Source organism: Polyodon spathula, chromosome 16 (genome assembly GCF_017654505.1).
Source record: "Polyodon spathula isolate WHYD16114869_AA chromosome 16, ASM1765450v1, whole genome shotgun sequence".
Lineage (NCBI taxonomy): Eukaryota > Metazoa > Chordata > Actinopteri > Acipenseriformes > Polyodontidae > Polyodon > Polyodon spathula.
This window is the reverse complement of record NC_054549.1, coordinates 25,528,296-25,600,384: the sequence shown is the minus strand read 5'-3', so window position 1 is coordinate 25,600,384 and position 72,089 is coordinate 25,528,296. Positions and strand designations below refer to the sequence as shown.

Genomic DNA, 72,089 nt, shown 5'->3' with positions numbered 1-72,089 from the left:
AGTGTTTGGTGTCTGTAAAGACAGATTCTCACATTGTTTTCTAACTGAATCAATGAAACATTTGAGAGGTACCATAATATTCTTCCCTCATTGTTTTACCTCAGTGATTTAAATGTTGGGACCTCCATTCTGCCGCTGTGAAGTTTCTTTCCTCCTCCTTTGCAGCTGCATCTCCCTTTCAGGGGATGATTTGTCCTATCATCCAGCCCTGGATGACCTGTGATGGCTGTTAGAGGTCTCACCTCAGGAGGGCATCTCTTTTCTGACCGAAAGACAATATCCTGAGCCACACCTACCTAGCCATTCCCTTTAATAAATATGAGTAACTCTTAAATAATGTTGAATTTCATGATATGGTCGTGTCAGGGGTGGGAGGACCAGGGGTCACCACAAGTAAATAAATAATTTGAATAGTACCAACCACGCCAAGTTGAGTTTGAAAGGGGCAAGGACCTTTATGACCGAGTAGTAATAATCTTCCCTGAACAGGTTCTTTTGATTCCCAGGGGTCCAACACACACACACACACACACACACACACACACACACACTAAGTGAAACCTAGGAAGGTTACGACAAATTTTATTGTTTCTCAAATAATGTTTAGCTGCCACACAAAGAGTCCAGTAAAAGTATTGGAAGTCTGATTATAGTTGATTCCCAAACCGCTCAGCTGCCCACTCGTCCCGACATCCACTATCCTACATATCGAACCTCCATTGGACCTCACTGCAACGATACGCCAACCCACTGAAGAACATGAAGATGGAGAACCCAGGAAACCTGAAAGTGGGAAGGGGGGGGCAAAGAAGGAGGCCGTCAGAAACATTTACAACAATAAGTATAGCTTTCTCATGCACTCTTTATTTTTATTATCTTTGACTTTCGTGCATCTCCCTCTCTCTCTCCGGTTCTGGAACCTGACTGTTGCCTGGACCTGGACTTCGACCCCACTGGTGGACAGGTAAGTATCACCCTGGAATGGACCCCTGGACCTCAATCTCCGAAGTGGAACAGGTAAGTATCACCCTGGTGGGCTTCAGGCATACCCTGACAGTACACAAAGCCGACTCATGGTGGGTAAATATAAGTTACAGATATACAGATTGTAATATATCAAAGTATTATAAGAATATGAGAATAATAATGAACGTCACTCCCCTTCTCTCTCTCTTCACTGGTCACTGGATTCCTGGCATCGGCTGCTCAAACCTGGATAGCCCAGCTTTTAAGAAAAACAGCCCAATATGACGGGACATGAAAAGCAATCACATATGTGCGGTACATAAACAAAAAAAAAATCCAATAAATAAACATAAAAATTGTAGCACAGTCCTGAAACAACAAAAATCCCCAAATAAAAAAAAAACAAAGGAATCCAAATCTGTTAATTATCCTCTAGCCAGAATCCTTCTTTCAGGGTATCCAAGACTCTCCTTTTCCTTCTCTTCCAACAATTTAATGATTCCAGCAACCAGTTTTCCTTCAGCAGCCACAACCAGACTACTTCCCTACACCGCTCCTCCCTCCTTCCTGTCCTTCCTCTTTTATATCCCCCTGGATACTCTCATTCGCTTGACTGGGTATGGGGCAGGACTTCCTACTAATGTAGGGAAAGTGCTCATTGGTTCTGGCATTAGGCTGAATTGTAACCTTTGTTTTATTGTCATTAACTTTCTTGCAAATATTTTGTTGGTATTTTTCTATGGTAATTTTCTTCCTAATGCGATGTGGAGTTTGTAACCTCTTGTTTGTTTGTCTGTAGACGAGTGATTAGAGACGCATTATCTTCCTGTCCAAGATTTAATGAATGGCGTATACTCCGTGTTACTCTCCGGTCGAACTCAAAGATTGGCTTTCTCTTCAGTGAATTCCTGCTAGTTGCTGACTAGCCAAAGCTGTTTGGTTTTGGTTGTTGTATGTACTGTTTGTTTATGTTGATTAGTGAAATTGTGTTTTTTGTACTTTTAATAAGGTTGTAAGCTCACCCGGGTACAGAGGGTGGTTGTCAGCATGCGGGGAGAGGTTGATTGATTACGTGGGTGGTAGTGATTGGTATTTAAGCAGAGGCAACCAAGGGGTTTGAGGGGAGGCCCCTCCCCTCCTAAAGATTTTCAAACAGGAGTGTGCTGGCTGGCCAAACCATTAGGGTTGGCTTGATTCTAGTGGTGATTTTTCCTCTGTACCAAGGGGGACCCGTGATTAAATTTATTTTTTGTTGTATTTCTTTTCTTTTCTTTCTTGGATAATTTTAGTGTTATTAAAGTTAACTTATTATTTTTCTATATAGTTTTTATTCTTGTGGTAGATTTTATAAAAAAAGTTTTAAAGTATTTTCTTTTTTTTGTTTGACTAAACACTGAGGCTGTTTTTTTTTTTTGTTTGTTTTTTTTCTGGTAAATCTGGTGCCCCTTCTGTGTTTTGGAATTGTTCTTGTGCTGTGACATTTACTTTTTTTGTGTGTGTTTTGGAATTGTTACTGTGTTATAGTATTTTCTTCTGTGTGCATGTCTTGGTGCACCAGTTATTGTTCGATTGATTTGTTTTTTTGTTTGCAGTGATTTACTTTTGCTATTTATAATTAGTGCACTTTACTTGCTGGGTATTTAGAGGCTGGATAGAAGACTAATAAATTGCCTTAAAGCCAAGACTGTGTTTTGTGTGTTTGTACTGTGGTTGCACTTGTCAGCTTGCCCAGATTTAAATCAACCTTTTATTCAAATCCCACTTTTGTGGGTGTTAGACCCTATGTATAGTAAAGTTTTACAGCAGGGATGCATTAGAGAAATTGTGAGCTGTGTTAGTAATACAAAATTATTATTTAGCATACCAAGTAATTAGTGTTGGTGCATTAAGTACTCCTATATAGTACTTGCAGCTTTGACTCCACTGCAAAAAAACAAGTATATTTAGAGCAAGAGCTACAACATTTCCAAAATTGCAGCATTGTAAAATAGAGGGGTGTTTTTCTAGTTTATAATTGTTCTTCCTTCCCTGTGTAACATAGCAGCGACTACCCAGAAAGAGGCACACTGCAAGCGAGCGTCTTAACTGATACAAAACAGGCTTGTATGCATTGTGCTTATAGAACTTTTAAACTCATCTCACCGACAGGGGTTGGGATCTGTAATGTGCATCACACAATACTGTCTTTTCCACTTATTCTATGCTTTTACCGTGGTTAACTATGACTTTCATCATGGTTTACTGTAGCTTGCTGAGATTGACTATTCATGTACTGTATGTGCTTTAGTATGTTTTCTCCCATGGTTACAACACATTGCTACGATTTAACAATGGCATACCATAATAAACGTTTATTAGACAAGAATATTTCTTCTTCTGATGAGTTTCAGCTCCAAGTTAACAACTTTATCATAACCTAGAAAGCTGATTTAAAAAGGAAAGCAGCAGCCTGATTTAAGGCTTCCAGAGGATTGTATTTATAAATTCCCAGCTTCATAGTCTCCATGCTACACCATAGCCTCACATTTACTCATAACTACACCAGGGTTATTTATCACAGTGTAATTGTTTATTGATTATGCCTCTGATACAGTTGGGTTTCCGGGAATATTGACCTATAAATGCACACCAGACATTTACCTATTAATATATAGCATATTTTAGTAGCGAAGATAAGGCCCAAACTTTTAGCATTTTTTTTTTTTGAGGAGGAGGAGGAGGAAAAGGTAATTAGGGTCATGCATCTAGATCAATCGATACAGGGCTAAATTGTCAAAATGTAAAGTAGCCCTCTCTGCCACGGCACAAATTTGACCTCATCCCGAATGTATTAACTGGCCCAAAATTACAGCGTCTTGACGTAAGCTGGCACATTTAAATGCGAATATTCTACTGCGCTAGTATTCTGAAACCCTCAAAATGGGCTACCGGTAGCACAGATTAACAGACTAATCTGAAAAATAGTGCCTCCCTTCCAAATGGGCTACCTCAATTGAACAATAGGTAGGTCATTTGGAGAGGCAACGACTCGTGTTGACTAAGTGTCATGACTATATATTATTATTATTATTATTATTATTATTATTATTATTATTATTATTATTATTATTATTATTATTATTGTACGACGAATAAAACCAAATATACATAATGAAAAGGATAACTAACGAACCAAGTTTATTAAACGATGAATACAAACAATTGTACATAATGAAATGGTTGGTATCAAGCTATAATTTCATCCTCAGGGAGATGAGAAAGGGTAATGCAGACCCTAAATACTCTCCCTTCTCAGTTCCATCCCTCTGTTCCTGGGTTGTTCAGGAAGGTTATGAGCCTGCACTCTCCTTCATAAGAAATGCCCCTGAAAATTCACGATATCACGAATTTCATGGATTTGATGGCCTACTGTGAAAAACATACATTTTATTTTCCTTACAGTATTTTACATTACTGTACTCTTCACCTCCCCTGTTCATTTCAGTGCTACAATAGCTATACACAGTCCAGCTCAATGCAGTGCATTTGGTAACTATGGCAACAGGGTTAAACAAATACCAGCTTCATGATTGGTGAATTCCTCATACTGTATAATGACATTTCAATATACTACTAATGTACAGTGTGTATAAAGAAAAACACAAAAGCATTGGTTTTGTCATTTCAGGTTTTGCAGTTAACATTTCTCCTATGTAGAATACTTGTATTTTGGGATTAAAGGCAGCAAAATAGGTTAATTACACAGCCATTTTAATTGATGTGTCAATATAAGTTTTAAAGGTTTACAAAACTCGAAAATGTTGCTGAATTTGCCATTCAAGGTTGTTTTTTAAAAAAATCTATTTTTTCTGCTTGTTGTTTTTTTTTTTGTAGCCAACACAAATCATTTTAAATTCAATAGTGAATCGAGTTACAATGTACAGAGTTGACTCAGTAGTTTAAATGTTAAAATGTTTCAGCCTTGGTTTTTGGGTGATGTTCTTGATGAACATATTTTAGGCAACATACATCAATTGAATATGACGTAAACAGAAAATGTGTTTGTTTGTTTTTTTTAATAAAATGTTTCACACTCTGTGAAGTTTGTTATTTTTTATTTTTATTGTCAATAGTGAATTTCTTTTAAAAATACTGTGAATTTTCCAAGCCCCTATATGACTGCTGCCATAATGCTCTTTCCTATCAACTGTTTTCTGACTTTTTCTTTGCCCCTGTAGCAGAGCAAAGCTCTGCCCTTTAGAAACTGGCAGGGATGGGGTTAAATTCCCCCACCTGCCTGGGTTTATTATGTTCAGGTGGCTGGGGTTGATTAGTTGATTAGGTTAATTAATGATCAATCAGCGCCCAGCCACCTGACATAAAGGGAGGCCTCTGCTTCTCATTTAGGAGGAGGGAGCTGAGGAAGCAGGTTGGTGTTTGTGGGGTTTTTTTGTGATTTGTGATTTGTGATTTGTGATTTGTGATTTGTGATTTGTGATTTGTGATTTGTGATTTGTGATTTGTGATTTGTGATGTCTACATCCAGTGAAGGCATTGCCCAGCCTGGAAACCTTTATTTTTGTAAGTTTGTTTTTTGTACTGGTCTTTTTTGTGTGTTTGAACATCTTTGTTTGGCCCTTGTGCCCTTTTATTTTTGTGTATTTATAATAAAATAATTATTTTTTTGAACTACAGACTGTCTCTGGGCCTCTATCCACTCGCCAGCCTGCCACAGCCCCAAACAAGACCAATTTGAAATCTGTCTTGTTTGTGAACTCTTTAAGGAATGGCACTGCTGTTTTGCTGCTTCATAAATCTAATTTTAGTATCACAGACTTTTAGAATTTGTACATGCATATAATTAAGGCTTTACATGCCTTAAAAAGCATGGCTAATGAACAGCGGAGCACATTTTGGTGGTGCTAATATGGCCTTAACTTGCCATCCCTGAGCATAATTCCATCCCTTGCCATAATGACCTCCCTGAGCATTAACACAATCCTGGCAGCGTTGATGCATAGACCTGATCAGCCTCTGGATAGACTGCCGTGGGATGTTTTGCCACACGGTTGTCTCCTGGGATGCACTGGCGATCTGGTCCCACAGATGTTCTATTTGATGTTCAGCTGTCAGGAGAAAAAGCTGGCCACGGCAAGACAACGACATCGTTTTCTTGAAGTCATGCAATTTTTAGCCTAGAACTGTGTGGTCTTGCATTGTCCTGCTGTAAAATTGACATTCCGCATGCAGTTGGCTTGCAGGAACAGAAAAACTGTTGCCTCAAGGACTTCAATGTATTGCTGAGCAGTAGGTTTGACCTCAATCTGCACCAAAGGCATTCTTGTGTTAAAGGAGATTCCTCCCCACATCACCACACTTCCACTGCCGCACTGGTTGACTTGAACAATGCAATAGTCAGCATAACACTCACCACGATGTCTGCACACACGTTGTTTTCCGTCAGGACTGTCAAGGGCAAAACGTCATTCATCAGTGAATAAAACACTCCACCACTCTCTCTACCACCACCTTAGATGTTCTCTGGCCCACAGAAGATGACGATTTCATCTTTCAGCTGTCAATATGTTACCCCTGAACGGCCTCTGAGAATGCAAATAATTTTCATGCAGACTGCGAGCTACAGTCATTCTGCTGATGCACGAGTTTTCTTCCTGGAATTTAACACTGCAATCTGAAAATGAAGGCATTTTCTTAACAGTATAGTTTTAGTTGCAGGAATATTAATAACTTGCCCTATGAAACCTGTTTGCCACTACAGTATATTACTGGCCTAACAGACCTAATGCTACTAGAGGTGTACTGCGAGAGCACAATAGGTCAGTGTTGTTAAGGTCATGTGATTGCTGTTGGCAGATGTGATACAAACAATGGATAGTAACATTCAGTATAAAAAAGAAATTACACACTTTTGGGATATTCATTTTTTCAGTTATGACTTGTATGAAATGTATTTGTACTACGGGCTTTGAAATCCAGACGTGCTTTTTTGTTTTTTTATAGAAATGTTTTCATACTAACTTTTGTACTTAATAACATTTAGAAATCCAATTGATGCCTGTGATGAATATGTGTTTGTGACCAGTTTAAAGCTTTTAATATGTTTCAATATTAACTAAATTGCGTTAGTAATCAAATTGATTAATTTGATTACATAATTCATTTATTTAAATGTTTAAATATACTGTTACTTGTCAGATTACTGTTTTGTTGTTCATCAAGGCTGTTTCAGATTGTGCTTCTATTGTGTCTCTTTCCAAAAGGTTTTTTTAGGTTGTGCCTCAGCTGTGCTCCACAGTTTCCTTTTTTTCTGGGGCTGGTGTTAGGGGGTTGGGGATCTACTTCACAGTCTGGGTTTCTGGTAATTGAATTGGGCCCTATTGCATAGGTGTTGCAATTCGCTACTACAGCAATCACCCATTTACCTGTCATTGTTTCTACTAGGGGTGTGCTGACACTTGTCATTTCAGAACACACCTCTGTATTAATGTGTTCATTTCAAAACAAGAAAAGCTGCCCTTCCTCCACCTTTACAATTTCGTACCAATCAATGGCAATTAACTTCCGCATTGGGTGTTTTAAAAGCTGATTGGCACCAACATTTTACTGCCATACTGAAGCTGTAAACTGACACCTTTTATCAATGACCCATAGTCTCAAGCATAACACAAACACTGGCACAGCAAACAACCAGATAAATATATTCGTAAAACAGTATTCTATATTTGTAATCAATAGTTTTGGTAAACAACCCTCCAAATTATTTATTTATTTATTTATTTATTTTTGTGTAAAAAATATCAGTATTTTGAGTTTTTTAATACCTAAATCAGAAGTAACTTATACTGAACTTTGACCCAATAAGGAAATTAAATTATGAGGCTGGGGATTCTGTGACAAATGTGACCAGCTGCAGTATGACAATGAGCAGGTAATGTGTAGTACAGTCATGCATTTTATTCCCTTTTTGGTAACAATTTACATTGAGAATCTATAATTAATGTGTACTAACATAGTAGTTACTTTGTAAATATACGTGTACTTACACAATTACAATATTATCATACATAGTTACAATGTAATTTATGTATAAATCTTTTTGCACAGTATATGTAGATGCACAACTGTATCAAAAAAGGGTTAGGATAGGCTTTGAGTTAGGGTTAGGTTTAGAATTAGGGTTATGATTAGGAATGAGGTTATATCATGCAAACATATTTACATATTAAGTACATTGTAACTATGCTAGAAAACATTATAATTATGTGTAAGTACAGATGTATGTGCTAACACTTAGGGGCTGATGTAGGGATACATAGAAAGTGATTTGTGACTGTAAAACACCCATGTCACAGTCAAAATCTGCATTTTGCACACGCAAACCCCGTTTAGCTGCTGTAAAGGGAGACTTTAGCGACCACAAAAAATGTGGCGCATGTAAATGTTTTATACCAGCTGTTTCTCACCCGCTATCAAATTAGAACTTTGCCATCATTAAGCCAATTAAATTATATTGAAATGTAGTCAAATGAAGAAAAGAGCATGGAATTGGGCTGGAATCTGGAATACCAAGTGGGCACAAACAATATAATGAGATGTAAGGATTTTGCCATGCAATTGGGCAATTGCTGACCCTCAAACTTTGCACCTCCTCTTACAAGATGCAAACCATTGTAGAAGCGAGTAATTAAGAGCTGTATAAAACCACACTTCAAAAACCTGTCATTGGCTGCTGTCACAGGATGGCTGCTGCCTGATGTGGCGACGCCTGGCAGTTGTTGAGGACAGGCAGGAAAACCTTCAAAGGAGAAGGGCAAGACAGAGAAGACCCCATATATTCAAACCCAGGGTGATTTTGTTTGGGATGCCAGAGGATGCGATGGTAAGGTGTTATCGTCTCACTCCACAGGTCATCCTAGACCTAATAGCTGAATTTTACGTTTTCATTACCTGGTTGACTGGCCTCCTTGTAACACCGACAGCATTAACTCTCCACTAAGGAGACCATATGGCCTCTTTGGTAGCATAACTGATGTTGGCTGAGGTTTTTCCAAATAACACAATTTCATGCTGAGTGGAGGGCGTAAGGACTCTTAACTCTTCCTCAGCAAACTTCTTCTTTGCCGTGTACCAAAAGGAATCTGCTGACCTTACTTTGACTTATTTTTTGACGTTATGGCAGGCACATATTCTTCCCACAGGTCTATCTGATCATTACTGGCAACATCTGTTGTCTCGTACCAAGCCTGCCATGAACGCCTCCTGGTGGTGAACTTGTGATCTGGCTCACAATGTATACACACACACAGAAGTAATATTCTACAGATAATTCCCTTTTTGCGAATCCGAACTAATGAAAAGCTCTTGACCAATGGGTTAAGCGGAGTGACACATACAGGGTTCAATCCAACCACCCCCTGCATTTAAATTGCTTTTCTATTGTGAGCAACTTGTGACTCACCCTGTATATATGGTAGAATCACCAAGGGTCAATAGCCTGTGTATTTACGATGGAAGTGCTTGGAATGAGTGTGTCGATTTCTGTGTCATTTTAGGTGGTAGAGGCCTAATGTGTTTGAAGTGGGCAGTTTCCCTACACACAGACTACAGTGCAGTGGTGTAGTGGCAAAAAAAAAAAAAACATAGCAGAGCTGTCCTAAAATCAATAATTGTAATAACATTATATTACTTCATTTTAGGTTTCTAAATTGAATACCAACAAAGCAAAAAATATACAAACTTACATGTCCCACTAGAGTAATCTGTTGCATATCCGACTGTTGTGGGACCAGAGTAAGGGTGGATATGTACAAAGACAGATAAATGAATCATGAGATGAAAATGAGATTCAGCTTTTATTAGGGAGCTCTCCTGAATCCCCTGTATAGAAAGATACAGGGTAGCCATCTGCTATGAGGATGCGTGCATTCGCTGCTGAGTGACAGACAGGAGATCAAAACTCAGGTGGAAGTTGATACGCCCCGGAGGTGAACAGGATTTATTTACATATCAACACACTGAACAGCTCACGTGACACTACCAGCAATGGTAGCGCACAGAGTACATACAACACAGTGTATGAAAACTCTGGTAGGATCTACAATCAGTGAAATAATCTTCTCTGTTCAGTAATAAACTAGCATTGCTGAAGAGCTTGATCATGGCGGATAAATGGTTAGGGTTCATATGTGACGGGTGGATACGGGACAGATTAATGTATAGCCTTTGCACTTCAGTTGGTGTTTCTTTTTTTCCACCCCATAAGAAATCCAGCTATTTACATTGTTTTTTATGGGACAGAGGGACTCCTTTGTTTGGATAACATAACAGTTTACAGAGCCCTTGAAAAGTAAATTCTATCTAGTTACAACCTTTATTTTATATTTCTGTGCTTAAACTATTTACATTTTATCCCAGTGCTGACAGACAAAACAGTCCTTAATGCCTGGTACAGTGGCTATTTGTCTCAGATTGTATTGCTAAATGGTCATTACTGTGCTTGAACCTGTATGTATTTTGTGTTGTATGTTGTGTGTTAATGTTGGTGTATAGTCATTGATACACAGGATATAAACGGGTCTGTGTAAAATGTATATTTGTATTTAGACACGAGAATTGCACAGCACTTCACATGCAAGTAAAATGTAATAATATGTGAACACAGGGAATTGCACAGGGGAATTAATTCACACGCAGTTGTACCGTGACTCCAATTGAATGATTGATTAGCAATCGAGTCTCGGTACAGCTGCATAACAGCAGCATGTTTTCACTCACTCAGGTGGAGAACGGGATTGGAGATGGAAGTTATAATATTAATAATAATAGTTTAATAGTTAATAGTTAAAATATCAGCTCATCGTGTTTCTCTGTGTAGTCCGTTTTGTTTGTCTCTAATTTGGCGAAAGTGCCGTGTTCTGTGTTTTGGTTTGTTACAACCTTTTTATTTACTGTTCTGTTCATTCATTAAATGCTGAGCGAAACCAATCACTCAGCTCCACCCAACTCCACCTCTCTGTTGTTTATTTCCTGGTTCCTGTTTCTGGTCTGACGTCACCCACTACAGCCATCTTTGTGACAATTACTCACACTACCAGTATTAAATTAAGCCACACTCCTGAGTACAAAGTCTTAAAAATATTGCCACAGAGAATCAGGAATATTTCTTTTCCAGGATTGTTAGTCCATTAGATTTCCTGTTGTCTGCAATTTTTTTTTTTTTTTTTTTTTATGCAAAGATTTCAATTGCTTCTCATAGGTTTTGCCGTTATATCCAGCTTGAAAGATTCACCATATTGTTAACAGCGAAACTCCTTGACTTTTGAAAGCCTGCAGGTCAGATAAACTCCAACAAACAGTACAACCCAGCTTACCATCGTGACAATTGAGGAATAGATAACATTTTTTCATCCCAATTTTCAGCTCCTTGAATACCAGGTGTTTTCATGTTTTCCGCTGCATTCTCTGGTTCCAATAGAATAGCCGACTCACCCCCAGTGCATCGTCAAGTTTGTTGATACCGACATTGGCATGGCAACTATGTTTTTATTATTGTTATCCTGTGTAGTATTTGCTGTCAAAGTCGTTGGAGATAAAAATGTCATTGTTGCTTTTCTTTTCTTTTTTTTTTTTGCCGAGTTAGCCAAAACAGTCCAACAAGGTATGATGATGAGATCATTTTTTAGAGCCTTTGGGCATTTCGATGTATGGTCTGAATTACATTTTTTATGAAGTGGATCTGTGGAAAAGAATATGACCAGACATGTGGCTACACCTCCTTTCACACTAGGATAGGCTACAAGAAAGAAGAGTTCTTAACTTTACAGTTGGATTGGTTGAATTGTCTGCCATTCAATACATCACTAGCATAAGCATTAGATAATCGACAATTGAACCAATCCAAACTATACAGCATTTTGCCCTTGCCAGCCTGTCCTCTATGTCTGAGGTGTATCCAGTGGGAGCTTTCGGAGCACGACAGTGAGAGACAGCGGGATAGATTGGTATGCGCCGTGCTTAATATTAGGCTGATGAGTATGTTCCTGCTCCAGTACACCCCTGCTGTAGTGTACTGTGGCTTTCAAAAGAAAACGTCTGTTCTCATAACAGCTCACCCCACCCCCACCCTACCACACATCTTCTAAAACTAATTGAATATTACAGCTGATTCCCCTGGGGCCAGTCCTGCTGTGTTCTTTTAACAGTTGCTGTTGCCTGCACAAGTCAAGCAGTGTTTTCATGATAACATGACATCATTTGAGTGAATGACAGATCTCACAATTGAAAGAGATCATAATTGCATAGCTAAAGAAAGACAAAAGCTTCCTAGTCAAGCCCTAATCAGAGTTTATTATGACAACGTGTAGATCACAGAGCTTTGTTTTTCAACATATATATGACCTTTAGAATAATTTAAAATAACCCCTGATTTACTCCCCAGTTTCAAATGTCCAATCATTTTTCCCCTCACCGCAGCAAGTCTCCACACAGATCAGGAGAACCGAAGGTTCAGTAGGCATCCTCCGATGCCACGACCGAGCCAGCTCCCTCTTCTACACCAAGAAACTCAAGAGCTGATGTCAGCATGTTGTTTCAAGAAAACAGTACATTTCATACTTTTCTGTTGATAGATGAAATGGTAGCCATATTAGTCCAGAGATGATAGGAGAAGGAAATAGTCATGATACCTTTTATTGGACTAACATATTCAAACGCTCTTAAATGTTTTTGTCAAAATGATCAATTCAATTGTCCTGTGTCCAGATTTTTGAAAAATACTACCTAATGTGATTAGCTCTATGGACTGATGTGTGGAGTGTTAAATGAAAATGGACAGTCCTGAACCAGGGATAATGCCACAGGCCACAGCAGCTCTTCTTACAAGTCAGTATTCATATGCTCAAACCTTATGTCAATCTTACATAAATGAGTTTTTTGTACAGAATAAAACATTCAGTATGTCTGTTTCTTATACTCTGTTCACCTCAACCACCCAAGGAGTCCCTGCAGAAAGCAATAACCTTCCTGAAAGCAAGTACATCTTTTTACAATGTAGTGTATTCCACTGGTGTAAATAATCTATTAGCTACCATGTCCACTTAATAGACAAGTCCTTCACAACTACAAACTTCAGTTAGATCTCGTAGACACCAAGGAGACATGATGATAGGATTGTCATTTATGTTTTGTGACAATGTGTTTGCGTAGATTGAGTTTTTGATTAGGAACAAATGGAAATAAAAAGACATGCTGCATTGCAGGTATTTGGTCATGACCTAAAAAAAAGGTAATGTAAGCATTGTATATTGTTTGACAGAACATTGCGAAGATATCATTGTGTTTATTCAGCCACAGTGTCAACCTATTTAAAATGTGATACAAAGTCCAAAAGCAAAAGGCTTAAAATCAATCAAGAATGTTGTTTTGAACTGAATCAGTGCAGGTTTTAATATGAAAACTTTCAACGCTCGCATGCAATGACTGAAGTACATCTTTCTTGGTAAATCTTTCTCTTTTTTTACAATGAGATAGTCCAGCTGTGTGACTAAACATAGTAAATGCTTGTACTTCAACGTCAGAAAGAAAGAAAACACAAATAAAAAAAACAATAATTCCCTGAAATACAGTTACCAACTAGGGTGGAAAAAGAGAAGGACCAAATCTTCTACATTCCTAAATTGAATTGCTTTGTGTTGCTTGTATTGCTTTGTGTTGAAATGTGTAAATGATCATGCATCAGTAATCAGATCATTGCTATATCTGGAATAATGTGAAAGCTGTGAGGTGTCAACTAACTGGGGCCAACGTTTAAAAACATTATTTGTTGTCTGCGATTTGTTTAGAATTTAATCTGTGGTCATTTGCAAGGCCTTCTGGAAATGGAAAGCAATGTCCTGTCCTCTTCCAGAAAACCAAAAAAGGGTTCAATATAAAATCTATGAGGTATCTTTGAAGGCTTATTCCTGTACTGATAATCAATTGAAGCTGTTATGTTTTTTACCTTGAGCAGGGGTCAAGCTGGAATGGGAGCATGCAGAATCTGTGTGCTGTTATGCTGAAATTATCTAATATGTTTGCCTTGATGGGACAACACATGACTAAAAGCAAGCAGCAGAACACTGCACTTCTTTATGCCCAGTCTTCTTTAATGTATTAAGGGAATTTGCTTGGCACTGCAGCATCTGGTTCACTTTCTCTGGAGGCTTTCAATACTTTCAAATTAAATGAGTTCCTTTGAAATAGTCATTGATTTTTTTTCATCTGCACAGGGAATAGAGGGCAAATCCAACATGAGGCAGTCAGAGTAGTTCAAAGTTCAAGGTAACAGCAAACATGTGTGTCAATTTTTATAACTTCATCCATAGCTTCCAGTTCTCAATTATTTGTTTACAGTCATCCAAAGTGTGGCGCAATATGCTAAAATGATGCTTTCTGTCCACATGTCAGTCCTTCACACTTTATCTCACAGTGTAGGTGATATATAGGTTATGTCCATATTGGTAAACTAGATTGTACAAGGGTTGTGAGAAACATTTTGGAAGTTATGGAGTTGTCTAGGAGCTATGAATAATTGAAACCAAGAGATAAATTAACAATGCTTTCAACACTGTTATTGTGGTTGTTTTTTGTATTTTTTGCATAAATCCTAAAAATAATGTGCAGAAAGCTGTTATGGTTTCCTCTTACATCACAAACACAGCAGAAAAATATTTGTTTCATTTCAAACATCTAAGGAAGCTGTATGTAGGAATTGTACTGCATAGTAAAAAAAATGATTATCTACTCTGTCCAGCTGGCCCTGCACTAGTACTGATGGGAATATACAGGACTCGTTCAAAGGACCAAACCTTATTTTCCTGATATCTATCACTATCCAATCATATGCTCCAATATGCTATGTTAGATAGTCAGTGAACTTGACTGTGATAGATGCACAGTTCACAGCAAGTAAGTTGCAAGCTGGTAGACGCTGTCTAAGAATGTTAAGAACACTTTCCTGAGAAAGGTAAGCAAATTAAAATGATGAGACGACAAAACAGAAATCTTGGACTGGGGTAAAGAACAACATCATATGAAACAGTGTAGTTTGGTTGTGCCAGTGTGAAGAGGAACATAGATAAAACAGGTTTTGGCAGATGATTGTATTATTTGTTCTCATCAATCTGGTCAGTTTAGTTTGTTTTGTTCAGTTTCCACAGTCAATTTGATATTCAGGTAAGAAGTTGCACTTCTAGTTAATAGCACTGTATGGTAGCAGATTTACTCATTCTACTTGAATGAAATGTCAGTGACTCTTGATAGGTTTGTGTGCACCTCCACCCATAGTCCGTATAGTCAAAACCAAGGACTCCCTGGACTTCACTTTGGGTCAATGTTTGTTCTTAGCACACACATTTATAGACAGGCAGACATGAATCACAACATGTTTATATTGGATTGTAAGTAACCTCTTCAGTCTTGTCACCAGCCTATATTGACTACTCTTCACTGAGAGGATGAACAGTCTTTTCTTTCAAGTGCAAGCACTATATATGTTGAGCGTTTATTGCTCCCATAAAACTTGACCAGCTACAATTTCCTATTCCTGCCTTCAGTGTGATCTGGTTTAAAATCAGGCAGGATGAATACAAATACTCCTTTTGTATTCGGCATGAGTATGGTGTTATTGCCATAATAATATTTCAATTCCAGCACCAGTGGTGATTGAGAGCAGTATTTTTTACCATTGAAGTCTCTCTAGAGCATTTTCAAGGTTGTCCTTACCATTTAACATTCAACAGGCAGAAAAGGAGAACTGGCATATATTTTTTTCTTTATCTTTACAATCTTTATAGTTTTTTAAACCCTTCATGTTTATTTGTTGCTGATGACAGTCTTTTAGGGAACGTTTTGAAGTGTTAAACACCACCTTCGGCTTTGTAACGCTTTGAAAAATGAAACGGATGAAAACATTTTTGTGGACTGCAACTAATTTTATTAATCAAAATGGACTTTTAAAGTGGTTAATGAAACATTCCTTAAGATTTTGTGAATAAGTCCCAGTTCTGAGGTTTAAGTACATATGAAAACACACACATTTATATTATATTTACACATTATATTTTTTAAACTTCTCTGTGGGTGTGTGTCAACGCATGTTAAAGCATGCATTTTTATTTAGGGTTGCTGTAATATTTAAATTATTTAGGGGTCAAAACAGAAATGCATGCATTTTTAACACTTTTCTCCTAGTTAATGCAGTAAAGTGAACTAGTAGGACAATAACTTTCTTGGATGTATTTACAATCCCCTAATAGAGGAAGTTTACACTGACAATATTCTGTGTTCATTGAGATAAATCTGCTATCATAAAAAGCCCATTTTATTAGTTTTAAAAGTACTGTGAGGTAATGAATAACTAATTATTGCATGTTACGTTTTCTAGCATTATTTTACAATTGGTAGCCAAGTAAAAATTGTTAATATTTAAAATTAGTCTGGCTGCAATGTGCTGCAGCAAGTTTGGCTGTCTGGATTACTTGCCAATGGTGGTTAGAGAGCTAAAATAGGTACTCTTTGTTCTACAGCTCACTTTTTATCTAGAAATAGAAATGTGGTAAATAGAGACATACATATATGCCAGCATGTGCTGGAGAGAACCTAACTGGAATTTACAGCTCCCAATTAAAGCCCCTCCAGATGTCTGTGTAGCCACTCCATCTAAATTGATATAAAGACTAATTAAGAAATCAACCAAATTAAATTCTAGATGCTTAGAAAATACGCCCTAATTACAAATGGCAATTATGGCCACTCTAAAAAATTATGCATTTAAAGAAAAAGCTTACCTCAAGACAAAATCAAAAAGCATTTCTTTGAGAGATCGCACGCAGCAATATCAACATGGTGTCTCAGCTCTCCCTAATTGCAAAGCATGGCAAAGCACTAGTGGATCTTATTTGAAAGCTGTAACCTTAGAGTTCATTAAACGTATAATAAAGTTGCAAAATTAATAAATACACACCAAACACTGGCACAGGTGTTGAAAAAAAAAGTTATTTTTAAAATCCTGTTATACGTATTCACAGGGATGTAAGGGTTAAATAAATGAGAGCAGCCATCTACAGCGTTCAGTTTAGAAAATACAAACATTCCAGTTGTTGTCGCCATTTGATGATCCTTGCATCATTATTATACTGACTCAAGAAACAAAACAAAACAAAAAAATAATTTATGGATTTATTTTCGTTATAACTTGTAACTCTTGGTCATGACAATATAAATTCTGTTTTCTAGCCAAAGTAAGACACATTTTATGTTGCTTTTATAGTACATTTAGGTTTTGTTAGGTTTATATGAATAACAATACAATTCATCTTGACAAGAGTAACTTTAAAAGGGTAAACCTAAAACATTCATTTAAGTAAACTCCACTGTTCATTTTTAGGTTCCTCATTAAAAAAAAAAAAAAAACTATATCTGAACCCTTTAAACATCCATCCATCTTCACAAAAGTTCTAGGATCCTTTAGATTACATTTGGCAATAATCCGATAAACTCTATTTTACATAAATATTTTTAACCTTTCAGGTAATGTGCTAATAATATTAAATTATGAATACCCTTTGCATATTATTAGACAGTTTTTTGTTTTTTTAATGCAACTCTTAAAACAGCAATAACAACCGCAGCACCATCATTAAAATGTATTCACAGTCATTGTACATATAGGGTTACTCTGATGGGGAGTGTGAACAGGTGGGCTTGAGTAGCATGGGTGCAGTGACATCACGGACCCAGAAGAAGCAACACAAAACAAAGAAGGACAGTGTAAAAACTGAAGCGCAACAGCTCTCAGCGTGTTTATTAAATAATAAAAGAAAATATTTAAACAAACACTAAAGAAGCAGTATGCTGGTTGCGAAACCAGCATACGTAGCAATTGTTTATATTTCTTTTAAACAGACTTACATCTCTCCTCTGACACTCTCTGCCTAATAAGCCTGGAGTGCGTCTTTTTACAGTCTGTGGCTGGAGCCTTAGTTACCTAATTTGATACAATAATTACTTTAAGGCTCCAGCCACATTCCCACGAGAGTATTAGGGAAGGGGTTTTAACCTCATCCCCATGACTACACATTATAAGACCGGCTTTTCTCCTGTCTGAAACAGTAAATAATTAAAAATGGATGGTGCTCAACCGCCCGCACATAAACACAATAATAATAACAAATTAATACATAAATAATAAAACACGCAAGGGGTGGGTACCCTGTCACAGGGGTGATAAGGCAAGCCCCAACTGAACTGAGTTCCTAAATGAACTCATTTATTTCTGCAAGTGTGGCGTGTGACAGAAGAGAAAGCATTCTCCTGTCTGGTCTCAACCTATAAAGCACTCCACCACTGCCAAAACTCTTCTTTCACAGCTTTCACAGATATTCAGCTACCGCTTGGCATGCAAATTAAAACCTCATCTTTTTCTCAGCCAAGGATTCCTTACCATTTAAATTCAGGTCAATACAACAAGGACAGCACAAAACAAGAACAAACCCTATCACTTTAAGGGTCACTTTTAAATTGATTACTTTATGCATTTTGCTTGTACGGTGTATGGTCAACAAGGAGATAGTCCATCCTCATAATACATTTGATTGGGCCCTTTTGTCAATGCAGAAGTGCTGATCTTTACACTTTCTGTATATAAATAGAAATTAGCACACTTCCATAAATACATTTTAATTATGACGCTGCATGACTGAACTGAACCTGAGATTTCACACCTCTTAATGATGATGAATTGCTGCTGAAGACCATGTCTATTTCGTTTGCACTATGAGATTAATGCAGTGTCTGAGGCGCCAGTCCTTTCTGGTTTCAGGCAGAGTGCTCAGCTGATCAGAACATGTTGTGACATGTAAGACTTAATCCTTCTGTTTGCAGTTTGACCTTTTGTTTGGGTGCTTCATTTTGAATGCAAATTGGACAATATATGGACTCACACTTCTATTGACTGAATTGCATTACAGTTTTAAACCAAATGCCACTTTGGATTAAATTCCATTCAGTTTTGGACAGAACGCATTCCACTTTCCAATTAAGTGTAGTTATATCTAACAGGACGCACACCTGTTAACATCCAACTGGCATCTTGCTTGCAGTGTTGTAAAGTGGCATGATAGAACACCATATGCCTGGTTACTATAATGAGGCAGTCATATGATCACAGTTACTGCTCTCCATTAAGTATTTGTAGCCAGACAGCTCAAGTGTACCTGAACTTCCAGGAGTCTCCCAGATCTGCATAACACCTTCTCACGGAAATACGACTAAATGCACTCTCACTATCGCTTAAAAATGTTCTGTATTTACAAACATCCTAACCATCGAGGCATGGAAGCCAAAATTTGCTAGCCAAATTTGCTAAACAGGGTACATGCATAATTAATAGTTCTGAGAGTCCGTTGATCAGTAACCTGTCCATCAATTACATATATTGTATCACAACGGCTATGCTTTTCAAGGCAGATCGATCGTGTTTTGCTCTCTAAATACCTTTAAAGTGTTTCTCTAAAGGTAACAACTGTAAAAGTGTTCTTTGACACAGTAGCGCCAGGTCTCCATGAAATCAAGTTCATAAACATGGGCTGTCTGCCTAGATAACAAAACATTTCTATAAAATGGTCTCTGCCATGCACATACCATTAAATAAGTATCAATGTGCAGTTTGGAAAGACACACATGTTTTAGCAAACATGTATTTCAATTTCAATGCATCATATCTGGTAGCACACTAAGATAAAGAACTCTGTTTGTAGGTTATGCTTCTAGACTTAACTGGCTTCTTTCCTGTCAATAGCCAATCAGTTACCCATTTGACTGACATGCTTTCAGCCAATATTATGCTTTGACCTAGAAGACACAGCTGGGGTGAAATGACAAAGGAAGCAAAGCAGTAAAAGACTTTCTGGACAGCAAGACAAGCAAAATGAGATATGTTTATCCCAGTGTAGTACCAGGTCACATTTAGAATTTTTTTTTTTAAATGTGTTTACTATTACATGTGTTTCTTTCAAAACTGCACATGGTGTTTCAGCTCAGTGGGTGAAGAGGCAATTGGTTTGAGAGTGGCAAAGCATGTAATCAATTGATCTTGGGTTTTCCTAATTGGTACGTGGGTGACAGCAGGTAGATGACATTTGAATTGTACAGTAAAACATGGTAACAAAACCCTTTGAAGGTTATCCAAACTACACTGAAAATTAAAAGCAAAGAGTTTCCAGCTGTGCTAGAATGAAGAGCATTTTCACATGCAAGGCTATTTACTGCATGTCTGGTTACATATAAAATATGAAATCAGCAACTTCCACTACATCTGCTTATTCAGTGTTCAGCAAAACCATTATGTAACACTTGTGCTAAAGGAGTCCAAATCTAGGTCTCCTCATTGTTCTTCAAAGATAAGGGGAAATACAATAGCATTACAATTATATCCGAATGGTATATAAAAAAAATAAATTAAAAAAAAAAAAACACTTTGTTTACACCCTATTATAAAATACAGTGCTCCCTTACTGTAAGACTCTTGATTATAACGTGCCTCAGATTTAAATGTTCCTACAGCATGCCCCCCAATTTCCTATAATAGTGATTCATGCAATATATCTACAGTAAATACAGTACAGGTGTTGTTCAAACTTTAAACAACTTCTCAGTCTAACTTCCGTTTCTGTCTTTCCCTTTTCATACAGTATCTGAATTGAAGAAAAACTGTTCTGGCACTTTATAACACAGACATCTTATTCAGCATTCATTTAATAATAAAATACATATTAGGCCTATTATGTGGTTATCTTTCCTAATGTATTTACTTTTTTGAACTGCAGCTTTCTTCTGGAGACAAGATGCTTCAGCCCCGTTCTGGCAGCCAAACCTGGGGCGAGCCCATTCCCTCTGATTTCTGATTCTGATTTCTCTTGTTTGTTTAAAATAGTATAATTACTTGTATGTATTTCCAGTGGCCTATAATAGGGCTATAATATGTCCGTATAGTGCTGCTCAAAGCAAGTTCAAATGTGAATCCCCATATGAAACTCTACCCCAAGCCCCAATCTTAGCCATAATTCAAGCAAAGATCTGTTTAATTGTTAAATGTTACGATCAAATAAGCACCTCTTTCTAATGTATAGGGGTAGTGTTTGTGAAATCTTACGAACGTGTCACAGTATAAAAGCAGTGCTTCAGCATTAAAAGATGCATTTCAAGTCTTTGGGACAGGAGCTCTTATTCATGCCTTTTTACTATATAAAGGTACATCTTATAATTCTCTACCTTGCAATGAATTGATAAATATTCACATTGAGGCTTTAGTTATTTCACAGATCTATAATACACAATTTTGGTTAATTCATGATTAGGCAATGTTAACAGCAAACATTCATGTACATGTGTAAATGTGCATCAGTCACTGATATAACAAGGGATTACTGTAGTAGACTCTGTTTAACCCTTTTTTAAGAATGCAGACCTGTAATCAAATGTTAGTACTAGTACCTTGGAAAAAAATATATTTCAAAGATTGTACCACGTTTTGCTGCCATACTGTTAAATTCCTGCATCCACACAATTAATATATCACTCAGCAATATTTCAGAGCTGGTGCAGAATCTCACCATGGAAAGTGCCATCCCAGTGATCTCAGCGAAGACAATGAGGCTACTGATAATGAGTTACTTGCTCCTTATAAGCAAGCCATTTGGAAGAGGGCAATGGTGGAAATGCTCTTAATCATTTCTTTTAATAAGTGTATTTTAACCGTGATTTTTCTCACCTGAGCAATTCTCCATCACAGCTCAGGAGGTGTGAATGTCAGTGGGTGTCCTCTGATCCCACGACCAAGCAATTGCCTCTACACAATCAGGAGCTCGAGAGCAGGTGCCAGAGAGCCACTGGCCTCTGGGGCATAAAGGCTAACTCTGTAGATGTCCTCTTGAGCTCACCATGGTTCACTGTAGCGCAGTTAGGAGAAATAGTCCCTGCTGAATTGTATCCAGAGCAATTTTTGCTGGGGAGAGTTGCTTAAAATCATTTAATGTTAACACTACATCAACGAGCCTAAAGCAATGCATCCAAGTAAAGGGGGAATATTGCACAAATCAAAAATAAGCTCTGCTTTCTTAAATAATTATTTTAAACACAACCTGTGTTGAAGGGGGTACTAAATCCCTGCACAGTAGACCTATACAAAGTGCTAAATCAAAAATATAAAACACTTCCTGCCTCTATTAAATACCACTTTAATCCCTGAAGTCCTCTCTGCTTGACTGCAGGCATTTCCAGCTTCTTGAAGCAGACAATAATAATCAGGGAAGAAAAATGATTAAAGTGTTACCCTGCACTGATTTGGATTGCTCGTCATGGTTCAGAACTGATTGCTGTTACGCTTGTAAACAGCTGGTAGCAAACATTTCAATTGAACATTGAGAGATATTTGCATGTAACGCAGCAGTTTTAGAGATATAAAAAGTATTCCAAATATACTAACATTTCCTTCAGCAGTGCAGAAATATATAGGGTTGTTTTTGGAACTGAAGTAGCTAGAATACAACTCTATATAAATGCTGCTGTTGATTTCCCTTGCATGATATATTGATGCCTGTAACAGGGTGATGTTACATAAGTGGTCCATCACAGAAAATTACTGAATCAGACACAGAGCAGTGGGTGTTGACATGCCGCGCAGGTGGCAGATTTAATAACACAGGTCCCTAGGGCACCAACAATGGTAATCCTAGCGCCGCAAAAAAAAGAAAAGAAATCAAAACAAAGCTAAAAATAAAAGTTTGTCACACAAGGTGAGCGCTAGCCTCACTAAAAGAGACGTCCCGCTCCGGTATCAACTTACACTACGAAAGCTATCTTTAAGTACTTGTTTGGGATCAAATCCCTTAAACTAACCTAGTGGAGTCCACCCACCGACTCTGACCTCTTCCTGACGGCCTCAGCCTGGCAATGCCTTCACGAGCACCATCTTGGAGCGGAAGGGTTTCATGTAGTAGTTTTCTCCATGGAGCAGACACTCTCCTCCTTGATGTAAACACAGCAAGCTTTCGCTCAGCGTCCGTCTGTATGGCTATGGCCGTGCTGTAGCCTCGTGTTGTGTCGCAGACACCTTTTGAGCTGTGCGCAGCCTCCCAAGGCAAGCCCCCTAGCCAATCTGGAGCTCCATATCATAAGAACATAAGAACATAAGAACATAAGAAAGTTTACAAACGAGAGGAGGCCATTCGGCCCATCTTGCTCGTTTGGTTGTTAGTAGCTTATTGATCCCAAAATCTCATCAAGCAGTGTTTAAATGTAGCCGATGAAAATCCTTAACCCCCGAACCCGTACAGAGTGCGACCCTGGCGCTTCAGCGCATACACCACATCCATAGCGGTGACGGTCTTTCTCTTGGCGTGCTCAGTGTAGGTGACGGCATCCCGGATCACATTCTCCAGGAACACCTTCAGCACCCCGCGGGTCTCCTCATAGATCAGCCCGGAGATTCGCTTCACTCCTCCGTGGCGAGCCAGGCGGCGGATAGCAGGCTTGGTGATGCCCTGGATGTTATCACGGAGCACTTTGCGATGATGCTTAGCGCCTCCTTTCCCGAGTCCTTTACCGCCTTTGCCTCTTCCAGACATATTGCTGAGCTGGGTTACAAAAAAAAAATCCTATCAGGTCAGTGACAGAGCTCTCCCAGCCACAATCCCCAAGTTATTTTTCTGTTACAAGCCCAAATACATCACCCACTCGATATATTACTGGTGTTGAGGTATCTACTATATATCGAGGGTCGCGATATAGCGAGAGACCCATAGAAAAGCCAATAGGCTAACACATGCTGTACAACCATTAATTTTATCGGGGGCGTCAGGGTCCAATATAAATCCTCTACGTAACCCATTTTTTCTTATTTTTCATGTGATAAGCAGCAAGTTGTTTTAATTCATACTGCACAGGGTAATTGCTTCTCATCAATATAAACTCTCCAATTCATTTCATGAGTCTTCCTCTCCTTTCTCAAATGCAGAAACCCACTATCCATTGCCAACATAGGAGGCTTGTTGCTTGTTGACACTGCCCTGTGACTTTTGCTAGTGCAAGTGCTAGTGCAAGGATAAGTGAACACCTCGATGGCTAAAATAAAAACAGCTTCAGCAAGTAGATATTTAATTTGCTTTGTGTTACTATGCAATGCATGTGCATATGACAAAAGTACAATATTAATGCTTTGTTGTTAATTGTTTTGTATATTTGTGTTTGTGATGTGCAGTATGAAATAAAACAAACAGTAATTCTAAGTGAAATTGTCTATGCATATTGCATCTAAGGCATGCTCAGTTAGACTGTAAAAATGGGGAGCCAACTCCAGGACTGTCATATATCCTAAACCGCAGTATAGCTAGGGGCAATATAATGAGAGGTGGGTGTACCCATCGCTTTGACAGTGTTTAGTTGATGAATCAGTAGATACAGGTCTCTGCTGTACTCTTCAGGGTACATTAACTTTGTACTGAGTTAAAACCATGGACTGAACTGACATTGAATTCTATGTGAAACTGTCAGCTCCCTTAAACATTTCAAATAGTAAAAGCATAGTTTATAAGTATAGTGAAGGCAAGGTAAAGCATAGATTAGCATTGTAAAGCCTAGCAAGCATGTTAATAAGCAATTAATTGGAAGAGTTCGCCGGGCTAAGAAACAAATTGACTCACAAATTTACATCAGAATTGTTTTTTAAAATAAACTAACAGAAATTTTGACCACTAAGACCTGGACACCATGAACATCAGCAAAACTGGAAACTGAATATTAAAACAAATAACTAAATAAAGAAAAAAGGCAGAAAGCAATCCAAACTGTGTACATGTTCTGAAATACCAGGACAGCTTGAAATCTCTGTTATATTTTTGGAGTAGTGGGGATAGCCTTATTCGGTTTTATCCATTCATATGTTACATAAAATACTATTATTCCAAATCAGAATGACTGATTTATGTAGCTTTTCCACAAACTGCATCTTCAATAGCATTAACTATGTATGCTACTGGCCAGAAGCAACACTAAATTAAATGCCTTCTATTACACTTACGCAAACCAAATCATAATATTTCTGAAAGGCAAAGTACAGCTATTTAAAAAGCATTAATGCTGAATTCAGCTTTTACAGACGAATAGTTAATGTAGTCCCCCCCCACCCCCAAACCCTCCAGGAATCCATCCTCACCTCTAGGACCACATCAATAAATGTCATTGTGACAGGGATGCACTGGGTGGTGATATCAGGCCAGATGCAGGAAGTAAAACGCACACCAGTTACTGCAGGTAGGGTGCAAATACCGCTTGCACCGTTTTATTTTAAATAAAAATAAATAAAATATTTAAACAAACAAAAACACTTGGCTCACAGAGCAAATAAAAGATTCAACAAAAACAAATCTCAAACACAAAATAAATAAAAGCCAGTTCAGGCTTGGCAATCGCCTTCACTGATCCTATAGTGTTTCTTTGTTTCTTTCTCTCTCTCTCTCTCTCTCTCTCTCTCTCTCTCTCTCTCTCTCTCTCTCTCTCTCTCTCTCTCTCTCTCTCTCTCTCTCTCTCTCTCTCTGAACACCCACACAGAGCAGGCAGGACTGCAGGCTTTTATATTAGTGACTGAGGAATTAACTAGCTATCAATTATCTGATAATCCCTAGGCCACATTCTGCACAGGTTTTTTTTTTTTTTTTTAATGTGGATGGGGCAAAAACAAAACATACGGCTACACCGTCAAAACAATAACAAACATGGCTACGCCGTCAATACATTTTTAAATGCACTGCTTTTACCGTCATTTAAAGTTCACCACCAGGAGGCATTCATGGTAGGCTTGGTACGAGCCCACAGATGTTGCCAGTAACGATCAGATAGACAGGTGGGCAGAATACATGCCTGACATAACGTCAAGAAGTTAACGGGTTAACAGGCTGCAGGTGTGGTTAGGTAGGCAATTATGGTTTCATCATTGTTAGATTATCATTAGCCTTAATTGGCCCACACCTGTAGCCTGTAACAGCCCAATGCCTGGCTCCGTGTTTGATAACGCTGTGGTTATTTGCGTCTGCGATTCCCTGTTCTCTACAGGGGCTACAAGGAACGTCTTGTCCACTGCTGGGGCTAACAAAGGACTGGGCTGCCGAACAAGGGTAGGAGAAGGGTTTCCTAAAGAAGCCAAGCCAGCTAGAAAAACCCCAAACCCCAGGTGGAATTATTTATTCACCAACTGGACGTAGTTATCGGTCCAGTTGGTTTACATCTGCATTATTTTGGTGGTTTTGTTTTGTTTGAACTGTTTATTTTCTTTTTGGATACATCTCACCAACCTAGCTGGTATTTCAGTATAAAAGTGAGCCTTGTTAAATGCCTTGTGAACTTTTAATAAAAACATGCTTTATTTTGGAAACCACTGTCTGTTTTCTCAGTGTGCACCTACCTGCCCACAAGATAGATTGATTAGATAGAAAGAATACAAAACAAATACACTTTATAGGAGCAGGGCCCTGCCCTCCCCTTCTCCTGCACAGGGCTCCCAGCCCTGTTCCAGTCATTCCAACAAATAATGCTAATGTTAAAGGTCTCGTGCTGCTGGTATAATGAATCTTTAGAAAAATAACTCAAATTATAGGAGCTGGTAGATGGAATAACTAGGTGGTGATCCTGCTTTAACTATGACCTGTCAAACCATGCCATATTGATTTACCATAAAATTAACCTCAAACCACACATAAATGCTGATGTTTTATGAGAAACCAAACAATTTAAATAAAAAGTAAAAGGACAAATAAATAAATATTAAAATATTAGTGGTAAACACAAATAATCATTTTGCCCAAAAGACTACCAATGTCTTGGTATGATTTTCTCAAGGAACCATGTGAGTAGTTGTATGATATTGTTAACATAGTAACTTTTTTTTTTTTTTTTTTTTAATATATGCTGTTTTAAGTTAGTATAGATTGTATTTCCACGTGTTGCAGATAACAACTCTGCTAGTTCTAACATCCTGAGGGTGTGAAGTCTCTAGTCTCACTGGGAATTCCAGATGGACCATCATATTAGCTCTGGCGGTCCCAGGGCTTAGAAAGGAAAAACCACCAAGGACTGTTTGTTATTGCACTACACCTGCTTCTACTGGTCAGGCTCTTGGCAGTACTGTGCAGAAAAATGAAAATATCGTACCGAAGCCTCAAAAGTATTGTATTTCATGAAAGATTATCATACATACCAAAAATTTAAGAACACGCAAACGTGATGTTTTTTCGTCCTTAATAGGATCATTTTGCTGTAAATAGCTGTTAACTTTGAGTTTATGTATGAAAAACTAATATTGTAATGTTGCATTCACAGGTGTCTATATAATAATATTACTATTGCCTAAGTAAAATACATTTTAAAAAAAAGTAATGCAAAGGTTGCATCTCCCACTCCTTATGATTGCATTGAGGTCTGCGGCCTGTGTTTTGCTTTCATGGTCGATGTCGACTCATCCTCATACTTACATTTCTTCACAGGAGTACCTGGATAATCCACCTCAATCTCAGTCCTCCTTAGTAATCATGATTCCACCCTTTAAACTTCCAAATATGTCTTAAAATAATGGAGAAAATAATGTCCACATGCAGCTATTAGAAGCAAAGTCACACTCATGGACATGTTTAAATGCGTCTTCACCCATGAGAATCAACACAAAGACAAACAATGAATCACTGACAACCTTCTGGAGCAACAGCCAATCACTGAGGCGATTAAAATGATTAATTATTGTCGTCTCCTGTTTCCTAGGCTCCCAATGACAGAAAAAAATGATAGAATGTGATTTATTTCAAATCTGAGTACCCTATGGACCTTTCTGAATTATCTGAAATTTTGGCCATTATCTGCGCACATCGTAAATGGTCAAAATTATCATACATCTGGCAACACTGACACCTGGTGAGCTGAAGCGCACACCTGCAGGGCTGGCCTTTGTCCGCCAGAAGCTGGTAGCTCACTGACAGGCGCTCAGAAATTGGTTTGGTCGTAGGATCAGAGGACGCCTACTGACCTTCACGTCTGAGCTGCTGTGGGAAATTGCTGTTAGGGAATGTAAATGAACATTTTAAATACAGGAGGAAAATGTGGGTAAAATAATTAGGCACTTTAAATTAAAAATAAAGAAGAAAAATGTTACTGTATAGCTGTATTTTATGGCAAGGAATAAAAGACTGTTGAAGAAACAAGCAGTTGTGAGTGTACATTTACTAATACACTGTTATGTTACAATAACTGTGTAATAAACATTGCATAGCTAACCAAGAAGTATTATTGCTGCAAATAGGAGAAGACCAGTTAAACACACACACACACATATACAAACACTCCGAAAGCAGTCACCACCATTTGTCTCCATAGAGGTATGGGATTAAATCCTAGAGCTACAAATTGCAACAAAGCATTGAATAAAAAATAAGATATCTGTCCTGGTCACATGTAAGAATAAAAGGGTCATCTATATAAATATGTCAGAAAAGCGTATTAAAAATGGGCTAATTTGGATCCCCTTTTCATTAATGTTGCCAGTAATCCCTGTTGCAACACAAATTGGGGACTTGGTTAGGCCCAACTTGTATAATAGGGACCCTTACATTGGAATCGCATCTTTAAATTACAGTTTTGTGTCAAAAATGATGTTTTTGTTAAATGTAAAACATTTTGGGTCAGATAGATTGTTGCCCTAGAAGCTCAGGAATTGTAGCATTTGCCTATCCTGGCCAGGAAACTCTCAGCATGGCTTTAAAGGTAATTTTTTCAGTTATGTACCTAGATACAGCAACAGCTGAAAAAATTGCTTTCTACAGACGTCTGCACTATGGTTTTATTGCAGCTTACAAGAACTATTCAGAGTACATACGGAGAGTCATTGGAATCCTTGAACTGTACTTTGAGCAGATTCATTTCTATTGAAGTACTTTCACTTGATATGAACCCTCTAGCCCTTTTGAAGGTGAAAAATCTTGTAATGAAAAAGAATGATTTTTAAAATGTGTTTTCACATTGCTAAAGAGGAAAGCATGTTTAAAATACCTCTGAGAGCTACTTTCATTACAGTTCGTTATTGTTTATGCAGGACTATTCAATCTACATTAAAAGTAAGATCGGTTATGCATGTGTGATTCTATGCAGTTTGCCTCAACCAGAAAGAACCAATTGCTGCATTGTGTTAGTGTTCAAAACCTATAAAACTTACATCATGTTTCGTCACTGAAACACTTGGACACAGAGTCATGAGAAGGTATCTCACCCCAGTTAGAGACACAGTCATAAGGAAGCAGCTCACCCTGTTTAGACACACAGTAGTGAGGAGGTAGCTCACCCTGGTTAAAGACACAGTCATGAGGAGGTAGCTGACGTCTTTAGCAAGAACAAGTGATTTATAGGATTTAAAATAATCTTTTATTTTCATTGTACGCCAATGGGTACAATGCAGCAGTATGGTTTATTTTGTGTTAACGGTAGCCTAGCTGCAGGCTAATGTAAAAAGAAAGTGTGCTAGGTATTTATTTGATTTTACTACTGTACTGTATAATGTAATGTACAGATTTATATTTTTTACATAATGTAATGTGCAGCCTACCCAAAACATTTTGCGTTATTTCAGCACAACGATTTATACATTTAAAATACATTGAGCACTATAAATCTACGTGTGTCCGATTTTACCGTATTTTTTAAAACCCTACACCTCCTTATGTCATACAAACATGTCCGATTTAGCGAGGGGCTGTTGCGTGATTATGAAAAGCTTTAACTAGAAAGTCACCGGTTCACCTCTGCCACTGACTGACTCATTGTGTGATCCCTGACCAAGTCACTTAACCTCCTTATGTTCCATCCTGCGGATGAGATGTTAAATCAATGTTCTGTTGTAAGTGACTCTGCATATAATGCACAGTTAACAGCCTACTTTGGAAAGCGCTTTGTGATGGTGGTCCACTATGAAAGACGTGATATTAAAATAAAGATATTATATATTGTCCTTGCCTTTCAAGAAGCCGCATTATAATTTTTTTAAGTATTGTGATTTTGCATATTCTTTAAAATGGGTGGGGTAAAAGAGACAGTTTATGCCTTACCCTTTGGGCCTGTATTTATAAATAATTGCACATATAATTTGTTATCCTTAAAGACTAAACAAAAGACTATCCTAATACCCTTTTCCATAAAAGTTGATCCAGTACATTGTTATAAGCTCAAGTAAATCCTGTGCAATAAGGAATATCTGCCCTATACATTTTTCTTCATTATATTGTTTATTAAGGAATCAATTTAAATTACAATACAATATAATTTCTACTTGCATGAAAACATAAGTACACTAAGTGCAGATGTACAATTTAAATCTGATCATTTGGAACAGAATATCAGTATTATAATGTTCTTTCCAGAGAAAGATTTAGTAAGATACAGTTGTAGAGGAGCATTCAGCAATATGTTTTTACACAGAGGAGCATAAAACATGCATGTCATAAAGCTGACATTATTAGTGAACACATTATATCAAAAAATCATTTTTTTCCACTTTTAGTAGGGGTAGGGAGGTAATAAAAATGTAATATGGAAATAAATGTACCCAGGACTCCACAATAAAGTTGAAGCATTGCAACAGATAGGCTAAGTTATTTCATTCTCTCATACACATCCTGACTGATCTCACACATTGAAAAATGTGTACAAAAATATAACCTTAAATGTTAACCCTCGGTGTGATTCTGGGGGCAGTAACCAGGGCTCCACCTCCTCCTATCCTCCTATCAAACAATAGTCTGAATTAAACAAAAAATGGAGACTATGGGCCAGGTGCATCACCATACGTTTATGGGTTTGTGGCACTAGCAACTGTTCTGTCTTTATTGACCCACTTATTAAAATTACTATACAAGATCAACCACAGATTAGATAATCAGAAAGCCCCCCCCCCTCCCCCCCTTTGTTTGTCTGTGTTAACGCTGTCCCAGTTTATAACCAGAGGTGATTCATTGTAATTACTAAGTAGTTACCATGTAATTGCAGTGCAAATAACTATAATAACTAACACACTAGAGAATGGCTTTGGTGTGTCAAAAAAAGAAGGCACTATTTTTGGAAAGCCAAATTTGCTGATGATCAAATGTTTTCTAAGTAAAAATGTTTTTTTTTTGTTTTTTTTTTTAATGTATTTCTTCATACATCTTAAAAATGGGCTAATTTTCAACATTAAAAAAAAATAAATAAATCCAGTCATCTTTATTTAGATGGATAGGAGCAGGGATCAGACACCTCAGACCTATTGAACTCGAGGACAAAGATAATCCCAGCTCATACTGAGGTATAAAAACAGTTTTATTAAAACATTCAGACTGAACCAAATGAAAGGCATTTTAGTAGGAAATAAAACCAATTAAATGCTCTACAAATCCATCTTCAATGCACTGGGTGCCTTAAGCCAGTGCTTGCAGTACAGCTTTGAACTACCATTAATACTTTCTACCACATCCATATAAGAGTCATGCCAAGGGTATAGAGGCTGCCTGTGTCATACACGGTATAGTTATCTGCAATCTTTGCAGTGCAGATGCAGACACGCTCTGTGCTGGCCTTTGCATCTCTAGCACAATTCCCTTAAAAGCAGTTTAACTCAAACTGAGAGCTAATTCAGTAAACTAACAGATAAATATGCCCCTCAGCATTTCAGACTTTAATTAGTTTAAGCAATTCCGAAGGAATACATTTTTTGTGAAAAAAAAAATGCCTACAGAATGTGTTACATTGTTATGCACTGTTAGTACAAGAGTGGAAAAATATCTAATGTACCTGAAGCGTTCCCTTGTAAACACAATTACAATATGAATAATGAACTAAAAGGAAAACTCCTGGATGTTAGTCTGGAGTTTAATTTGCTGATGTGCCCTCATATATTGTATTTTCCAGGAAAGCAAAACCTCAGAAAAATCAAATCGTGAAAGAGAAGTACTGTACTAAAACTATTTAAAGTAAATGAATTTGGAATATATTTGTAACATGACAGACACACATGAAATTAAAACAATTTTAAATTAGCCCAAAGCCTACATAATACAAGTCTTGGTAATTGATGCTACTCAGAACCTTTATCCACCAATCAGGAAGCTTCATTAGCCTCATTGTAGATGTATATTTCAGTGTTAATGGTTAACAATTATGATAACGGTACCCATGACAACCTAATGCTACAAGTCTGTTCTATCCAAGTTCCAACATGTTGTAGTATGTTAAAAGTTTCTACAGGCCAATTTAATGTTTTACAGAAAACATGTTTTGACTTGCTGCCTATTTAAAGTGATATGGTGGGAGATCATACGTGTTTTTTCTCTTGTGCTATTTTTCAATTCTAGATATTTTGCTCTAAGAATATATTCCAGGCATTAACGGTTTGTTCATAAAAGGTCCTTCCGTGCATTGAATATATGCTTAAACAGATTAATTTATAGTGGAGTTGGCCTTGCAAAAACATTATATATAAGTTAATGTATATTAATATGTTTTTGAAATCAAATTGATTCTTTTGAAAAAGTTTGAGCCCCATTGATTTAAGTTATTTTAACATATTTGTACTGCTTTCCTCTTGTTGCCAAAAAGTCACCGTTGGAGTACAAATGTCCGACAAACTGTTGTATCTTTCAGCTTCAGTACCACTAACATAATGGATGGTGCATTCCTTCATATTGATGCTGAAAATAAGAGAGATGCACACACCTAAATGTACTTAAAATACAAAAAATAACATTTACTCAGTAAAAATTACATAACTTAAAAACAAATGAAATGTGACATTAAAAATCTCTTTGGGGCATAGATGTGTAAAACCCCTTAATCTTGGAGGATGAATTAGTTAGACCTACTCAAATAACAAGACAGGAGGTCAAACTGCTGCATCCCTATAGGTTGTACCTACATTTAACCCTACACATTGGTGAAGACACACCAGGCACTGCTGAGTGGCCCTAGTGATGAAATCATAGGACAAGCTCAAAGCAAGACTCATCTTTCTTCATCAGAAAACTGCCCTTGCAGCCGGGGCAGGGTCTATTGTGTTTATTGCTCCATTAGTTTTTGCTGAAAGGTCACAGGAAAACAGTAAAAGTCACATTCCTGGTTTTACAGCTGAGTTTGAGACATGCTGGCTGGACTGAGTTCAGTCTGCCTGAAGCTCATGCCACTGGAGTAGATACAAGCAAGGATGCAAGAGTCAATTTCATCAATAAAATCCAGCTGTTGCTTATACTGGCAGGGTAAAGGTTAACCATATCGGCCCCTTAGTTTCCAATATGTCTTAGCACTGTATATCAGTGTGGCCAGTTGGAAACCCTGGAGTTACATAAAAGGAAGCCTGCAGTGTGGCACTCCTCATGATATATATATATATATATATATATATATATATATATATATATATATATATATATATATATATATATATATATATATATATATATATACATGTACTATACTTAACTGTATAAGGGCTATAGTAATCATTATATTTGTATGTGGAAGACAAGGTAGCATTGTATTTATTTTTATTTTTTGTTTTACTGAACTCACAGCATTTTTTATGTTTGCACTTATTGGCAGTTTCCTTTGACTGTTCATTCACTTTTCTGAATTCAGTAATACTTTCCTAGTTAAACTGAGTGCTTGTGACAGAGTATATTCCCAGCAGACTTTAAACACATCCTATATCTTTGAAATCTATTTTAAGTGCATAGGACTTGTCTTGGTATATTTAAAATAAAGATTGTCCCTTGATTTTATTCCTTCAAATTTATAATTCCCACCACCCAAATCACATGGTAAAGTTCACCCGGCAACAACAGCAACTTGGTTACTAGGCAGTTTAGAAAGGGTTCCATTATGGCTGCATGTGAGGCAAGCATGAGGGAATATAGTTTTAATATGCATTGGATTTGGGTCATCACATCCTCTTCAAAGAGAAACACTTTAGTTATTCAAAATTTTTACAGGAACATTCATTTTACTTTAGATTGCTGTAAATACCGTCACAGAATTCTTCACAATGTCGAGTTATTGAATTAAACATCATTTCAATTGGAATTCAGGTAAACTTTCATTTAGTGCTACCGGCATTGAAGGAGATGTACACAAGCCAACTTTTTTAGCGGATTCATAACCACAAAAGGAATTGACTCTTAATAGCCTAATAAACTTCTTCTAATTGGTATGAACAATACATCGTGCTTTATCGGTCTGGTCACTCTGGAGCTGTTTCTTCTGTCTAAAGTAAATGGTTCCATCAGCTTCATTGTTGTCTTGCTAAGACAATTATTAGTTGTCCATGATGCAAGAAATATTGTTATCAGCAGGTGCCTGTTGCCTTACTCAAACTCCAAACCCCAGCAATTCCATTCTTATCTTTACTTGCAGGCCTAGCCTTTCTCATCCAAAAACATCACATCACTGTATCCTGAACCCACACTTTACCTCTGGGGCATCTGAGGAAAGAAGGAGGGGGTCTCTGATAAATGATTGTCATGGTCTGTCCATGCCATGTTATTGGGCCTATTAATCAACGTGCGTATTAACTGCTCGTAATGAAACAAAGGGGGATTGCATAGCAGTATGAAGCTGAAAAATAAGAGATTCGTACTGGGCTTTCTATGAGTTTATTTCATTCCTCACATGTTTTTATTATAGAGGTCTCGATTGTGCAGTGTTGAAAGGAAAACATGTTTTAGCACACACAGACCTGTCTAGCTTATGGAAATGCAAATAGGCTTATTGAATACTTGTGTTAGATACAATTACTGTTAATTTCTGCAACTGTGATTAAATGGGAAATCTCTTCATATAAATTAAAGTTATGAAAGGTCAGAAATCAAAGGCTCCTTGTGTTCATTTTACAAATCTTTTAACTTAAGAAATATACAGTGCTTTCATAAGCTGCCTGGTGCCCTGCAGAAACTAAAGTAAATAATACTATATAAACAGATAAGAAAGAGATATTCAGAAAGTGCAATACATTTGCAGACTTTTCCTCATGAATGTGTACACTGAAATGAGATTAATTTATAAACTGTTCATAAACATTAATTCATTTCTTAATATCATGATTGTGCAATTTACATATACTTTCCAAAATAACTAATTAAATATATGTACTCTTTAAATTCTTTTTTGAGTGAAAATGTCACTACTGCTATCTTTTAGATTTACACATTAAAAATAAAAGGCCCATTTGAGTTGAGGCGAACAACTTCGTCAAGTTGTGACGAACGTGATTTCCATGGTGTTGTGTTGCAGTGTTATTGTGATGCTAATGCTTTTGTGAAAGGGCTCAAGGTCTGAACAATCTCAGATTATTTATTTTATGTTAATGATATAACCCAATAGAGATAAGGATAATGCCTTTGAAACACGCGGTAATTAGATAACACACATTTGAGACATTTCACTGACTTGCCCCCAGCTTCCAGAAATCAGATTAAACTGGCTTTTACTCGTAAATTCTGACTTTGGTTCAAAACAAAAAAAGTACTATAGTATAGTTCTGACTGCTATATACAGTACATACTTTAAAATACTGGGTATATACAGCTATGGCCAAAGTTTTGTATCACCCTATAGAATTTACACATTTTTTATTCAGAAAGTCAAATGAAACCTGCTGAATAATGTTATGATAACATATTAAATTACATTAAGCTTTGTAGTTTTCCCAAATAACAAAAAAACTGACAAAAATTGAAACATTTGACATTTTGATGACGGCTCAAATTATTATTATTATTATTATTCTTATTTATTATTATTATTATTATTATGATTATTTTAGAATCTAATAATCTTAATGTTTAAATCCTAAATGATCTAAATTATGTTATTATTATTATTATTATTTTATTATTATTATTATTATTATTATTATTATTATTATTATTATTTCTAAATCCTAAAATTCTAGGTAATGCAAAACTTTTGGCGATAGCTGTACATTTTAGGTAAAGATGACCGTGTCTATAAAATACCTAATATTATAAAACACACTCAATTCAAATGTTTGTTTGTATCCAGTGTCTGTAACTCATTTACTCATTACAAGTCTATGGCTCACTATGGTTGGTCTTTGCACTAGCCTTGCTCATCTGTGATGCCTTGGAGGGAGAGATCAACAGCAGTGTGACACCACTCAGAGCCCTCTAATTACCCTGTCGATTGCAACTCTGCTAGTTCATTGTGAGAGCAAGCAGATCAATTCTGTATGTATGGCATCTATTTAGGATGCCTTTGGGCCATGCATTTGCATCAGTCAGTCTGGTGTCTTCCTGCTCAGATTCAACCTCCTGTTGTTGTCCTTGGAATTTCTCTACACCCATCTAATTAAATAAATACTGGAATCACTTCAGCAGGATCAAATTATACTTGGGGTGGCCCACAAATCAGATTGCATTGTCAATAGGTTGTTGGACCCCTAAATTGCATCATCACTTCTGGGATTTTAAGCCTTCTCTAGAAGTTTAAAATGGACTGCTGAGGAAAGGTGACTGGTTAGTTCAAAGAACAGGTTATCATTTTATAATATTTATTTTCAGTAATATAATGCTGGTTCTTGTGAATTTGTATTCATGAAAGGTGAGGGACCATGATACAAGCTAAACTCACATGGGGCAGTCATTTTACAGTTTCCCCATGAGTTGTCCATGCTTATACCACCCATAGACAATGCTTCTCTATGCTTTACCATGCTTTCAATGTGCTTTATTCCACTTTGCTATGCTTTTACCATGGTAAACCTGTATAAGGGATAAGTCCTGATCTCCTCAACCGCTGCTATTAAGTCCTGGGTCTATGCTAATCATGCTGGTAATTGTACAAAATTGTGTGAGGGTTTTGTGATGTGTGTGTGTGTGTGTGTGTGTGTGTGTGTGTGCGTGTGTCTCCAGAATTCAAACCCAGGCCACCAGAGTTGAAGGCATGAAAGACAATTGCACCACAATATTGTGTCTTTTGCAATATATAAAAAAATAAGCAGATCAATAATGCCAGCACACATTCAAAGGATATAATGGGCTTAAGCTGTGCTACTTGAATTAAAGCAGAGCATGCTGTGTGTCCATTTAATCAACAGTAACTCTGCAGTTCTACTGTAAATAACTCAGTTTAAGATCTCTTTGTGGAAGTGCAAGTTATCTGTAATCGTCATAGCCAATACAATATTATTGCCTATTAGTAGGTCATGCATGGTCAATAAGGCTACCTAGTCACTGCACACACTGCAGATTGTTTTTGAGATGCTCACTCAACATTTTATTTGAAAGCAATGCATGAATATATATCACAATGTGAAGTAAGAACCCAGCATATTGAATAACACTGAATAAAAAAAACAGCTAACCAGGGGTTGCTCACCTGGTAAAGAGATAGATGCATAAAAATAAAAAATTTAAATGTCTGTCATAAATTAATTTGAGAAATACGCAGTCAAAAGGTGTGAACACGATAACGAATGTTCTCCAAAGCTCTGCCATACGCATCCTTACCTCCTACAGTGCTCCTGAATTGCATGTGTGTAAACTCCAATAGACTTTCTTTCGTACAAAATGTTTACTGATTAATGTAGTCTTTAAATCATAGATACCACAAACTAATATGAATGATCCCCTTCCACATGGGGAATCATTTAGTCTGATACATATTTGCTTCTACTTATTTTAAAGCCAACTATGTAACAGCTAACTGCCCAAGCCCTTATATTGTAAAATGTACACAAAATCACTTCTCACATGGTTCAACTCTTTTGCTTAACATTCCCTTGTGGATGTGCTTACTTTAGTCTGTATAGTTCCTTAGCGCGCACACACACACACACACGCACACACACACACATAACAAGCCAGGTAACTAATAATGACATTTCTATCTAGTTGAAATGCTTCAAGGTGTGCCCACAGGCCTCATAACATACTCATTTTGTCTTCAATGTTGAAGAGGCTGGGATTTAACTTAAATGATCTTTCTCACAGTTCTTCTTAAAACAGCTACATGGATTATTGAATTGAATTGTAATCCCAACCCAGATTTATGTAGTATGAATAGTCCCTGAACATGACCTTCTGTGACCCACTATAGGTTCAGCTTAGTGAAAAAACTCCATTTCTGTCTGACCGTCCCCTGAGAAGAAGTTCTGTGGCTTCCAAAGAGAACCCTAATGGAAGTGTGTCTATCAAGAATGCTGCTCTAAAGGCATCTAACTTTACTTAATTTGACATACACAGCTCAAAGAAGCTGGGGATGGAGAATAAAGCAAGATGCAGAGAGGCATCTCAAAGCATTAATACTTCAGTACGGTATGGGATATACTGTATCATGTGAATTTCAACCATGCCCGCATTGCCCTTTACTTGTCAAGCTAAACAGAATGCTTCTGCTTCTGCTCTGCTAATGTAAAAATGTCAACTTGTTACAATTTAATGTAAGGAAGATGTGTTTTATTCAAATATAAAAAGTTATACTCACTGACATCAATGTTTCAACGGTACCCACATGACCATGAAGTGTTTTTTTTGAAGCAATTCCACTTTTTTTTTTTTAGGTTAGACGTTGCTACTGTATATTTGTGACAAAATATTTATGAGGAGACATCATAGGTACATTAGCTGGTAAAATGAAGGGATCTCTCATCAAAAGTAATGAGTAAGTTAAAGACAGGGTCAATTCCACACATAATATTGACTGTAATGCATTCAGTGTGCCACATTCTGAGCTTTTGGAGTTGGTAATCATTTTAAAATAAGACTTTGTTCTCAAATGCTGAATCCTGAAGCACATAACCTCAGTATTTATTGGAAGAGAAAGATAAGAATGAAAGTCTGGAATACCAGAAAGATACAAATAAAAAGTGTTGAAAACAAAAGTCCCAAACTGCCAATTGATTCACGCCACCCTTGTTGAGTCAGGAAGTCAGGGTGAGGAATGAAATGTTTATGTTTCTGTCACGTTCCAGGATGGTGTCCCAGTGTGAAATGAAGATAAATGCAGTGCAGATTGAATCACTAACAGCTCTTTTTACTGTGTGACAATAAATTGTATTTACTAAAATTTTAAGTGTACTTTAAGCAAGTCCACTAATAGAAATGTGAAAATTATGTTTTGGATCTAATCTTTTTTTTCCAAAATTCAGCACTTATTGTCAAAATTTGGTTTATTCTATTTAAAGTGTCAATCACATTAAAACTGCATATCATTCATTGGTGTAAACTACAAGAGTCTTATTATTAATTTCTTATTATTACTTCCTCCTCCCTTTCAATGTACAGTAGTGTGCAGATTTATAAGAATACCTCAAGATTTGTCATTGATATTCTTTATATACCTTCCTGCATGAAAACCAGTGGGCATGAGAATTTCAATTTTCAGTCAGTAATCAGTGATATAGGAACAATAGGTGAAAATGTTACACCACTTTATGCTTTAATTAGGCATCTTAAAATGTCATCTTACCATCGTGGCTATGGGTTCCTTTTCTCTTACTATTTTACATGAATTGCACACCACCAGTTGTGCTTCCAGAATAAAAGGACCTCAAAATGACACAAACTATCTGAAACAAGATGATATATGTATATATACTATATTAAATATATTCAGAGTGAGGCAAAGCTAATAGGATATTTTAAGTTAAAATTACATTGTGGAAACAGAAAACACAGACCACAATTTCAAATAAGACTATTGATATGTATTTGTGCATACATAGTATCCTACCCAAAAATGTGTTGCCCATATGATGATCTTAAGCAGACAGTTGTCCCACCTGCTATAGTTACAGTAAAGCTATTAGTAGGGGCTGTTACTATATATAAAAGCTGATTTACTCTCCTAAATCACCACACTCACTAACTAATCAGTGTTTACTTTGAACTTTAACTTGTATTTACTTTATCCTAGAAAACCAACGTTTTGGCTAATATTAACCATGATTTTGTAACTGTAGTGTTGTGTGATGAACTGATGTTATAGATTCTGACCCACTGGGAAAATGAGGTTCAAATCTCTATAACGGCAAATGCAGAAGAGCCTGGGTCTTTTCCGAGGTGGTTAAGATGTTCACTTAGACTTTATCATACTTCTTGTGAGCTGAACTCATAGCAATCAATAACCAAGACATTTATCCATAGAAGTTTTTTTTTTTTAAATACAACACACAAGAAACAAATGCAACCGTTAGCAACACAAAATACAATCTATCAGAATTAACAGAGAACAACTTAAATTACAAAAGAGGCTGCAAATACACAGAAACCAAAAAAATGTGACCTACAGAAGGGAAACAAAAAAAAGGCTCAGTAGAGAGTATGCACCCAAGAGCCATCTCAGTTAAAGTTGGGTTCAAAACGCACCTAAACTATTATAACAACAGCAGATAAACAGGGCTATTGTGTAATACAGTTAAAAGTGTGTATCAACCATCAGTGACATCAGAATAGAACAACTGGGTAACATGTGTTTTTACCAAACTGTAAAAGTACATTGAACTGCATATCTTTATTTACCAAACTGCCTTCTACCATTGTTTAACATATTTACCAGTCATGTAATGTGCTTACCAAGCTTTACCAAACTTTGTAATGCAAATACAGTGCTACAGTAAGCATTGACATGCTGCTGTACACTTTTAAAAGAGCAATAAGCAACTGTTCAAAGCTTTAGTTTTTTAGTGGAATAAAGGGTTAATTGTGGTTCCTGCCCCTTTCATATGGGTGCATTGAGCCCACCTGTCACTGATGTCATTAATGACCTTATGAGCTCTGTCCCCATGCTAGTATTGCCTCCCGCCCCCCTTTCTGCCCTCCTTTTACATAATAAAGATAGACCACTTGATAATGCAAATGCATACAACATACAACTGGAGTTAGGGTTATTATAGCATTCACCATTTGCAAGTTGACTTCATGCATGATAATGTACTTTTCAATGGCAGGAAATCTCCTTGATCTTATTGTTTGAAGCCAAACCATGCCTCTTCAGACCAGTTATATTAATCTACATTAGCAGTTGACAGCATTGCAAATGCAGAATTGATGAGAATGGCTCATCTGTGGCACTGTCATTTTGGTCACAGAGGGCTGCCAATTACTAACCCACAGCAGGGTAATGTGAATACCAGCCTGGAGTTCCTGTAACCTTGTTTTATCTGGGATTCTTCTTCAGTTCAGAGTGGTTTACCATTTTCCTACCATCTTCCAAGTCCCTCATTTTACAGAAACAGGGCATTCCTTTACATGGGAAATCAGCAGGAGTTATATTTTATGTCTGTGAGAGTATTCCATGTGGAACAGAGAGTGTAAGCTCCATTTAATGTTGCATTGATTCATAGTAGCACTTGGGTAAATAAGACAGCAATGACATGCTTGGCTGATTACAAGAATAACTGTTGGCAGTCTTGGGTGGAATAGGCAAAACAAGCATTAGAAAGGCTGCCCACTAGTAAAATAGAAAGGTTTGAATGAAATGATACAGTGATTGAATGCTATGTTAGTAATACAGTATTCTTATTAAAATGGCTCAGGTTGTTATACCTTTAACCAGTGACACTGGAACCATTTTAAAGTGGGGGTGCTGAAAGCCATTGAACAAAACTGTAACCACCATGTATGATGGAAGCCACACAAAGCCAGGGGTGCTACCACACCCCCAATTCCAGCACCCCTGCCTTTAACACTCCTGCTTGAAACTTAAAACCTTTGAGCTCTGTTTCCTCCCTTCCTAGAATAACCTTTGTGCTTTATTTCAAGGTAAATTTATAATATTGTTCATAATAACACCAGTAGGTCATAAATGTTCTTGTTAGAAAATTGGAGAATGCATCATTATAAAATGGAATGAGGTCCTGTAATGCAGCTATGAACACATCATAACATTTCCCAGTATGTTTCTTCATTTTAAAATATATAATAAACTTTAATTATAGAAAACAATAAAAATGGTTGAATTAATGAAGTCATAGATTATAGTTATACTCATTGCAAGGCTGTTTTAAAATAAGAAATATTGTTGTTTTTTTTTTTACACTCAAGCCAGTTATGCAAGAGGAAACGTTTTCAAAGGCATGTTTTCAAAGCATTGGTCTGATCCTTAAATGAACTGTTTTAAAAGGAATATACGCCAATTTTAATATTACAGAATTGAAAAAAAATGACTTGAGAATTCTTAAGGGGCTGCAGCAGCATTAACAGGTATATTTCTCCTTTCAAAAGAAGAGGAATTAAATAAAGACCAGAAGTAATGTTTTGGAAATAGAGCCCATTGTTCTGTACAGATAAGGCATGGCTTATTTAATTTAGTCAGAAAATGATTCACTCTTTCTGTAAGTACATCTGTTTCATCAACTCCTAAATGGCATTACGTTCATAATGAATGCCCGTTAACAGGGATATATAACTAAAGGGGCATTTTAAACTTAATTAGAGGAAGTGGAACATCCAACCCACTGTTTCTTGAAACACTTTCCCTCACTTATGAATTCATGCTTGGCTTAAGCGCCCATGTTAATTCAGTACATTTAGTATGAGTGAAAATACATTTCTTATGTGTGACTGTGTCCAGGAGCAGTAGGATGGACAGTAGGGCCACACAGCCTAATGCACCCTGGTGAATGTGAATTACAAAGACAAATTCTGTCTATAGAAAGCACATGAGATACCTTGAAGCAAGATTCTGACTCGACCTACCCAATGAGAGAGGGCAAGGCAGTGTGAGGCTACATTTCTCATAGAGGGGATAATGTGTAGATATTGTTCTGGTGAACCGGCATTGTCTGACAGTAAAAATCAGTGTTGCTCCCTGAAGTTGGTTGTGAAGTACCCAGTGTTGGTATGTGTAAGCATGATGAAGGACTATTTGATATAAATGCCTCTGACTTGAGGAATGTCCTGCTCAAAAGCTATTAGAGATGCTGTTTTTTCAATTATATCTCAACAAAAAAAATGTACATTTGAATGTGTTTCTTACATATGGGATTAATGACAGTAGGTTCTTGTAAGGAGCACTTATATTAAACTTTTTTTTTCTTCATTATATCTTGTAAAGCAATGGGGAAGTTTTGGAATTAATGAGGCCTGCTGTTAGATGTTGAAATACCCACAGGGTGACAGTAAACAAATGAGCTGGATTCTTAAATGAGCTGGATTCTAAATGAGCTGGATTCTTAAATGAACTGGATTCTTAAATGAGCTGGATTCTTAAATGAGCTGGATTCTAAATGAGCTGGATTCTTAAATGAGCTGGATTCTTAAATGAGCTAGATTCTAAATGAACTGGATTGTTAAATAAGCTGGATTCTAAATGAGCTGGATTCTAAATGAACTGGATTCTTAAATGAGCTGGATTCTAAATGAACTAGATTCTTAAATGAGCTGGATTCTTAAATGAGCTGGATTCTAAATGAGCTGGATTCTTAAATGAGCTGGATTCTTAAATGAGCTGGATTCTAAATGAACTGGATTGTTAAATAAGCTGGATTCTAAATGAGCTGGATTCTTAAATGAACTGGATTCTTAAATGAGCTGGATTCTAAATGAACTAGATTCTTAAATGAGCTGGATTCTTAAATGAGCTGGATTCTTAAATGAGCTGGATTCTTAAATGAGCTGGATTCTTAAATGAGCTGGATTCTAAATGAACTGGATTGTTAAATAAGCTGGATTCTAAATGAGCTGGATTCTAAATGAACTGGATTCTTAAATGAGCTGGATTCTAAATGAACTAGATTCTTAAATGAGCTGGATTCTAAATGAACTAGAGTCTTAAATGAGCTGGATTCTAAATGAGTTGGATTCTTAAATAAGTTCTAAGCTATTTTCTCCAATTTTGTCTGAAAGTAAAAAAAAAAAAAAAAATTCTAAAATGAATAAGAAACAGTGTCAGACTATTCATAAGCCACTAAATTAAATACCAGATTAGTTTCCAGTTTTGGTATCTTCATTGGGTGTGTTTTTACTAACACATAGGACTACATAGGACTGCTGCAATTTACATTCACTATAATGAAAGTAAACATTGAACAGGATTCATGATAACTCTAATCTTCAGATAATTTTAACTTTTAATTGTAAAAATTCTCAAATGCGTAGTATTCCTGCAGACACACATTCCGGGTTGTGCTTCATCCACGTATTATAGATTTTTTTTTTTTTTTTTTTTTTATAATTATTTAATATCTTACTAAAGTATTGAAAGTAACTTAACAAAGGTCATTGTCTACTGTTCTTTGTCCTAACCAGCGCCACTGACTGCATATTTAAAACCACACCAAAGAAAAAAAATTAAAGGGCCAGTGAAATTGATATGTTCCCACAGGACAACACCAACCCCCGACCCCTCGCTTTCTCTCTCCCTGCGTTATCTCATTGAGCACTCCATCCTTTGTTCCTATCACAACAAACCCGAACAGATGGTGAGCCCTGCTTGGTACTGCATGACAGGCGCAAGCATTCAACCAATCAGGTGTTAGAAATCAGCTGACTGCTTGGACAGCACCAGGTGCTCGCGTCGTATTCTGTAACACAAAGCTGAGGCACAGACGCGAGAGCGATATCCGTAGAGAGGGGGTGTTCTCAGCAGTGTAGGAAAGGGGTTGCTGGTGGCGAGCTAGGAGTTCCACTGCGAGAAAGCGACGCACTATAGCAAATGCAGAGGGTTTAGTTCAGGATACAGGGAGAGACAAAAATAAATTAATTAATTTTAAAAAAAAAAAGAACCTTGTGGATATTCAATTCTGTTTAGCCTATTATAAAGCCGTAATTAGTGTACAGTACAACACTGCGTTTTTTATTGAGTCGCTATACATTGATTTATATTCCCAGATTTTGTTCCCAAAGTGTGAACAACTGAGTGGAAAGCAGATGTTGGCATGCATTAGGTGAGTACTTTCATTTCTAATACATTATTTAATGGTATACCGTATTCTACTAGAGAACATACAGGAGCCGTGTTAAATAATGACAAGACAGATTAGGTGTATTTGATCTAACATGCTTTGAAAACAAGACGAGCACGGCAAATCCACAATGCACTAAACGTTATGTTTTTGGTAACAATAAGACGTTTTTTTTTTTTTTTATAGAAACTGGTGGTCTGTATTCAAAGGTAACAAGCAGGCATACGTACGAATCGCTTTCTCCTGTCGTAATAGCTTTAACGGGATGTCGTATTTTTTTTAGCTGGAATAATTTGAATAATTTGAAAATGCATGTTTGCATAAGAACTGCGGTCATTCAGATATGTCTAGGTATTAAAATGTCAGGGTAATCGGATGCACTGAACTAAATGCCCGATAGAGTTACTCTTACAGTAAGTGCCTTTACTGAAATGGATAAAATGCACAATCTGGCTATTCATCTTCTTCTTCCATAATTAACGGTAAGGTTATCACTGTATATTGATATTCTATGTAAATCCCATAGGACACACTATTCTCCAGCAAGGCACCTGCAAATAAATCCAACCGCGTTGTGCAGTAGTGTTGTGGAGGTTTAGTACCACACCAAACAGAGCTGCGATGTTTCAGGGCAGCGACTGTACTATAATAGTTTTACTTCATAAGTCATTTCTGAAGGCAATGTATTAAATAATGACTTATTTTATCCCGTTTGTAAATAATGTTAATTAAACGAATTGTTATTCTCTGCAATATACTTTATTAATTGTACAAATAGTACATACAGGGTAATTAAAAAACTGTACATGTTTTTTTTTTTTCTTTCTGTAAATAGTTTATTCTGATCAACAAAACAAAAATCAAAAGGGCATCTTTTATTTATTTTTTATTTATGTATTTAACTTTCAATTATAGATGTGTTATTTCAGTATTAACGTTTGTGTTTTTAATATATTTTATTTTATTGGTAAAATAAATACAATAGAAAAACCACGTAATACTTATAATTTATGCAAAGACAAGTTACTGCATTGTTTGAAAGTTTTCATCACTTATTCGCCCGAATGCGACAGGATGCACAGGGCAGCTGATAAGCCCTGACTTTGCTGTCCTGGTGTAGCAGTGGCATGTGAGAAGCGCTGATTTTTATTCAAATGTAAGAGTAATCTGGCAGATGTCTCGATTCTTCTATTCACACGGAGGAATTCAAGGAGACAAGCGGTCTTAAGAAAACGAAAACAATGGGTCTTCAGCAGAAGACCAAAATAAAGAAGTGGAGGGCTGTATTGTTTGTGGTCACCTTTAGGAACTGGAGGGCAGCTGTTTGGGGTGCAGTCCTATGTAGACTACCTAAACATCCACCCAGGTATGGAGTACCACATTTAGAATTACAATCTATGTTTGATAAGTTTTCTTCCACGCTATTTTAATCTAGAAAACCATTGTTAGTACCCAGCACTTCATATTTCAAAGGCTGAAAGTATCTTGGTTTCCCATATCTACTTTTCAAATGATGTATATTCTTGTTTTATTTGTGTATTAGTCCAGTTGTGAGTAAACCAGATATCCGTTATAGATTTTGTGAAATAGACACATTTAGGAAATCTAGAGAAATACCTGAAAGCTATTATAATTTAACAACATATTAAAACATCTGTGTTGATTAAAATGGGTATGAATTAAAATACTTGCAATATATTTATTGCCCCAAGACTCAGTACTTTGTGTTTTCTTCCTTCAACTGTTTACATTGTCATCCCAATTTAAAAGAATCACTTATTGAAATGACGCAACTTATTTGATTCAGGGTTTTTAAGAATGTGGGGACCTGAATTAATTCACAGACGAAAGAAAGAAAAAAGTTTGAATGCAATTTTTTGACAAGTTGTATTAAAAGGTCATTGTCTTCGTCACAAAGGGGGTGGTGCACCCCCTTCCAGAGGACCTGCTATTTATTCTATTTGACTCACGACCCCCTCTGTTCCATACCCATCCAGCGTGTGAACGCTCTCGGACAAAAGCCTGCTGGTCTGGTGTGTGCGTGAGCATGTGCAAACGCGCTTATTAACTGGCTGTCACCATTCGCCAACCAAGTCTGTGACAGGGGTCTCAGACCCTTCCAGAACAAAATAGGCTATTGAGCTGCAGGAGTCTGGCCACACCCCTAATCATTATTCTTAAGGGTGGAATACTAGCAGATTACTGTAATGAAAGGTATGAAAAGGTTGGGGGTAGGGAATGGGGTGCAGAAGCAGCTGCAGCACTGATTCTATATTTAATAAACAGAATGCTACACTGCTAGGGTTTTGTGCCAGCTCGTCAGAAATTCTCTGTGTAGCTGTGCTCAACCAGAAAAACGGGACCACAATGAACCGCATGCACTGGGAAAAAAAAACTTAGCCCAGTCTTTAGGAGCACTGTTGTTGTGCCACTGAATGTTCTTTCATTAAGAGGTTTTCACTTTTTTTCCCCCTAGATACTTCAGTTCACTAAAATATTCACAGCCATCGTTATCCATTGTTTGTTCTGGATTACAGAAATTGCTGAACAAATTTTCTTCCACTTCAGTCAGTTATTCTTTTTGAAATCTGCTCAGCGTCTTCTGTAAAACAGAAGGGTTCAAAATGTTTGCTTCTCTGTCTTTCTCAGCTGGAGTTGCAATTCAGTAAAACTGGAAGTTGCTTGGTCAGCATTTTGTATTAGTTGTTTTTGTGCTTATTCTAGTCTACTGCTTTCTTGTACATTTTCTGAAGCAATGTTCCCTGCCTTGATACCATAACAATGCTCTAGAATTAGTTCAGAACTGAAGGATCTTATTTGGATAAATCAGAGATCAAATAACCTCTAAATCAGCAGTTTTGTTTTCACTGCAGGGAAGTGACAAGGTTTTATGCAGTGAAGGATGCCCTTGTAACACTTTACGGCAGTATTTTTGCACAGTGTTTTTGCAGTTTCCCCATGTTTCTTCCTATGGCTATGCTGTACATTTACCATAGTTTACACTGTTTTGTCATTTTTAGTATTATGCTTTACTACGCCTCATTATTCGTTACAATGCTTCCCTACGCATTACCATGCTTTCACTACACTCTCTTACACTTTAGCTTTTACTGTGTGGGACTTTTATAAGAGTGCCATCATTAAACAGAATAATTACACACCAATGTGTATGAAAACCTTTTTTTTTATCATAACATGTTTTTGGATGATGCAAAATAAATAAATATAGATGGAATATAAAGAAAATTTAAAATAATAATATTTCCATGGACTGGTTTTGTTTTCAAAATGATCACCTTACATTAGCTGGTCTAATTTACTCTAAATTGTTTTGAAATTCCATTCCAGCCTTATTTTCTTGCGGAATAGCTATAATTAATCCTAATCTGAACGACTTGTAATATAAAACTACATTTGATTTTTATTTGCACATTCTTTTTTTAGTAGCATATTTATGAAAATGTGACCATTATGTACAGATATACAGTGCAATTTGTTAATGTCCGTATTGGGTTTATGGTAACAGAAATAATTAACATTTATTTGAATTTCTCCCTAATTTGCATTTAATGGCTTACATCAAAGCAAATTGCACAACTGTTCATTTCATTTTATCACCCCTATGTTTTGCAGCATTGCACTGTCTTTGAGCGCCTACTTTATTTTCATTTGGCAATGGTACCTTGATAAACTTGCCTTCATGCAAAGGGAGGTTGGTTTTATGTAAGCAGTAAAACAGTGGTAGAATGTTAAAAAGACTTGCAAAGCCAGCATGTTTGATACTTACTGAGGTGATAGTTCTTTGTCTTTACTTTGCTATCGCAGATAAAAAATATGAACAAAAAGAAACTTGAAACCTCATAAAATGGACGGCTAAAATGCTGAGGAAGATAGGAGTAATTGAGTCATGTTTAAAGCTGACCAGTTCTTAATAGGATACTGTGAGGTTTATGAATTTTGAAAGACTTAAATAAAGAACATGAACATTTATCTAAACCTTTGTAGTTTGCAGTGGTTGAAAAAGGTATCGCGTTTTGCTAAGATACATAGAAATACAATGTGTAAAACATTTCTTTAGACTAGTGAAATTAAAAGTGTTAACAAAGGTTCTTGGAATATTTGAACAGCAATAATTTTTGAACCATTCAAAATTAAGGAATGTAAAACCTATTTTACATAAACAGTGAATATTACCACCAGGGGGTGCTGTTTATTCTAGTACAGTCATGCGTTTCCGCCCATCGCGTATCCGCCATGATCAAGCCCTTATGCAAAGTGCTACAGGAAAGTGAAAGCGAGTTACACTAATGTAAGTGTATACAGCACAGTGGCAGGGCAGGAGCCCTGAGCATGAAGGAGGGTTTTTTGTGTAAATGTGTATTGTAAATTGTGTGTATTTATTGTATTTAATTAATGAAGTACCTGATGCTCCTGGGTGATCCTGTCTGCTGTGTGTGATTGCCAGGTGTGGAATCTAATCAGCGAGTAGGTATGTTCCAGCGGGGCTTCACGTATAAAAAGGTACCACTTATTCACCTCAGGGTTGCTGCAAAATCCAAGCCAACTGGGCTAAAGAACGAGGGTTGGATGCCGAAGAGTGAGTAAGCAAGTCAAAACCGTCGCCAGCCAGGCGAATAGCCGGAGTCACTCAGCAGCGAGTGCACGCACCCGCACAGCAGACGACGACTCTGTCACAATAATACCCTGTATCTTTCTAAACGTGGGATTTAGGGGAGCTCCCTAATAAAAGCTGAATCACAAAACAATAATTGTGTGAATATAGTCATTGTGTATAATGATATTTAAAACAAGATTCATTTACCTGCGTTTTTACATATCCACCCTTACCCTCCGCAGTCGGATACGTACTTGCTCATTGTGAACTCCATCCAATGGCTTGCATATGTGATATGAACAGCTGACCTAAGCATTCTTTTCATGTAAAAATAGTTTTTGCTTTCCAAAGTGGCCAAGAAACTTTGTTTAGCATGTCCGGTTGTGTGCAAAATTATTAGAACACCCCATTGCTTCTGTAGTTTTGATTGTCGATGCATATAAAATCAAACCACTGTGACTGAAAATCTTGGAAAATTGTCAAAATAGGCAAATGAATGATTGTCTAATTTAATTGATCACTTTAATAGGCCACACGTGCAATTCATTTAAAATAGTAGGACAAAAGGAACACGTAGCCACAAATGATAAAATGCAGGAGACTTTATAAGTTAAGATGCATAATTAAAGCACAAAGTCGACTAACATTTTCACACATAAATGCCTATTGTTTCTATATCACTGGTTACTGACTGAAAATTTACATTGTCACACCCTGAGGTTTTCATAGAGGTTGGTATATAAAGGATAGTGTGACAAACCTTGAGGTGTTCAAATGAATGTACACACTACTGTATATTGAATGCAGGTCAGGCTGCATATAAACCCTTTATAGGAGAGCATTGGATTGACAAGTTTTAGATAGCAATAGTAAAAATACACCTTTAACAGAGCCTTTCAGTTCAGATAATGATACAATAAAAACAACTGGCCTTTTTTTTGTACTTAATGCCCTCATATTGCAAATATTCTCTTTTGTGTTTGAGTATCAACATATTTATCAAATGTGCTTGTATTTTAGATTGCTAAGAAGTGAGTCTTAAGGCTAAGTCCTGCATTCTTAGCAATCCAAACTGCATGTCTTATACCTTTATTTTTACCGTATGGTAAAAGCACTCACCATGTAGATTGGGTATCCTGTTTAAAATGTGAACAGGGAACATCATAGTATGAGAAGTGATTGTAGTTTTCTTAGCCACACCATTGCAGTTTGTATCCATTGTGTTCCTGACATGTGGTCGACACAGCTGTCCCCTCATTTGTGTATCGAATAGACACACTGGTGGCATTCGCAGGTTGCCATGGTGATGGGAAGAATACAAGCATGATACAGGATCCCTTGACGTGACAGTTTAGCTGGCAGGGATATTTTGGTAAAAGAGCTAACAAGCAAGCTGTTCGCACTTTACATATTTTAGGTCTGACTGCATGGGTTGGCTGTTTAGGAGCAGTATCGTTTAATGGTATATAATTACAGGACTTAGAGTAAATCACTCCTTATATTTCAGTTTCTTATTAAAGATGAATGGGAAACATGCATTTTAATGCTATTATTCCTAGCAATAATTGAACCAAAGATGTTTGAATGCTCTAGTAAATGATTCTGTCATGAACTTCCAAGAAAAGTCACATGATGAAAGCAGTGGCATTGGAAATGTGAGTAATAGAAAAAGGAATGTCAGTGAGCAGTGTATGTCCAGTAAAGAAAGATAAAAAGAAACATGAACTCAATAATGGAGCAACAGAACCCAGTACCACCCAGAATAACTGCAAACGAGGGGAATGCGAAACATCAATTTAATGTCATTTGAAGGTTATCTTTTCATTCATTTATATTATATTTTTGTGTTTATTAAAAATCTTAAAATGAAGATTGGTCATCTGGATGTAGAAAGAGGCAGAAAGCACAGGTCTTTCATTAACAAATAGCCACAGTATACAATAAAGTGTGACACACACTCTCGTGCACCTGAAATTCTCTGTGCTTTTGTCTCATTTGAGCCTCAGCTGTAGTGGCAGTCTGGTGAAAAAACAAAGCCTATTCCAGAACTCATAGAACCTCTGACTTTCTCATTGTGCTTGTTGGGTTATTGATATTGGACCAACTTGGATATCAGAAATTGTATCTTAAGATTTCAGGACTACCAATTACGGATAAAACCAGATAGATGAATATCAGATTGATAAATGTTGCTTTAATTGTATCTTCATCTTATTGCTGATTAGTGGCAAATCAAAATTAGATCAAAACAGATCTAATGTCTTGGCCAGCATGAGAGAGGGCATAATGGAGTGTGCTACATGGGGCTCAGTAGAGTGGCAATGTGGTCACTTTTATTGCAGAATGGCACATCTTTTGAATGAATCACACTATATATAAAAATAATAATCCCAATGGACTCAGTGACCAATATGCTGATAGACATGATTAAAAGCGAAAAGCAAAAGCACAAATGCTAATCAGCACTTGGACCCATTCTACAGATTGCAATGTGTATTTTTTTCCCAGATATCCATCTTACAGAGCAGTTGGTTGCCTTGATCCGAGTCCCTGCTTACTGATCCAGAAGAGAACTCTCGGGGGCTCAAGCTGCCGAGAAACTTGTAGCTACCCAAGTGTTGTTGTCACAGGGGGAATCGGTATGGAGCAAAACGTTTGGTTTTTGTCTGGTAGCCTGCACAACTCAAATATATGATTGATTAGCATACTGCAGCATAGAAGCAGTGTATAATTCTGAGCCATTGCTTTCCTTGAAAAGTTAATTATAAATTACCTTTTTACTTTACATTTTGAAGGGTTCTGCAAAATGGTTTTGGATTTGCCATTGATCCATTTTGATAATTTAAAGAGGTGGATTGTGAAATAACTAAAGTTTAATTATAAATGCTGATGAAGCAGGTAAATAGTATTAAGAACATATTTGAAGTTGAAGAATTTGACCTTGATTGATCTCTGTTTCACTCGGTTTGGTATTTAGACAGATATGGGATCTTCTTTATCTACAACCAACATGTAGAATGTGTGCCCTGATTATAAAAATACCAGATAAAAGATATTTAGTCACAATAGACCTTAAAAAAAACATGTTTTATTTAACATGAGCTGTGAATAGAAACATTTGTTCATTTGACCAGTAAATTATTTATCCTGGGTGACACACATTGTGCAACAGAAATTAATTCAAACAAAAATATCAGACAGCTAATGGAATGGAAGGCTATTCTATTAAAAAAAGAACAATAATTTATTTTAAACATACAGATATATATACACCTAGTGTTATCGGGTAGAGGCGGGACATGATCCAGTGATCCCGTACACTGAAAGTGAGCATCTTAACCACTATGCAAAAGTGAGTTTCTTTGCATTTGTAGAGCTTTTAACCATATAAAAAGCTGGTAATTAATCAACTCTTTTGCAATGCTTTTTAACCCACTGTTCAAAGAGCAATGTGACGGTTCATTGCAGGCTGGGAAGAGCTCCTGCTGGGAAATAGTCAGGGAGGATGTTTATAAGAGGACTCAAGTCTCCCCTTTTCCATGGTGTTTCTAACATTTTTAAGGATCTCCCTGCCAGGTGTTTAATTTTATGGTTGAGCGTGAATGCAGCAATTTGCATGGTAGTCACCTTTGATTAAGGAGATCTGAGTTGGAGCCCAGCTCAGATAGGCAGCCGTGAAGCCTCATGTCACTCCCGAGCGCTTTGAAGAAACCAGACAGAAACAGAAGCAGCCTTCATTAAAAACTGACTGATCACACCAACTGCTTTTAAAAGATGTTTCTGACAAACAGGAGGAAACATTAAGAAAAAAAAAAAAAACTGGTACAATCTTGAGTTAAAGTCTAAAAGATAAATTACAATCCAATCCACGCCAGATGATTTAAGTGGCTTGTGTAGTTGCTTTGAGTTTATCGAATAATGTAAAATGTTTATAACTGGTTAGGGCCCATTCTGCTGAAGCTAGTCAGTTCTTACACTATTAAAAGAATTCTCAAAGTTAAATCTGTTGTTATTTAATGCTTTTTTAAAAAAAAGTTTGTTTCATGTTCAAGCATTCTTTTGAACATTCTGATTCTACTGTATTTTGACTTGATCATTATGTTGTTTTTCTATTTTTGAAGTGCTGTTATTTAATTATTTTGTATTTTTTTATGAATGAAAGCCAGGCACAATTCACATTTTTTGCTTTAGCTTTCCTTTTTATTAAACAATGTAGCCTATTCATAACGGAAAAGATTGTGAGATAAATGAAGATTGATCTCCCCCCCAAAAAATTCAACGTTTTAGACCAGTGGCTACTTTAAGTATTGTTGAAGTTAAATTAAATTAAATTAGTTAATTAGACTGCATATTCCACCTGAACAACCTTGCTTATATATAGGTCTCCTCATTAGGGAAACTAATTCAAACACTGATTTTAATAGGGCTGCAACGAAGGGTACATTTTGATCTTCAAAGGCTTAATGGTGCGAATTTGCATAATTTACTGTTGATTTTACAGGAATTCCATGTAAATGGAATAAACATTCACATGTAGTTTAAAAATATGTTATATAGAACAGTGATCATGTTTTTATATTTTAAATAAAAATACATGTTTACGCGTAATTAATGCTGCTTGTGATAGATATAGTAAGCTTGCATTGCTGCTGCACCAACTGCAGGGGGCTTGGGCAAAACAAAGCAATTTAACAGTCACCGTTCCAAGCAGGTTATCAGTCAGTCACATTCTACTACTACTGTGACTACTATGACTAATAATAATAATACTAATAATAATAATAATAATAATAATAATAATAATGACTTATGTTTGTCTAGTGACCCCAGAGATTGGTTATGCCTCCATGTTACATCAACAGTTGCTTGCACAGTTTGCATTCAGTTTTAATTTTGGTCGTCTGGACATTTAACAAAAAAAATCCCAAACAGCAGAAGGGTTTCGAGACATTTATTTCAGTACAGCTTACACAATACAATGCTTTGCTGTCAAGCTGGCGAGTGAAGAAATTAAAGGTTTCCCACTGGATAACTCGAGCTGGAATGGGGAGGGGCAGACGGAATTAAAATTATTAGTGTTAGCATGTATTTTGCATGTTGCTAACATAGTCTACCTTAGCTTTCTCTTACAGTGTCTTGTACACTAGATATTCAGTACAGATTTTACTGAAGCAATACAACCGCTATGGTACCCCCAGGTGCTTTGGCGTAATATACCTTGCTCCATACACAAAGGCAGGGGTATAATGATTTTGTAGTGGATTTTAATACAATAACTTTTGTTTATGTAATATGCATTATACAAATCAAAAGATTGATTTTTTCATGTGAGTGACAATTATTGTGTGATTTATAGTATTCATACATTGTCAAACGGTTAACAGAGGAAAAAAAAAAAACAGACAAACCTCCAAGGTTTAAAACTGCCTTAGAATTCCTGACTAGCGAACGAACCTTCGAACCTTCTAACACAGCCCTAGATTTTAATGTGTAGGGTATTTAATTATACATTAGCAGTTGTTTGGCGTGGTTTTTGGGTTATGATTGTACATTTCTGATTTGTTTTTAATTGTTATTATTAATAGCACTAGTCGTGGTATACTACTACTACTACTACTACTAATAATAATAATAATAATAATAATAATAATAATAATAATAATAATAATAATAGTTATTATTATTTCAATAGATGACAGTATGGAAGCCAGGAAATATCCAGTAAAATAGAAATATTCTAAGTATTTGCTGGCCTTGCTTTTGTACTGATTCGTGAGAAAAATCACTTTATCAGCAGATTAAGTAGCTGCACATGTGGTTTTGCACCTCTTTCTAGAATTGCACCTCTAAACCAAAGCAGAAAATGACAGGCATCCTTTAGATTTTGCTAATGAACTTGATGAAATAAAGACCATTTTGCTGAAAAGTGAACTGTAGTTGTGCTTTATTAGGTGTAAGCAAATCTTACTTGGCACTAATGATTATTTTAATGACTAAATGTTTGCCTTGGTTTGGGCAGGAGCCAGTTCGTTCCTGTTCGTTAAAGAATTAAAATGCAGTACAAAAAGCAAAAATCCCAAATTGATGCTGAACTATTATTCAAAATCAATCTGACATGAGTTTGAAAGTGCACCAAATCTTAATCACCCAGCTGCTTATCCCGCGTTTTCCACGTGGAGCTCAAGCAAGTCCAAATTTGTCACTCCCATGAGAATAGCGTGCAGGCGTTCACTAAACAGCCGTAACCAGTTTAAAACACAGTAAGCCCGTTACTGCGTGCTCTGTACCCCTGCTGTATTCACTAATCAGCAGCAAATAACTTTGCACGCAAAATGAATCGCATGGAAAAAGATACTGCGTGAGAGTGATTTACATACATTTAATAATGGTAATCCATGGAAATGTATTCGGATTCTCTCCCCTAATACCGCGAGGGAGGGACTTGATATAAAAACCATATTTACTTAAAGGTGTTAACTTTCCTAAGTGTCTCAGCGTGTGTTAAGTTTACCGCTTATTGAAACCGGGCAGTGTCTGTCTAAATCACAATATAAATAGAGCAGACCACAAGTAATGCTGTGTGGGAACCATGATAAATGCATATATCTGCTTTAAGGTACTGTATTTATATTTTCCAGGATAAACGATTGCCCTTGTTCCACAGAACACTACAAATAGTGTCAAATATAGGCTAGATAGGATGTATTTCATTGTTTTTACAGTATTACTGTGTTGTAATACTGTAAAACATTAGCATTTTTGTCATGGAAAAGACAACAGTGAGTACTGCATAAATTGTGACTAGCCTGTGCAGCATGTTGAAATATGAAGCATGTTTGAAATTTTAAAGTTTGTTTCTGGGGTCGGTTGAAAGTCTTACTCAACCAGTATGGTTTAGCCAAAGGGTTAACATTTGCAGTGATGATGCACGTTGAGTGCACATCACAAATTCAAAATGGTAGGATTTAAGTTCATGAGAAAAATGTACATTCCCATATTAATGTTGCAAGTCAATGTGGGCATTTTAAAATTGCATTTACCAGAAAATTGATTTACTGGTAAAGCAAAAAAAAAAAGACCTTGTAACGATTAGCTTTTTATAATTTCAGAATGGTCTAATCATTTTTAAAAGACTGCAAAGAGTGGATTGCAAATCTGAAGGACACATTTTCAATGGTTGTTCACTATAATGACGAGTTAATATACACACTGCCTGAGTTTAAGAAGTAAACAAACCAATCTGATGTCTTGTCCCGGTTACATCTGTGCTTTTGTTCAGTGAACTGTACGTCTTGATCTTATTCCACATCCTACCTTCATTTAGACACAGCTGAATAGTTGCATTGATTAACCTGAATACTGCTTCCCACACAGCTTTTATCCAAATTACTGAAACAGAATAGTGGCTTGAATGTGAACATTACATTTTTATATTTTAAGTAATATGAGTTGTTTTGTAATACGGTATCTAGAAGCCTTAATTATTTGTGTTGCTAAAGTATTTTTAAAGCATGCTGCGTTCAACATATTACCGTCTTTCACAGGTTTACTAGTAATATAGCTGTTTTAGTATCATCACTGTGGTAAATATAAGTAAAGTCCTCCAAACAAAAGAGACTTGATTGAAAAAAGAAACCATTAGCAAACATCAGAAAAAAGGTTTACTTTTTTAAAAAAGCTTGCAAATACATGTCTGTTGATATAAACAGGGTGCAATTTGTCAAAAGATACACAACGATGTGCCAACATCTGCTACCTTGCAAGTGCAGTCATGAAAAACTTTTTTTATTATTCTCGATAACTAAAAGGCAATAACAACGTTCGCTTATAATCAACCAAAAATCGCTTCTTCGCAACGTACTGTCCTGCTGTATCTTTACCTCAAGAAAAACATAGCATGAAATGTACATATTTTAAACTGCCCTGACTTGCAGTACAAGACAGTTCAACCCACTCTGAGATATTTTATGTTCCATTACCAAACAACCGCTGCTAAACATACTCAATCCCAACAGAAACAATGGGTTCTGTTCTCCTGAGGCAGCTTCTGATAACTAATTATTTTGGCTTTGAGGAGATTGTGTAAGGCTTGTGTATTAACTGTTGATCCACGTTAAGTGGATTCAAAAGGCTTTATCGGGAGAGTACATGGTAAGATGATATGTACAGAGCAAAAGGGATAGTGCAGCTGTGTCTTGCTTACAGTCACATTTCTCTCTCATTTCCTGTATCCCCTACATAAAGATGAACCCCCAGTTAATATACAGGAACTGTCAAAATCCAGGCGTACATTAACTTAAACCTGTCATTTAAAGGTGTAGACATACATTTCAAACATAGCTTAACCAATACAAATTACTTATTTTCTGTCTTACAATTGTTTAAAAATATCTACTGTTGGTTTCTGGTTGCTTCTCTTAATTTTTAAAACTATACAATTTTTTTAAAGATTTAACGCTGGCCCATTTTTTCAGCAGAATGATTGTGTTTTTTCAGCACTATCAAGAACTCGAAAAAAAAAGAATAGTTTGAGCATAGCAGCGACAACAATGTCAACATACTGACTATTAGAAATCACGCGTTCTGTTGTGTCTGATTGACCGACTCCCCTTCAAAAGAGTGTCGTCAGTGAATTGGCTGGTTCCCGGTGACTGTATGGTTGAAAGTATCATATGCGGTAACTAGAAAACAGTCCACAGAGATGGAGAGAACCATTGAGGCAGTACACTGTATGAGATGGAATTGGGTATGAATATCATCTGTATAAATTAACATTTCCAGTAGAAAGACATGGAAGTGATTTTATTTTTAGTAATAAAAATAAAAAAAACAGAGCCAGGGAAATCCTCTCGCATCACATCGTACCCTGGGTATAAATACATTCTCCAGATAGTAAATTGCTTCCAATGTAATAGTTTCTTGTCTTCAAATATCCAGTCTTTAGCCAGGCTACTTTTTAGCTCAATACCACAAGAAAATTGGGGGTCCAGATTGATCACAGCATTCCACAGTGTTGATTAAAATGACATCAGAACTACAGGTCCCAGAATCTGCATAGAGGAAAGATTCCGATTTTATGGAATGTATTTAAGCTCCTCTGTGCCAATCAGCTCACAACAGAAATGTGTTCATGTCAAGATTGAAGTTTGGGGAGTAAGTTTGCTGTCTATACTGCTTTGATTCTTGTATTTCTCATTTATGCAATAGCTGGGATTTAGATTTAGAAATGAGATTGCATTTCTCCAACACTAACATTTTCAAGGGTTTAGTATACGCTCTTAAATAACTACTTTTGTTTCATAATTTAACTATTTGGAAAGCCACAGGGGCTTTCAACTAGTTTTAATTGATAGTTTCAAAATGTCAAAGTGAAAATCATTTATTGGATTGTATATCTTTTTATGTGCAGAAGATGTGATTATTGCATTTTTTTAAAATAAAAATAACAATTTACTTTTCACCATGTGGTGCTTTTTGCTAGTATCAGATGTAAAGTATAAGCAATGCGCCAACATACAAGGTATCCTCATAATAATAATAACACAGTACCTGAAATCTTTACAAAACATGATTGTAAAATTTGAGTTTATTGGTGAAATGGAGTATGACATGTCTAAAAGTGTAGGAGACGTGTATGGTGAAGATTGGACTAAATTCAAGGCAGTCATGCTCACCATGTAGAGTGCGACAGATATTTGAAATAGAAGCCTAGAAACCCTTGCATGGCATAGTCACAAGTTTATTTCCCTGTTGAATTCCCTTTAACACCAGTTTAAATGTTTGAAGTCACTGCACTATTTCCCTTGCTCACTGCTGATGCACGTACCCAAATGATTCAGACACTAAGCCGAAAACATTTTACACAGGGGGCTGACGCTAGTTTCAGATGTTTCTAGTAATTTTCACTTAATTGGAAGCGGCAGTGATTAAGAAAATGAAGTGTAATGGGAAACGGCGGATAGTACTATACACCCACGGTAAAGCTTGTGCCACAGGTTAATCTGTGTAAATGTTATCGTTTCACAGTGCTTAACCCTTACTAGTCCCACAGAAGTAGTAAGGGTTCCTGCACAGCAGGACTGTGTTCTATGCAGCCTACCAAGGAGCCACAGTGCCAACAGTTTAATTATGTCTTCCTTTCCATTTATTTAGGGCAGAATGTGGAACAGAAGACTCGTTTTATAATTATATGAAACTAGCTTTGCTATTTGAAATGATAATACAATATTGAAGATCTGTTATGTCTGAAACACAATTTTATGACATTGCTGTGGTGCAAAAGATTGCACTGGGCAGATCTGGAAGGTCTTATCATTATAGATTGTGGGAATGCTTTCATTGTGTCTGCTCTTTTTCAACGATTGTTTTGATATTTTTATTAACATAAATCTACTTAAGAATGAAACTGAACAAATTATTGATCAGATCTTCAATGTGAATTGGTAGAAGACAAAACCACACCATGAAAACATCCAGCATCTGTATGCAGATAAAATGCACTTACTGCATGGAAGAAGCAGGTTTTCTGTCCCTTCACGATTCTTTGCTTGTCAAGACAGTGTGTGTATAGTAAATCTTAGCGTAGAATGTATGTCAATAATGTTTGCTTGTACTAATTGACACTTGCACTGCTGTTAGAAGGATTATACACTAGAGCTATACTGTGTTGAAGGCTATAGAAAAAAAAAAACTGAAGTATGTTTATTACAGTTCCCTAAATACAAAGACATTTGTTTGCAATGGTGTCAGTTTGTGCAAGTCGGAAGGCCTTGCACAAACTTTTAACTGAAGTACTTTTAGGAAATGTAATCAAACTGTCAACAAATTGGTCATCTATGTCTGCTGTCTGTGGCTATCAACAAAACCCAGTTTAAAAATGAGATTCTGTAGCTTTAAACTAAATGGTTTTGTCCATGAAAATCCATTAAATAAAAACTATACATGAGCTGTCTGGTGTTGAAAGTCTTTTGAATAGGCTACTGTAACATGTATTATGCCCATGCTGAATATTTCTTACAGATGCTCTGATCTGTTTTTCAGGCACGTTTTTGGATACTAATTCAGCAGAGCTAAGAGCCAGAGCCCGAAGACCTTTGTCTAAGCACCTGGAACTGAGAACTGAGGATTCAGATAATTTCCTGCTCTTGAAACCTGTATACTATATTCCTAGTAGTAGATACCCAATAAATGAACCCAGTATTTTTTGTGTATGCAAATTTCACACCTCCTGTTAAATTACATTAATTGCTCAATTTTCTGGCTGTTGTGGAAAGGTAGCCAACCAACATGGCTAAAGCGGTGACTTCCTCACTGCCTTGCCAATTACTCAAAGGACTGCTTATTGTTTCACTAACTGTGTCTTCAGTGCAGAACAGCGAGTGTCCTCAGCTGTGTGTATGTGAAATCAGGCCTTGGTTCACACCACAGTCTACTTACAGGGAAGCCACCACTGTGGATTGCAATGATCTGCGGCTCATCAGAATCCCCAGCAACCTTTCTAGTGACACCCAGGTTCTCCTCCTGCAGAGTAACTACATTGCGAAAACCACCGACGAACTGCAGCAGCTCTTTAACCTCACAGAGCTGGACTTATCTCAGAACAACTTCAGCAACATCAAAGATGTTGGCTTGACTAACCTCTCGCAGCTGACCACTCTGCATTTGGAGGAGAACCAAATAGCAGAAATGTCTGATAACTGCTTGCAGGACCTGACTAACCTTCAGGAACTCTATATCAACCACAACCAAATTACCACCATATCAGCGAATGCTTTCTCTGGCCTGCAGAACCTCCTGAGGCTCCATCTGAATTCCAACAGATTGAAGGTCATTGATAACCGCTGGTTTGAGTCCACTCCTAATCTGGAGATCTTGATGATTGGAGAAAACCCTGTGATAGGTATCTTGGATATGAACTTCAAGCCACTGGTTAACCTGAGAAGCCTAGTCTTGGCTGGAATGGAGCTGACTGATATCCCTGGAAATGCTCTTGTAGGACTGGACAATCTGGAAAGCCTCTCATTTTATGATAACAAGCTGGTAAAGGTTCCTCAGCTAGCACTGCAGAAGGTTCCAAACTTAAAATTTCTAGATCTGAACAAAAATCCTGTGCACAAAATCCAAGAAGGGGACTTCAAAAACATGCTTCACTTGAAGGAACTTGGAGTTAATAACATGGGGGAGCTTGTCTCCATTGATAGATATGCACTCGACAACCTTCCAGAGTTGACCAAATTGGAAGCCACCAACAATCCTAAACTGTCCTACATCAATCGTGTAGCATTTCGGGATGTACCCTCCCTAGAAAGTCTAATGCTTAACAATAATGCACTGAATGCTCTTTACCAGAAGACAGTAGAGTCTCTTCCAAACCTCCGTGAGATTAGCATTCATAGCAACCCTCTGAGGTGTGATTGCGTTATCCAGTGGATTAACTCAAACAAAACTAACATTCGATTCATGGAGCCCCTGTCAATGTTTTGTGCCATGCCACTCGAATACAGAGGACAGCATGTTAAAGAAGTGCTCATGCAGGACTCTGTCGAACAGTGTCTTCCAATGATCTCTCACGACACTTTCCCAAATCACCTTAACCTGGATATTGGCATGACAGTAAACTTGGATTGCCGTGCCATGGCAGAGCCTGAACCAGAGATCTACTGGGTCACCCCACTGGGAAATAAAATGACAGTGGATACCTTGTCAGACAAATACCGGGTCAGCAGTGAGGGGACTCTTGTACTGTCCCATGTTCAGATCGAAGATTCTGGCCGATACACTTGCGTTGCACAGAACTCAGAAGGCGCGGATACAAGAGTGTCCACTATCCGAGTTAATGGAACACTTTTGGATGGTTCTCAGGTCATGAAAATCTATGTCAAGCAAACTGAATCCCATTCAATCTTGGTTTCATGGAAAGTTAATTCCAATGTTATGACTTCCAATTTAAAATGGTCTTCTGCCACTATGAAGATTGATAATCCACATATAACCTATACGGCCAGGGTACCTGTTGATGTACATGAGTATAACCTCACTCACTTACAGCCTTCCACTGAATACGAGGTCTGTCTAACTGTGTCCAACATTCATCAGCAAACTCAAAAGTCTTGTGTTAATGTGACGACCAAGAACGCAGCTTTTGCATTAGATATTTCTGAGCAAGGAACCAGTACAGCACTGGCTGCAGTGATGGGAACCATGTTTGCTATTATAAGCCTTGCTTCCATTGCCGTGTATATTGCTAAGAGGCTCAAGAGAAAGAATTACCACCACTCCTTAAAGAAGTACATGCAGAAAACCTCTTCTATCCCCTTAAACGAACTTTACCCACCTCTGATCAACCTGTGGGAAGGTGACAGTGAAAAGGACAAGGAGGGCTCTTCTGAGAACAAGCCAAGCCAAGTTGACACTACAAGAAGCTATTACATGTGGTAAACCTTGAAGGATTGTGTTTGCTTCTAGTTCCAGGAAGCACAAAGACACTCTTTTGCTTTTTCCATGCAAAAGTGAGACGTTGAGAACTTTTTGTATTTTCAGCTTTGCTAGTTTGTGGCAGAGTTGGTGGGGACAGGTCGATATATTTTTTAGTATAGCGTATCGCCGTTTTTTGGACACTAAATTGGCAGCTCCACTTGGCTTCCAAGGCTTCTTAGTTGCTGTGCTTTATTTTTGTGATGCTGTCTTTCAACTGCGCAGCTTTGATATTGTTGATGACATTTTGGATCAGCTGATAATCTTGCAGTGGCCTGATCCATTATGTCACACAGTGTCAGTAGAGACTGCAGTGCTCCTTTCTTTGAATAAAACAGTTTAACTGTTGTGCACTGAAACATATTAACAAGTTTGTCTACAGACTGTAAAAGCTGACAAAGGGGATTAGACTTGTTATACTCTGTCTATTGAATAACGTTAGCGGATTGTACTGTAATGTTGTATCAACTATAATTTGAATTTTTTGACTTGAACAAAAGAAAAATCTTTTTCATTTAATACTAGTTTGCAGAGTACTGTAAAGCAATAGAAATGTGAATGTTTGATAAAATAACAGTTAGGAGATAGATAACTAAGAACCTTATCTGACATTTTTTTTTTTTATTCTTGATTGATTTTTATTTTTTGCTAGTACTGTCAATGGTCGCTTCATTTTGTTGTGATTTAAACACGCAAAATATGTTGTATAATGAAGGCAAGACTAAAATAAATTACAAGTATGTTCTGATTTTTTTATATGCATTTTGGGTGTATGTGTTTTCATTTGATTGTCAAGCTTATTGTATCTGATATGCATCATGAAGTCATTCATATTAACATATATGGCAACAGTATGTAACATTATACAGCGCTCCTTCATTATACTGCCAGCTGTGGGACAGGTACCAAACGGGCACTACAGCAAGGTCATTAAAAATTCAGTACTAGGAAAACTGCATGTTGGCAATCAAAACATTCAACTGTTCAGCACAACATAATGACAGTAGTGTGTTCTATACAGTAAACAATCGTCAAAGATTAAGCATCTATTTTTCTGCATTTTATTTGGTTATGAGTAATTTGCTAATGGTAAAGTGAGAGACTACAATGCATTTGTGTGCATTTGCTTGATTTGCTGCATTGGCAATTAATGGACAACAAGCATGTCGTTAAAACACAGGGGTGAAAAAAGCATTTATATTGTACCTTAGGCACACTGAAAAACAAAAAAGATACATTACCAAATTACCTTAATAAATTATTACTGAATGTGCAAACATGATATCCAAAAATAAATGACATGGATAGTGGACATGTTTACACTGTGACCCATGCTAAAATAAATGTCATATTGCAATACAACTTTCTCTGTCAATCAAGATTAGCTCAAGCAAAAAACATTTGCACCATTTCATAAACCACTGCTCTTGTGGTTTATGATGTCACATAACCCCTTGATGAAATATTTTCACATCTGCACTGCAGCCAATATATTATCCTTTGTTTCCATACCTTTCAGTGGTGCCCACAAGCATTCCAAATGGTTCTTAATGCAACTACTCAAGAACTGTGTGCTTTTACTGGTAAGTCAATGTTAAGGTTCTTCCTTTATAGGTGCCAGACATAGATATTTACAACAGAGGCTAGGTCAGCAAAAGCATCTTTATATAAGTAAAGCCAACACCATCTAGTGATCTGGCTCTTTGCTAACAATACACTCCACTGCACTAGAGGAGGCTAGTGATTACTAACACAAATAAACTTTGATCAAGCCTACATTATTATGTCTATGGCAGACAACTAGAACTGAGGAGCTGTCCCTTAACTCCTAGTCAAAACGCCTTACACAGACTTAAAAACACAACGTTTGAGTACATGTGATAAGAGCTACTCAGAATGATTTTTAACAGCATAAAAAGGTAAAGGTACTTGCTCAGGAAGCATGTGGTATTACAGGTTCCGTTCACAATGCATGAATGAGGATGATCTATGTTGCCTGTATATTTAAAGAAGGGGCGCTCTAGTACCATTGTGGTCCAATCCAGATTGAATTGTGAACAATGAATAATAAAACTAGGAACGTGCACTTGGGTGAAGGTTTAATCATTCCAAGAGTCCCTGGTGCATTCTTTGCAGCTCTATCTACAACAATGATATGTTGTGCCACTTTACTGAGCCTGTGGGAATAGTGATTGAGCCTGTGTTGCAGATGTCCTATGGCAACACTGGGGGCCCTTAACACCTGCTGCAGAACTACATAGAAGAGAGTTCAGTAGGTCATTGAAGGTGCTAGGTAAATGACATAAGGCTCTCAACATTTCAATTTCTTACCTCAAAATCACAATTTAACAGCAAACACATGCTTGCCAGTGTACTAGTTGGAGGCTCTGAATGTCGTCTGCAAGATTCATTTTATAGTTTTTAAACAGCCGTTTATTATTTCTGGACATAACATTTTTGTTAACATTTCAAGATACTTATGTTTTCCCCGCTGTTGACACATTGTAAAGACATTTTAAAAATCATACAGCAAGCTGCTTGTTTGAATAGAAAATAAGCCCCTTTAAATGTAGGCACCACAAGAGTAAAATTGAATAGCCATTTTTTGAAAGGGGACATGTGAACAGGATAGCTTGTGGGTGACGCTAGTCCAGGAAGTGCAGAGACACAGTATGGTAAATTAATGCGCTGGTGTGTAGATTTATTAGAAAGTAAATAAATAAACAAAACAACATAATTATACACAAAACAAACGGCATGTTGGCCAAAATAAATAGGCAAACCAAACAGTGGACAAACCCCAAATAAGTATCGTGCTGGTCCTTCCAGTATGAGTAGCCATTTCTTTTCCTTTCTTCACTGCGAACACACCAACCCCGAGTGAGTGATCCGTGCCTCTTTATATACAGCTGTGCCGGGACTCAATTGCTAATCATTCAATCTGGCCCCGGCACAGTCTGCACGTGAACTAATTGTGCATTACGTGAGCTCAAATACAAATATACATTTTACATCACCCGTGTTACATAATCCAAACTACACACAGGGGCAGGGGTACCCCGTTACAGGAAGTCATTAGGGATTTTTAAACTAAATTATTTATATTTACAACATTTGCAATCAAAAGGGCCATTATGCAACAGATTCAGTCTGCAAAAAAGGAGGCGCTCCATGTAACATTACTGGATTTAGCTCATGCATATGGTTCAGTGCCTCATGAGGTTCTTTGGGCTGCATTTGAATTTTTCAGCATATCCAGTACTACAGTGGCAGCCATGGCAAAGTATGTTGCGCTATGCTTCACGATGAAATTGAGGCCAATGTGATGTGCAGTTTAGTTAGCCTGTCCTGAATCTTCTGTACACTAGAGGGTGGTATCTGACTAGAAACTGGTTTGTTACAGATTACTACTGAAATACATTGTTTCACCAGCAGGTGTCACACTCTCAAACTGGAGAGATATTATATAAATTAACTACAGACACTGAGTCAGTGGGTGTTCTGGAGTAGAGCTCTGCTGGGGCCTAAATTTGAAAACAAATCTGAACCCGACCCGAGACCTTTGAAATATTTGCATACTCGACCCAACCATATGCAACAAATATCATAATTCCAAACATACGCTATTGAAACTAAGTACCTTTCATGTAGAGAGTCTTCCCGATTTCCAGTTAAAGCATAAATAAATAAAGAAAAAAATCACTACTTCCTTTCCTAATAATCCAGCACTGCATGATTTAAAAGAAGACAACACCAGGCTTCTTCAAAACTTTGTTACCATAAATAGACACACATTAAGATGCTCTTGCAAATTCGCATACTCGTTTTGGACAAAATAAGTCATGTACAGCTGACTTGGCCCAGCTACAACGATGCACCGCTGCACTGATGAATTTTCTGCCTTTCTGCTGTCATATTTCAGTAATATTTTGCAAGATTTGCATTGTACAAAGCCACGTGGACTTATCGCTGAATACAGCAATGTCATCATTTTTCCGAACAGTGGATTTAGACGTACCCTTTCCAGCAAGGGAACACTCCACTGTTACAAAATCTCCTGTTGATAGTTTTTTTTTTTACTCCATCAGTCTCCATATTTTTAATATAGAGAATCTCTCCTTCGTATACATTTTTGGTTAACTGACGTGCACACTAGAAGTCCTCGCCACTTACAGCAGCTGAAGCCTTCACTCATGCGATATATTTTTAGACAGGCAAAAAAGGAAGCAGGAAGTGTTTTAGGAAGCACTTGCACAGAGGAAGAAAAAAATACTATAATTAATCCACTCACTGATAACCAAACTATAATAAACAAACTACACCCGACCCGACCTGAACCTGACACTTTTTGTCTGGGTCGGGTCGGGTAGCAAGGCTCTACGTTGGGGCTCGGTCCTCTACCACGGGAATATATTCCTGAATTAAGGAGCTAGCTTCTCTATACCATGTTATCTCTCAATAGATAATTGCATAGATAATTACAAATATGCTACATTTTTAATGAGCAAGACATCTCAAAGGTAGAATGGTACCCCAAAACCTTCCTTTTCTAGGAAAGCAGTACAACTGGGGAAGGAGAGTTTTTTGCCAGATAACTTCACTTAGACTACGTTCTCACTAAATATCTTGGTATCCCTGAATAGAAAATTGTTTCCTCTTAAAAAAATTTAATGAACAGTCTCTGCCACAAGTGCTGTGGTACAAAAAAATTATCCACGTACTACCAATGTATGCAAGCCATTTGGATACTATTTTCGCCTGTTAAAATGTATTGGGGATAAAGAGTGGGGCCACCCACAAAGTCGTTGCATGTCACATTTGTTCCCCAGTTTGCTTATTGAGTACCAACAGAAACTAGGCTACAGGCCTGTCTACTCTGTTATGAATATAATACTGCTGTATAGAGGTCCTAATTGCACGCAGCTGCAGTGTATTGCTGTACAAGAAATGTGCTGCTAAAGCAATTAACTGAACATAGTTAATCTCGCTGCTTTCAGGCACTAATTATCTTCACAACCATTGTCTTTATACCTATTGATAATTCCAGATCTGCCCTGGAAATGCAAGCCAGATACTTCTGCATGTCAGAGGCAATACCCATGCCAATGCCCTGGTGTGGACATTGACTTGCTCAGGCTAAAGCGCTGTAAGGAAATACAATACCAACATGTCTAGGGAGACATACAGCAGTGTTTTATTAATTATTCATATTAATGAGGGTCCAGAGGCAGTTATTGTTCTTGCACAGAAAAAGCAGTTCCACCAGTATGGTGAAACATTGAACCAGAGGGTTGGTACTGTATTTATAAGAGGGATAATTCAGTGAAACATTGAACCAGAGGGTTGGGACTGTATATATAAGAGGGATGATTCAGTGAAACATTGAACCAGAGGGTTGGGACTGTATATATAAGAGGGATGATTCAGTGAAACATTGAACCAGAGGGTTGGGACTGTATATATAAGAGGGATGATTCAGTGAAACATTGAACCAGAGGGTTGGGACTGTATATATAAGAGGGATAATACAGTGAAAGATTGAACCAAAGGGTTGCAACTGTATATAAGAGGGATAATTCAGTTAGGATAAATACCTGGACGGGTGTCTTTATTTTATGTTACAATATTTAGCATTTTGGCTATCCTTAGTTACAAAACTTTAAAAAAGCTAAATGCCAGCACAAAGGACTGTGCGTCAGGCTAAATTGGCAATTTTTTCCATTTGTGACGTTAGTTCATTTACAAATCTATCTCAAACAAATGGCTGCTCTATATGCTAGCATTTCTTTGCCGGTGTATACATTGATCAATGTGCTGGTAAATGTATAGATTTATCACAGTTTCTTGCTTATTTTATAAATGTAGTAAATGCATCCATTTACCAGTCTATAGGTTTACCAAATTTACAGACAAACCATTATATATGTTTTCCTAGCACCACCAGCTCCTGTAGTGTTTGAAGAGGCTGATAGCGGAAGACTAAAATAAACCGGACCATTTTGATTATACCCAACAATAAAGCTTAGCGAACTTCATTCTTTTTTGTATTATTATAATCATCATATAATCTGCAATTCTGGGCTTATGTATCTGTCACAAAGATGGCTGTAGTGGGTGACGTCAGACCAGAACCAGAAACCAACAAATAAGCAACAGAGAGGTGGAGTTTTGTGAAGTTGAGCGGTTGGTTTCGCTCAGCATTTAATAATGAACAGACAGAAAATAAAGGTTGTACAAAAACACTGACACCAAAACAGGACATGGCTCTTGTGACCAAAATAAATAGACAGACAAAATGAGTAGACACTAACAAAACAGGGTGGACGAATGCTACACAAAACAAGTACGGTGCTGGTCATTCCAGCACTCGTAGCAATTGATATGGCTTTACACCAAAACTCCCGTTCTCCACTCCCGAACACACAACCCAGAGTGAGTGAAAACATGCTGCTTTTATGCAGCTGTACCAAGACTCGATTGCTAATCAATCATTCAGTTGGAGTCTTGGTACAACTGCACGTGAATTAATAAGTGCAATTCCCCGTGCTCACATATTACTACATTTTACCTGCACATGAAGTGCTGTGCAATCCTCGTGCCTAAATACAAATATGTTAACACACTAAACGTAACACACAACACAAATAAATAGCTCAAGGATGGGGCACTTTGCCACAGTATCCCAGTATTGAAGATTTCGGAGGCCTTCATCTCCCTCCCCTTTTCTCATCGTGTTGGGAGCTGTAATGTGCATGTCATATCTTAGTGGAAATAAACAGTTTGCGGAATTGCTATTTTTCATGAAATTTGAAAAACGGGTACATTTGTGATATGCCGAGGTATCAAGCGATAGCTTTGTCTAACCCTGGGTACACTTTGATATATGGACATGTACCTGTGGCAATTTGGCTGGTGATTGTGAACAGGTGTAGAGGTGATGCAGTGCAGAAGAAATCACAAAAAAATTGTAATCCGGTAGGAAACAGGGATTTTAATTATAATTCGGGTCTGGTGACTAAAAAGTAAAATGCTCAGGCAATACACAACAATGTGTAATGCGCAGAGCCAAACAAACAGGTTTACAGTCCCAAACAATAAACGTTATCCGCCCCACAATACCAAAACACGGTCACCAGTCCAGGGTGTGTATATTAATGCTTGTGGTGGGTGATAACAGACTATTTGGTGACAGCTCGTGCAGTGCAGTTCCGGCTTGTGCTGGCCCAAAAGCAACAGCTCCGGAACGTGTTTAGCCATCTGGTGATGCAATAAACAAGACAACTACTAACAATAAAAACAAACAAACACTCACGATTATTCCTAGGCAGTTTCTACTGCAGCTCTCAGTCCTTCCAGGATTACGTATACAACCCAAGTGAAGAAAAAGATTAGCGTTTCTCTGGCCCCTTTATGCTACTCCACGTGATCCCTTGGTAAACGATTCCAGCTGTGTCTATAGCTTGCAGCTGCTACCTCATGTCAATACGTTCCTGCAACAGAGTCTCACTTCCATCCAGGTTGACCGACTTCCTGATCCCGGAAACGAACTGTCAGGCCAGCCCGTCCAGGTACTTTTCCTTTCGCTATTTAGCACCCTCACTGGTCGAGAGGGAGATTTACAACCAGAACTCATTGTATTTCTGTCAGTACCCCAGTATTCGTCATACCTGTAAGCACTTAACATGTTTATCAGCCCTACTGTGTAACTGCTTGTGTACTTTATTTCTATAAAAAGTAGTATTTATTTATTTATTTATTTATTTATTTATTTATTAATAGTCGGATATTTTGCAAATTTCTAATAATGATATGAAGTGGTTTGTCTTTTGGATAACCATTTACTCAATGTCCTTCAGGTTTTTAGCAGTATATAATACAGTGTCAGTTTGAAAAGAAAACTGAGACCCCCAAAGCTCAGTCTACACAACAGAATATCTACACATTAATCCCAGAAGCTAGCAAGGGTCTCCGTATATCAGATTTTGCTTTTGAAAAGTCTATCACACTAGCAGCTTCAATTGAGTAGAAGATACTGAAGCATCTTTCAAATCCATACAATGAATACAATTGGGAATAGTGCAGGCTTGTTGAAGAGTTTGCTTCTGAAATAAATATATGTCTGATTACATTACATGATTTACTTTGTGAAAGACCTGCACTCACTTGAGTTTGTTTGCCCCTTTTAAAACACTGACCCAACACAGGATTTAAGTTTTCAGCACATTTAAGCACTTTTATTATTTACAATAACAAAAAATAAAACACAAAATCTAACTTCATCTTGGATCACTAATTAAACTTTTGCAGATCCTAATCTACCACAACTGGGCAACATTGTTACAGAACAATACTTTTTCACACAGTTTACGACACAAACAAAAAGGTTTACACTGCCTTTCCTCTTAAGCCACACAGAAACACACAGCTTCACACAGCCTGGCACAACAGCCCTGACTACAGGGTTTCTACCCCTTTTATGCATGAGTTAATTACTCCCATGGCCTTCTAGGGGATGTAGTCCTCTAACCCCTCCTGGACTACATTTTTTTCTCCTCCTCCCCTCAGTCTGCAACAACTTATAGAATTGTCAATATGGGTCCCCTGGTGGCTCACTTGGTAAAAGCACAGCCACATATGCAGGGTGAGTCTTACAGTCAGGGGAGTCCAGGATCATGTCCTGGCTATGCAAAGTCATCAGTCAGGGACTGTTTCTCATCCTGCTACAGCAGATTAGCATTTGTCTTCCAGGTAGCTCACTATCATCCACTCTCAAGTTCATGGCCATAAAAGAGGAAGCTGGCTTAGTTGTGGGATTGGAGGATCTTCTGAGCTGTGAGGGAACTGCTGCGGTGAGAGGAAAAACATATTGGACATTCCAAATTGGGGAAAAAAATCAGGGGTTCCTTTTTTTTTAGTATCATTACTTTTGGCGAAGAGGGTCGATTTGCATTTTGAGCCGCATTAATCAAACATTTGTGTTAATCAATTTAAACAATTTAATCTTATTCACCATTTAAAATTTCAAAC

At 37.1% G+C, this 72,089-nt stretch overlaps 2 protein-coding genes across 2 annotated transcripts; one reads left to right on the top strand and one right to left on the bottom strand.

Annotated features, from left to right (window-relative positions):
* Nucleotides 1-23,303: 23,303 nt before the first annotated feature.
* On the bottom strand, nucleotides 23,304-23,630 carry LOC121328446 (histone H4-like). Its single transcript, XM_041273110.1, has one exon. The coding sequence runs from the start codon at nucleotides 23,625-23,627 to the stop codon at nucleotides 23,316-23,318; it is 312 nt and encodes a 103-aa protein (XP_041129044.1). The 5' UTR covers nucleotides 23,628-23,630; the 3' UTR covers nucleotides 23,304-23,315.
* Nucleotides 23,631-44,595: 20,965 nt separating this feature from the next.
* LOC121328285 (leucine-rich repeat neuronal protein 1) lies at nucleotides 44,596-63,824 on the top strand. Its single transcript, XM_041272880.1, has 2 exons — nucleotides 44,596-44,956; nucleotides 60,630-63,824. Exon 2 carries the CDS (start codon nucleotides 60,876-60,878, stop codon nucleotides 63,024-63,026), a length of 2,151 nt encoding a protein of 716 aa, XP_041128814.1. The 5' UTR covers nucleotides 44,596-44,956; nucleotides 60,630-60,875; the 3' UTR covers nucleotides 63,027-63,824.
* The last annotated feature ends 8,265 nt before the right edge of the window (nucleotides 63,825-72,089 follow it).

Coding starts and splice junctions, on each gene's coding strand:
- LOC121328446 (XM_041273110.1), bottom strand. CDS start 23,627: ATGTCTGGAAGAGGCAAAGGCGGTAAAGGACTCGGGAAAGGAGGCGCT.
- LOC121328285 (XM_041272880.1), top strand. CDS start 60,876: ATGGCTAAAGCGGTGACTTCCTCACTGCCTTGCCAATTACTCAAAGGA.